The following is a 72,089-nucleotide window of genomic DNA, read 5'->3' on the forward strand; positions in this document are numbered from 1 at the left end:
AACCACTGTTGCGGTAAGACAAAACGGCGAGCAACAATGGTAATGTTGCTGCCGGAATCAAACAAAGCCACCACGGCGTGCCCATTTAGCAACACCACTCCCGTGTTCGGACTCGCCAAGGGATGCGGCGGGGTACAATACCTCTCCGACGACGTCCAGCTGCAGTCCATAGGCTCCGGGCATGTGATGGGGCAGTTTGGTAGCAGGTGACCGGTCTCGCCACACTTGAAACAGCGGCGGTCCCGCTCTCTCTGGTCTCTGGCTGGCGCTTCTGCAGCGTGCCGAGGGCTCGGGTGGCCGCCCGTCCCTGCCGGTTCCCCCGAGCAGGCCTTTCTGACCCCCCAAGTCGGAGGACCGCCATCTGACGCTCCAGGACGTCTAGGAGGCCCGACATGTTGTGGTAGGCGTGTCCCCGGACCTGCTGGGCGAGGGAACTGGGCATGGCATTGACCAGGCCTTCACAGGCCACCCGCTCAACCACTTTTCGTGCCGGGTCCCTCTGGCCGTAGCCAGCGGCCCATCTTGCCCCAGAACTCGAACGCCTGGGCGCGGGCAGGTTTCTCGGGGTCAAAGACCCAGTTCCTCCATTCGCCGCCTGCTGGCCCGGGCTAATGCCGTAGCGGGCCAGTATTTCGGGCTTGAGGAGGTCGTAATCAGCGGCCTCCTCCTCAGGAAGGTCATAATAGGCCCGCTGCGCGGGTCCCTTCAGGTATGGCGCCAGAATGGACGCCCACTCGGACCGCTGCCACTCGCTCCGGTGGCCGCCCTCTCAAACATGCCCAGGTAGCCTCGACGTCCTCCGGCGGGACCATCGGACCAAAGGAGGAGGCGCTGCTGGGCGGGTCTGGCTCGCCGCTGGGCCTCTACCAACCTGGCCTCGTGGCCTCCAGCTCCCGGGTGGTGGTGGCTTGCGCCTGCTGCAGCGCCTGGAGTTGGGCGTTCATGGACTGCAGCACTGTGTTGAGGTCCTGTCCCTCCGTCATCTCGGGATCTCTATCCTGCCGACTACGCCAATTGTAACGAACCGAGGAGACAGTAATAAGAGTTGGGGTTTTTCCGGCCCCGTATATTGTATACAGCAACAAAACAGGTCAAAATTATAAACAAACAGTTCATAATGCGCGACGCCAACTCCTGGCGTCGCGGCCATTTTATTGGGGTGGAGCCGGAAGTGGAGGAACGCTGGGAAGGACCGCAAGGGAGGATGGGAAGGATGACGCCAGGGCAAGATGGCGGAGGAAGGGCGGAAGTACGACTGCGTCAATCCAAGCCTATGGTGCAGGAAGGTCTTTCTTTCTACGAGGAAGCAGAGGGAGAAAGTTAACACCCCGCCATTCCCTGGCGGCGAATGATTTCCCAGGTGCTATCGAATCAATCCGCGGCCTCCTACTCGCGCGTGCGTGACAAAGTATAATTACTTCACTGTAAACTTGCAATACAGTTATAATATTGCACAACATGCGTAACTTTATAAAGTGCGTATTTACATATATTGACGATATCATTTTTAAGATGAAATGCAGCAAAATATGTTTATTACATTATACAGATGAAATGTTAACATCATTTAAATAATCTATATTTTTAATAATTAAACATGTGAGGACACAGTGTCACAGCGCTAGAAAGGAACTGGCGTCCCGTTCAGGGATTGTTCCTGCCTCACGCTGTATTCTTGCTGGGGCTGGCGCAACACTAGAAGGATAGAATAATAGAATAATTAAACACATACTACGAAGATATTTCAATGTTCTTTAAAAGTTTTGAAATATCGGAGTTCTAAGCTTACAGATGGCTTAACATCTATTACTGAGCTGAATGTGTGGAGATTGGGTACTTGGAGAAAGGAAAGGAAGGACAGGAATTGGGGGTTAGTAGGTCAGAAAGAGAAAGTACTGCTGGAATAAATTATTTCATTGAAGGTCACATGGCGCAGTAAGCATCTTGTGGGAGGCAGGAACAATCTCTGGATGGGGAGCCAGTTCGTCACCATCACTGCGCCACCGTCTTCCCATGTTTAATACATGCTTTAATTGATATGATATGAATACTGAAATGATATCAAGTATACATCAGTATTTAAATTATTTGGAGAACTGTAATATCACAAATGTAATGAATTCTGTGTCCTGTCGGAGGAAGAGAAAGCCCATTTAAGAAGCACGTAGTGATGTCACTTCCTTTTGTTGGTTATACCACAGTTTAAAATCAACAAATAATATGTTTTCCTTGCCTTCACTTGGTATTCGCTGAAATTCTTCTGTTTTCCCCTGTGCTTTTGTTATTGCCTTTTCACAGAATACTGAGCTTAAGAGCTATTTATAATTATTTGCATATTCAAAGAGGTGTAATTTTGGGAGGAGTTGGGCAGTGGCAGCAGGCGCATGCTCGTGCGTTACTTTTCACGCTCACCAGGATTTATGTAGTGGAAGAACGTGGAAGTTGGCGAACACACAGATTTATGCATCTGGATTTTTTTGTACATACAAACATTTACACTTTTGTCCGTACACCATGTTTTAGTGTGAATTCTATGCACAGCATTATGCATGAGGCCCCAGGTTACTTTGGTTGATCATGTTGTCAACCACCGTTTGAGTATGAGGGAGGATGGGTAAAGTGACTAAAAAATCTTAGCCACATATCTGATACAGTACATTCCAGACATTCCGAGATGAAAATGGGGAGTCCCGAAAGCACAGGTACCAAAAAAACTTTCCAGAGTTACCAACTAGAAGGGAGAAACACTGTCAAAAACCCTGACGAGAAACCCAAAGGGCCAAGAGAAATCTTTATAAAATATAAACTCCTTTCCAGACAGAGGCACCTGTGGGATTTGAAGGCTTGTCTACAGGACAAATCCCCCCCAACATCTGAAGTCATCTCAGCAAATCACGGCTCAGTAACATCGACTACACGCCATGCCGCTTACTGTCAAGGCCAAATGAGTTTTACCCCCGCACCTCGTCGCCTTTGCCGTCAACCCCGGGTGATTTATCTGGAATTGGAGATTCTAATTGCATGAGACCTAAACATTTCATGCCCTAATCATAAATCTTTTGTCTCTCCCGGTGCTCGTGTTCGAGATATTATGAGAAGAATGCCGACAGTCTTCAAGAGGCACAAGAACAGGGCAGTGGGATCCATTGTAATACACACCGGAGTAAATGTCATGAGATACCGACAATCAGAGATTCTCAAGGTGGACTAACAGCATTAATTAAAGCCACGAAGGAGAGGACCCCAGCTGCAAGGGTCCCTTACCTCTCGTTAGAACAGGGGTTCTCAACGTCGGTCCTAGGGAACCCTTTTAGCTGCAGGTTTTTGTTCCAACCAGATTCTTAATCAGTGACAACATCTTATAGCACTGATCTCATTTAATTAGCTGTTTTTTTTTTCTTTTATTCGACATTCAAAAAAGCATAGCAGCATGATTTTTACATTTATAAGACATTTATAAATATTTCTGCTTTTGCTATAGATTTAAATGCTTAACATTATTTGCCCAGGGAGATAAATTACATCATGCTTATTACTATTTATTTTCCTCCTGTAAATGGGTAACTCAGCAATGGATGATATTGAGGGACTCAGTCACTACATCACAGACTATATTAACTTTTTTGTCGATATTGTAGTACCCTCAAAGACAGTGCATTGCTTTCCAAACAACAAGCCCTGAGTTACTAAGGAGCTAAAAGGTCTCCTGAATGAGATAAAGAGAGAATTCAAATCCAGTGACAAAGAGGCTCTGAAGGATGCACAGCATGTGCTAAAGAAAAAAGCTGAGTGAATGAATGAAAGCTTATAAAGCTAAAATAGAAAATTCACTCACAATTACATGAAAGCTGTCTGGAATAGACTGGGCAAAATTACCGAACTTAAGCAATCCAGGGCTCAGGTGCTGTTTCTTTTTATTTAATATATTTTGTTAAAGGTGAAAGATATGGACAAAGCTAATGCTCTGGACTTATTGTAAATAGATTTTCACTCCCATTACCACCTTCTTCCATTGAGCAGCATCCCCACACCATCCCTACTAAATCAGCAACTTCTACCCCATCAATTGAAATGACCAGTAACAAGTTCACCTCAGACCATCAGTTTCGGCTGTCAATGACTGAAGACCAAATAATGAGGCAACTAAGGAAGCTACACACAGGAAAATCTGTGGGACCAGACAAAGTCAGTTCGAGAGTTCTTAAATTCTGTGCTGAACTCTTTTGTGGTATCCTCTATTACCTGATCAGTCTGTCATTAAGGTTTCAGAAGCTGCCAATGCTAAGGAAAACATCCTGCATTGTTTCAGCACTAAGTAAGCCATGCACCTAATGACTACAGACCAGTGGCCTTATGTCTCAAATCATGAAGACCTTTGAGAGACTGGTCCCCTGGACTATATGAGTCCTCTTGTGGTAGACCACCTGGACCCACTGCAGTCTGCCTAATAGACAAAGATTGCAATGGAAGATGCAATTATCTATCTGCACCACAAAGCTTATTCTCACCTGGACAAACCTGGTAGCACTGTGAAGATTATGTTTTAAAATTTCTCAGTGCCTTCAATTCCATCCAGCCATTCCTGTTAAGGGGTAAACACAAAGATATTAAGGTGGATGAGCCTATGGTGTCCTGATAATGGGCTATTTGCCGGGCAAAAAAAGTTTATGTGACTCAAGGACAGCAACACTGGAGCACTACAAGAAACAGGCCTGTCTGCTTTTCTATTAACTCTGTACACGTCTGACTATAAATAGAACAGTAGGTCATGTCATTTGTTGAAATTCTCTGATGATTCTGCACTTATAATAGTAATTATAATAATAGTAATAATAATAGTAATTATAATAATAATAGTAATATTAATAATAATGCATTTTATTTAAATATGTATGGGGTGTACTAATAAGGGGGATGAGACAGAGGAGAGAAGTCAGGTGGAGAACTCTGTTTCTTTGTGCAAAGACAATTGTCAGTATCTTAACACCAGCAAAACCAGGGAACTGATTATTGACTTTCACTGCACCAGTCCAGACACTATTCAAGGAGTGGTCCACTCCTACAAGTACTTGGGGTCCACATCAATGACAGGCTAGACTGGTATCAGAACACAGAGGAACTATAGAAGACAGATAAGAACAGGCACTTTTTTCTTAGACGATTATGTTCTTCAAATGTGAGTAGTGACATCCTTCACATATTCTACAACTCTTTGAAAACTCAGTGTTTCAGCCTAGTCCCATGTCCTTCAATGGTATCACATTAGAATGAAGTAGCTGTGCAGAGTGCCATTTGAGAGGAATTCTGATAGAGTAAAAAAACGGTGCTATGAATATGTGCAGGTAAGCCTTTTCTACCATTGTTATTGCTGTTATCAGTACTGTATTATGGTGCTTTGTTTTACACCATATTGACTGCTCCATTTTTATTTACAGTATTCTGTCACATTGTCTTTTCTGTTTCAGAGAATCACAGCGCTAGATGCTGCCACAGTGTAACCTTAATGCATATGAGGGAGGACCCAAAAATAATGAGAATTAATTATCTTATATTTCTCAGAACATTTCCAAAATGTAACCACCCTCAAACTACTCCCTGAGATACAATATGTTTGTCCCACCGCTTTTCCATTTTTTAAAACTGTTCTGAAACTCTTGAAAAGTGATAGCCTTCAGTGCCTCCATCATTTGCTTCTTAACCTCCACTACATCCTGAAAATACTTTCCTTTAAGGTCCCTCTTCATTCTTGGAAAAAATCGCAGAGTGCAAAGTCTGGGGAGTAGGGGGTGGGTGGAAAACCCTTGTCATCCCGTTTTTCATGAGAAACTGCTGCACACTCAATGCTGTGTGGGTGGTGTGATGCAAATGCGACTCACTTGATTACCACAATTCGTTTCATTTTCTCTGTACTGCACCATGCAATCGCTTGAGCACTTCAAGGACATTGCTTGGCCAAATGATGCAGAGGGCAGTCTAGTACACACACCTAGTGGAAAACATCGAAACTAATGTGCATCCAGCCTCCAGAAAAAATTCTCTTTATTTTTGGGTCCCTCCTTGTAGACCAATCAACCACAAAATTAAAATCATTGACAGATGAAGTCAATAATATTGATTATGTCATTACAGTGGTACCTGTGAAATGGTGGAATATATTAGGCAGTAAGTGAACAGTCAGTTCTTGAAGGTGATGTGTTGGAAGCAGTGCACAAGCATTAAATCTGAGCAACTTTGACAAGGAATAAATTGTGAAGGCTGTATGACTGGGTCAGAGAATCTCCAAAGCAGGTTTTATGGGATGTTACCAATATGCAGTGGTTTATACCTACCATAAGGGGTCTAAGGAAGAACAACCGATGAAGCAGCAAAAGTGGTCATGGCTGTCCAAGGCTCATTGATGCATATGGGCAGCGAAGGCTAGCTCTTCTGGTCTGATCTCACAGAAGAGCTACTGTAGCACAAATTGCTGAAAAAAACGTAATTCTGGCCATGAGACAGAGGTGACAGAACACATAGTGCATAACAGCTTGCTGTGTATGGGACTGCATAGCCACAGACTGGTCAGAATGCCCATGTTGACCACTTCTCACTGCTAAAGTACCTACAATAAGCATGTGAGTGTCAGATCTGGACCATGGAGCAATGGAAGAAGATGGCCTGGTCTGATGAATCACATTGTCTTTTAGATCATGTGCACAGCCAGGAGCATGCACAACGTTTACCTGGGGAAGAGATAGCAGCTACATACACTATTGGAAGAAGGCAAGACGGCAGAAGCAGTGTGATTCTCTAGGCAATGTTCTGCTGAGAAACTTTGGGTCCTGGCTTTCATGTGTAATGAGTAATACAGTGTAATTTGTTTAGATCAAAATGATGTAACAACAGTCAGTGGAAAACAAAATGACCAACACATTGAGGGCTGGATTCAACATCACACCGAAAATCATAGTCAAAACTTGAAGTCACAGGCTGATCCAACTTGTGTGAATTCCTTCATGGCAAATCATAATGTGACTCAGTAGTGTGTATGGACCCCACATGCCTATATGCACTAACGTCTGGACATGCTTCTGATGAAATGGCAGGTGGTGTCTTTGGGGATCTCCTCTTAGACCTGAATCATGGCATCAGTGAGATCCTGGACATTCTGTGGTTTCAGATGCACCGATACATAACATCCTAGAGGTACTCAGTTAGCTTCAGGTCTGGGGAACATAGGAGCCAGTCAATGGGATCAATGCCTTTGTCATCCAGAACTTCTTACATACTCTGGCCACATGAGGCTAGGCATTGTCCTGTACTAAGAGGAACCCAGGGCCCACTGCACCAGCATAAGGTCTGACAATGGCTCTGAATATTTCATCATGGTGTCTAACAGCAGTCAGGGTTAGATAACCCAGCCACATATATATGCAGACAACAAACCAATTTCCATACCGGATTGGTTGAGGCCTGGGTTAACAATGGCCGCCACCAGTACTGCTAGCCAACAGGGTGCTAGCGGAAATTGGGCTACTGTTGGCCAAAGAAAGAGAAGAAGAGGGGGATGACATATCCAGATGTAGGAGGAGAGGAGGAAGGTAAACACAGTGGAATTGAGGGTAGAAAATTTGCAGGTTGGCAGTATGACTGATAAGGGGAGAGAGTTAGCTGATGTGATGGAGAGAAGGAAGGTTGATACTGTATATTGTGTGTGCAAGGGACTAAAGGAAGGGCAGTAAAGCTAGGTAGATTGGAGGTGGATTTAAATTGTTCTATCATGGTGTGAATGGGAGGAGAATCAGGGTGGGGGATATTCTGACTGAACACTATGTCAAGAGTATTTTGGAGGTAAAAAGAGTGATGATTATGAGGCTGGAAATTGAAGGTGTTATGGTGAATGTTGGTAGTTCAAGAAGAGGAGAAGAGTGAGGGCAGACCCAAGGATCAAATGATGGAAGTTGCAAAAGGAAGACTGCAAGGTTGAGTTCAGGTCGGAGATAATACAGGCACAGGGAGGCAATGAAGAGTCACCAGATAGCTAGGTAATAGGAATCAGGAAGTGCAACAGATTAGCAAGGAGGAAATAAGGACAGGTATGAAGTGGATGAAGAATGGAAAGGCCATTGGTCCAGATAACATACCTTGGAAGCAAATACATATATAGGAGAGATGGCAGTGGAGTTCTTAACCAGAATGTTTAAATCTTGGAAAGTGAGAGGATGCCTGAGGAGTGGAGAAGAAGTGTACTGGTACCGATTTTTAAGAATAAGGGGGATGTGTAGAACTGTAGTAACTACAGGGGGATAAAAATGATGAGCCACAGTATGATGTTATGGGAAAGAGTAGCGGAAGCTAGGTTAAGAATGGAGGTGATGATTAGTGAGCAGCAGTATGGTTTTATGTCAAGAATATGGTTGCATGCCAAGAAAGAGCACCACAGATGTAATGTTTGCTCTGAGGATGTTGATGGAGAAGTATAGAGAAGGCCAGAAGGAGTTGAACTGTTTCTTTGTAGACTTGGAGAAAGCATATGACAGGGGAGCTCTAGAAGAGTTGTGGTATCGTATGAGAAAGTTGGGAGTGGCAGAGAAGTATGTAAGAGTTGTACAGTATAAGTACAAGGGAAGTGTGACAGTGGTGAGGTCTGCAGTAGGAGTGACAGGTGCTTTCAGTATGGAGGTGCGATTACATCAGGGATTAGCTCTGAGCCCTTTCTTATTTGCAATGGTGATGGACAGGCTAACAGACGAGATTAGACACGAGTCCCCGTGGGCTATGATGTTTGCTGATGACATTGTAATCTGCAGCGAGAGTAGGGAGCAGGTTGAGGAGACCCTTGTGAGCTGAAGATATATTCTAGAGAGGAGCGGAATGAAGATCAGTAGGAACAAGAGAGAATACATGTACGTAAATGAGAGGGAGGTCAGTGGAATGGTGAGGTTGCAGGAAGTAAAGTTGGCGAAGGTGAATGAGTTTAAATACTTGGGATCTTGAAGAGTGTCAGGAGTAATTTGTGACAGACGGGTATCAGCAAGAATGAAAGGGAAGGTCTACAGGACAGTAGTGAGGCCAGCTATGTTATATAGGTTGGAGATGGTGGGACTGACCAAAAAACAGGAGACAAAGCTGCAGGTGGCAGTTTAAACATGTTAAGATTTGCATTGGGTGTGACGAGGATGGACAGGATTAGAATTAAGTACAATACAGGGTCAGCTCAGGTTGGACGGTTTGGAGACAAAGTCAAAGAGGCGAGATTTTGTTGGTTTGAACATGTGCAGAGGAGAGATGCTGGGTATATTGGGAAAAGAATGCTAAGGATAGAGCTACCAGGTAAGAGGAAAAGAGGAAGGCCTAAGAGAAGGTTTATGGATGTGGTGAGTGAGAACATGAAGGTGGTGGGTGTAATAGAACAAGATGCAGAGGACAGGAAGATATGGAAGAAGATGATCCACTGTGGCAACCCCTAATGGGAGCTATACAATTCATAAGTAACTGATGGAAGAAAACTGTTAATTACAAGTGTAATTTCCTAAACTGAATAAAGTAGGCCATGATTTATACGTTTGTTATTTAGTATTCAGAGATAATACTGTATCAGTTTGTTTGGTATATTAAATATGTACTGTAACTTGATGAAATGGTATATGTATTTAAAGATCTACTATTGTAAAAATTGCATTTTATGAAAACAAGCCGTATGGAGCAGAGCAGTGGACACAAGTACTGAAGCCCATCTGATATGTTACTGGCAGTGAAATGACATTTTTTACTAAAGCAAGCAACCTGCCGAATTTGCTATTTTTATCTGTGAAAAAAGACCTTTAATCAGAATGTTAAATTATCTGCTATTCGACACACAAGGAAATATTATTCAGTGTGCGACATTTGATTTATCTTCAGAGAAATGACATCTCAGGAATGTCAGGTCTTCCCTGTTTAAGTGTGTTTACACAACCTTTTAAAGTATTCATCCTTATACCTTTGCCCTTTGTGGTCATGCTGGCTGTTGTCACTGTGACAGTGGTGTACTAGATGAGCTGGACAAATCTAGAGTGATCTTGGGTATCTATCAACATGTCTTTTAAATAAAATGATAAGGAAGTAAAATTTTTAGTGGGAGTAATTAGAAGTGAATATGGTGTTAACTGTGAGCCAAAAGATAACAGAAAATAAGAAAGAAAATTCAATTGAATTTGTAGAGGTGAAGTTGTCTTCAAGCAACATGAAGAAATATTAAATGTTAATATGAGGGAAAAACAAAATGGGGTCAAATTTTATTTTTTTCTTTATTTTTTAGGACCGATATCAACAACAGTATATGCTATGAGGTATTTTTAACTATTGCAATATGTTATTTTAATGTAATTTTTACAATAGTGACAGTAGCAATGTAACAACAATCTGTAATTGTCTAATATAATCTAAACTTACCTCTTCTGTTTTAATAGATCAATGGGAGCAGATATGAAGCATACAAGAGTGTTACTGACACAAAACCCTTTTAGATTTGGTTTCACTTTAACCAGTTACATGTGAAGCTGTTTGAAATATGTTGATTGTTTTATCATTATATACCATTGTACAGACCTCTTTATTACATCCTGATATAGACACTGCTGTATGTAACAGTGTGGTGACCTTTTGAATTGGCTGTGTGTTTGTAACATTTGCCTGAATGATGCAACAGCAATCATTTTGTGCTAGTATTATCACCAGACATTAGCTATAATAATAATAATAATAATAATAATAATAATAATAATCCTTTCATCCTACCAGTTTTCTAATTTGATGCTTATGAACACAAAAAGTTGGACTTCATTTTAACATTATCAGGGGAAAGCTAAGAATCAGCACTGGATTGTTCTACTGAAGCAAGTACTTTTGTACACATTCATTCACACTCACTGTGAAATGATTTAGAGCCAAGAGTTTCAAAGTGTGTGTTTAGCTTGTGGACAAACTCGAGCTCCCACATAGGTGAGAAACACAAGGAGAACAAGCACAATACATAAACATGGCAGTTCTGCCTTGTTACGTTATTATAAATAGATGCAACTCGGTAATTTGCAATATTCGCTCATTTACTGAAGTAAAACCTTCAATCACAATCAGGCTGTGACAACATGACAAGACGACCACAAGATGCCAAGTCCTTTTGCTCATTGTTAACCACATTGGTTTCCTGTTTCAGTAGGTAAGTTTATTTGGCAGTGGCATGTTATTGCTGTCATTTTTACAAATTGAACAAGCAAAAAAAAAAAAAATGAATTAATACTTGGGCTCCTTCCCTAGCTTTAGTATTGTTGCTTTATATTTCTTTTCTTTTCTTTGTAAATTGCGTACATTGTCCCTTTTGATAATGAACATTTTTCGTAATTGTTTAAATTAGTTTCTCTTTATTTTATTTTTATTTGTTAATTCCATCCCTCCTTTATTGCTTTTATCCCATGTGATAAAGGCGCTAAATATGAGCCTGACCCGGCACAGACTGACAATGGAGACACATTAAAATCAACCAAAAAATTATTGATTTTTCTTCTTCGCCTGGGGTCCATGTCTTCCCCGTGTCCCTCAGGTAAAACACAGTCTCAAGCACTAAGCACACCAAATAACCCCAAAGAAAGTCACCACAACACACTCTTCTCCACCACTCCTCTCGGCAAGCGTTGTCCTCCTCCTCCCGACTCTGGCTCTTCGAGTGGTGGCTGCTGACCCCTTTTATAGTTCAACCAGATGTGCTCCAGGTGCTTGATTGTCGAGTTCCGGCTGCACTTCCGGGTGTGGTGAAAACACTGCCCATAAGGCATCAGGAGTCCCAGCTGCAGCACCCCCTGGCAGCACCTGCGGGACCCAACAGGGCGGCACCAAACTCCAATTCCCATGGAGCCCTGTGGGAGACCCCAGGGGGGTTGCCATCTAGCGTCCAGGGGGAGATATTGAATAGTCTATGGCTTCTTTCCCTGAACAAGGAGTGTCCTGGTCGTCCACCACACTCGGGTGTTCAGATATGGAAGACATGAGTTTGTTACATTTACTATTCAGTTTGCCCGAGAGAGGTGGCATTGTGTTTAGTGATTTCCAAATGCAAGTAAAAAGGTCATGAACGCTGTAATGTGACAATATCTAATCAACAAACCAATCGGTAGGGCTATCCTATTTAAGAATTTTACTGTCCTTGGCTTAGTGCTGGGGCATTGTGTTTTCTTATTATCTGTGGCACATCAACAGCAAACAACAACATTTATTTATATAGCACATTTTCATACAAAAAAAAATGTAGCTCAAAGTGCTTTACCTAATGAAGAATAGAAAAATAAAAGACACAGTAAGAAAATAAAATAAGTCAACATTAATTAACATAGAATAAGAGTAAGGTCCGATGGCCGGGGTGGACAGAAAAAAACAAACAAACAAAAAAAAAACTCCAGACGGCTGGAGAAAAAAATAAAACCTGCAGGGATTCCAGACCATTAGACCACCCAGTCCCCTCTGGGCAAGCAAACCTAGGAGTTCACTGCCTAATGGGATTAATATTTTTTATTTTTGATTCTTTATTAGTGATCACAGACCTCAAAGAACCAGTACCAGAAGATTAAAAATGACAAATTTACAACATAAGCAAGTGAGGCATCATTTCAGACTATTTCAGTGTCAGTGATTATAAAGACAGTGCTGTTTTTTTATTTAATTTTATCCTTTAGAAGGCATCTAGCCCTCTGTGGACCTCTGTCAGAAAGTGAAAAATAACAGATTACAATAAGAATATTTGAACTTTATACATTTTAATTGATGCGCACATTTTAATATTTCAAATATATGATGCAGTTATTCTTATTAATTATATACTTATATCTCACAAAGTAAATCATTACTATTTTATAAATACTACAGATTAGGGGGGCTTACACTGATTAAGACCTTTTAATTTAAATGTGTTCTTTTTATTAAAGAAAATTGTATTTTTAAAACTTTTCAGTGTCCTTCCTTATGCGTATAACTTAATCATCTTAATCTAGCTTATATAAGATGAATTACGCAAGAGTTAAAAATGTAAAAACCCTTAATTTGAATGCCTGAGAAAAAGGTGAGTGCTTAAGCAAACTGAACACAGCAGGAAGTGCACCATGGCGTGTATTTGGACACTTTACAATTAACGTAGGATAGCCACCTCAAAGAGCTCATAACAAATTAGAGGCAAAAAATATTTAATATCCAACCAAATGAAAATACTGAAAGCATCATGTGTTGTAAAATATAATTCTGTGATATCAACATGCATTTCAATATTTACATCATGTCTCTTTAATGTTCATACAGAAATGGAGAAATTGGAATACAATTAACAACAACAACATTTCTTTATATAGCTCATTTTCATACAAATAATGTAGCTCAAAGTACTTTACATGATGAAGAAAGAGAAAAAAAGACAAAATAAGAATTAAAATGAGAGAACACTAATTAACATAGAATAAAAGTAAGGTCCGATGGCCAGGGAGGACAGAAAAAAAAAAAAAAACCTGCAGGGGTTCCAATTAATTAATTAATTAATTTTAATTAAGAATCAGTACATTATTGTTAGTGTGTGTAAGACAGTTTATTACAAATTATAAAGGCTTTATTTTTTAATCACTACATGCCTTCTTTGAAAGTGTATAGAGCAGCAAGATTTGAGATACACATGAATATTGTTTGTTGTATACAATAAACACCGCAGGTAGTGGGCAACACACCATCTATGAGTGTTCTTGTCTGCTGGCCTACACACTATCAATACATTTACCCTGTGCTGACTCCATGTTAACCAGTGTTCAAGTAATTAAGTCAGTTTTATTTTTAGTTATTATAATTACTCCGTTGGTTCAGATGACATACCTATGGAAGCATATAGGTGTTTAGGAGAGATGGCAGTGGAGTTTTTAACCAGATTGTTTAATGCAATCTTGGAAAGTGAGATGATGTGTGAGGAGTGGAGAAGAAGTGTACTGGTTCAGATATTTAAGAATAAGGGGGATGTGCAGGACTGCAGTAATTACAAGGGGAATAAAATTGATGACCCACAGCATGAAGTTATGGGAATGAGTAGTGGAAGCTTGGTTAGGAAGTGAGGTGATGATTAGTGAGCAGCAGGATGATTTCATGCCAAGAAAGAGCACCACACATGTGATGTTTGCTCTGAGGGTGTTGATGGAGAAGTTTAGAGAAGGCCAGAAGGAGTTGCACTGCGTCTTTATGGACCTTGAGAAAGCATATGACAGTGTTCCTAGAGTTTAGTTGTGGTATTGTATGAGGAAGTCAGGAGTGGCAGAGAAGTATGTAAGAGTTGTATAGGATATGTACGAGTTTGCGGTAGGAGTGATGGATTCATTCAAGTTGGAGGTGGAATTACATCAGGGATCGTCTCTGAGCTCTTTCTTATTTGCAATGGTGATGGACAGTTTGACAGACAAGATTAGGCAGGAGTCTCCGTGGACTACAACAACAACAACAACAACATTTATTTATATAGCACATTTTCATACAAACAGTAGCTCAAAGTGCTTTACATATTAAAGAATAGAAAAATGAAAGACATAATTATAAAACAAAATAAATCAACATTAACATCGAATAAGAGTAAAGTTCAATGGCCAGGGGGGACAGAAAAACAAAAACTCCAGACGGCTGGAGAAAAATAAAATCTGTAGAGATTCCAGACCATGAGACCGCCCAGTCCCCTCTGGGTATTCTACCTAACATAAATGAAACAGTCCTCTTTGGATTTAGGATTCTCACGGAAGGGCTTGATGATGATGATGGTCACGTAGACTTCTTCCTTTTAATCCGTCCATCATTGTTGGAGCATCATGAAGCTTTGAGTAGGTGGAGGTGGCGCAGGCCACCACCACAAAGAAACCGGAAAAAGAAACAGAAAAGAGAGTAGGGGTCAGTACCGATTTTAGAGCCACCATGAATAGTTGTTATGATGAATTGAACATACAGAGTATCAGGATTAAGTTAAATTACGATTAAAATGAAGTTATAAAAAGGCCATGTTACAGTAATGTGTTTTCAGCAGTGTTTTAAAGTGCTCTACTGTATCAGCCTGGCGAATTCCTATTGGCAGGCTATTCCAGATTTTAGGTGCATAACAGCAGAAGGCCGCCTCACCACTTCTTTTAAGTTTTGTTCTTGGAATTCTAAGGAGACACTCATTTGAGGATCTGAGGTTACGATTTGGAATATAAGGTGTCAGACATTCCGATATATAAGATGGGGCGAGATTATTTAAGGCTTTATAAACCATAAGCAGAATTTTAAAGTCAATTCTGAATGACACAGGTAACCAGTGTAGTGACATAAACTGGTGTGATGTGTTCTGATTTTCTTTTCCTAGTTAGGATTCTAGCAGCTGCATTCTGCACTAGTTGCAAACGATTTATATCTTTTTGGGTAGTCCTGAGAGGAGTGCGTTACAGTAATCTAGTCGACTGAAAACAAACGCGTGAACTAATTTCTCAGCATCTTTCAGTGATATAAGAGGTCTAACTTTACTTATGTTTCTTAAGTGAAAAATGCTGTCCTAATGATCTGATTAATATGTGATTTAAAATTCAGATTACAGTCAACAATCACCCCTAAGCTTTTTACCTCCGTCTTGACTTTTAATCCTAATGTATCCAGTTTATTTCTAATAGCCTCATTGTATCCATTATTGCTGATCACTAAAATTTCAGTTTTCTCTTTATTTAACTTGAGAAAATTACTATTCATCCATTCTGAGATACTAGTCAGACATTGTGTTAGTGAATCAATAGAATCAGGGTCATCAGGTGCTATTGATAAGTACAGCTGTGTGTCATCAGCATAGCTGTGGTAGCTCACGTTGTGCCCTGAGATAATCTGACCTAACGGAAGCATGTAGATTGAGAATAACAGCGGACCCAGGATAGAGCCTTGTGGAACACCATATTGGATATCATGTGTCTTCGAGTTGTAATTCCCACAACTAACAAAATATTTTCTCCCTGTCAGGTAGGATTCAAACCAATTTAAGACACTGCCAGAGAGGCCCACCCATTGACTAAAGTTATTTCTAAGAATGTTGTGATCAATGGTGTCAAATGCAGCACTCAGATCTAAGAGGATGAGAACAGATAAATGGCCTCTGTCTGCATTTACCCGCAAGTCATTTACTACTTTAACGAGTGCAGTTTCTGTGCTGTGATTTGTTCTAAAACCTGACTGAAATTTATCAAGAATAGCATGTTTATTTAGGTGGTCATTTAACTGCATAATGACTGCCTTCTCTAGAACTTTACTTAAGAAGGGCAGGTTAGAGATGGGTCTAAAATTTTCAAGAGCTGAGGGTCAAGATTATGTTTCTTAAGTAGGGGTTTAACTACAGCAGTCTTAAGACAGTCTGGGAAGACCCCAGTATCTAGTGACGAATTTACTATGTCAGAACATTATCAATTAGCACGCCTGATACTTCTTTGAAAAACCTTGTTGGTATCGGGTCAAGGACGAGGTGGAGGGTTTTAATTGAGATATTATTTTTGTAAATCAGGTAAATCTATCCTAGTGAAAGAGTTTAATTTGTTTATAACAGGATGTTGGGGTTTAGGGGATCCTTAGTGTTGGGGAGATATACTATGTTATTTCTAATATCATTAATTTTTGATTGAAAATACAGCGACAGCCTCACAGGTTTCACTGGAAGCACTTAGGAGGCATTCCTTTGAGCTACCTGGGTTTAGTAGGCGATCAATTGTTGAAAATAAGACTCTAGGATTACTAGCATTGTTATTTATAATCTTGAAGTAGAAATAGCAGCGTCTCTAAAGACGGACAGTGTTATTGTATTCTGTTATTTTGACTTTTAATATTTCGTGGTGGATAGTAAGTTTAGTCTTCCTCCATTGACGCTCAGCTCTACGGCATGTTCTCTTTAAATCAGACACTCTTTGGGTCTTCCATGGTATACCAATGCTAGAAGATTTTTTCACTGTCTTTTCAGGTGCAACTATGTCAACAGCAGCTCTCACTTTAGAATTAAATCTTTCCACCTTACTATTTACATTGTCCTCGCTATTATAGCTGGCACTATAAACGGACTGATTGCTTAAAATGTTTGTAAGTTTTAAAGCTGCTGCCGAATCAAAGAAGCGTTTTTTAACAATATGCTTCTCATGAGTGTTTTTATCATTATTTCTATATTAAAAAGTAGAAGAAAATGGTCTGATAGACCAATATCAATGATCTGTTTTATATCAACTTTCAGTCCTTTAGTAATCACTAAGTCTAATGTATGACCTGCTTTATGTGTAGGCTGATTTATGAGTTGTCTCAAATCAAAAGAATCCAGGAGGTTCATAAATTCTTTTACTTTTAGATCACACTGATTATCTATATGAAAATTAAAGTCGCCAACTATTAGGAGTGTGTCATAGTTAGTAATTAAAATTGACATTAAGTCAGAGAATTCCTCAAAAAACGACGCGTTATATTTAGGAGGTCTATACACGGATAGTACTAGAACTTGAGAATCTCCATGAATAACAACGGCGAGATACTCAAAGGACTTGAACTTACCAAAACTGACATCTTTACATTTTAATCGGCTCGAGTAAATGTTAGCCAATCCGCCCCCCCTTTTTCCCTGGCGGTTTGCATGAGTAAAACTGTAATCCGGAGGCGCAGATTCGATTAAAACTGCGCGGCATCTGAATTCAACCACGTTTCATTTAGTGCAATAAGATCTATTTTTTTATCACTAATAAGATCGTTGATAAAAAACGTTTTGTTAGTTAAAGCTCTAACATTTAATAGTGCCATATTTAATGTTTCGGAGGTGCAGAGATGAGTACTATGTGCGTTATTGTTATTTGGAATAGGAACTAAATTATTATTATTAGCGCTCTGTGTATATTTTTGTTTAATCTGCGATCTGTTTTTATAGTTTTAATACATTGTTCCTCTAAAATAGTGATTTTAATTAGATTATTGGAGTTTATGCCGTATTTCCTAGGTTTTCTACGTGCATTGAGATTGCTTATTACAGTATTAATGGTGTGCACTTTAACGGAAGACTCTATTAAACATTTATCATGTCCTGGCACAGCAGTATTATTTCGGAAGGGGTTAAGAGCAGAGATAGATAGTCAAGAAAAACGAATTACCTTCGACTATGATGTTTGGTGATGACATTGTGAACTGTAGCGATAGTAGGGAACAGGTTGAGGAGACCCTGGAGAGGTGGAGATCTGCTCTAGAGAGGAGAGGAATGAAGGTCAGTAGAAACAAGACAGAATACATGTGTGTAAATGAGAGGGAGATGAGTGGAATGGTAAGGATGCAGGGAGTAGAGTTGGCGAAGGTGGAGGAGTTTAAATACTTGGGATCAATAGTACAGAGTAGTGGGGACTGTAGAAGAGAGGTGAAGAAGAGAGTGCAGGCAGGGTGGAGTGGGTGGAGAAGAGTGTCAGGAGTGATTTGTGACAGACGTGTATCAGCAAGAGTGAAAGGGAAGGTCTACAGGACGGTAGTGAGACCAGCTATGTTATATGGTTTGGAGACGGTGGCACTGACCAGAAAGCAGAAGACAGAGCTGGAGGTGGCAGAGTTAAACATGCTAAGATTTGCATTGGGTGCGACGAGGATAGATAGGATTAGAAATGAGTACATTAGAGGGTCAGCTCAAGTTGGATGAATGGGAGGCAAAGTCAGAGAGGCGAGATTGCGTTGGTTTGCACATGTGCAAGGAGAGATGCTGAGTATATTGGGAGAAGGATGTTCAGGATAGATCTGCCAGGGAAGAGGAAAACAGGAAGGCCTAAGAGAAGGTTTATGGATGTGGTGAGAGAGGACATGCAGGTGATGGGTGTGACAGAGCAAGATGTAGAGGACAAAGATATGGAAGAAGATGATCCGCTGTGGCAACCCCTAATGGGAGCAGCCGAAAGAAGAAGAAAACGAAGATAATTTGTATTACTAAGAATTCTTTATGAGAATTTAAGGCCTTAACTGGCTGGTTTATATATATAAAGAATTATAATTATTACCAGTAATGGCGCACTGCATGATAACATGCAGTGAATACAGTTGACTTGAGTATTCATAGTTTTCATCCTTTTTCTCTGTACATTTAGCATTCATTTTCTCAGAGGTTGATACGCTTGCTGCTTCCTGAGCAGCTCTTCTTTTCTCCACCCTAGTGGCCCGCTTCTTCTCTTCTTTCGTCTGCATCTTTTCGCGTTAAAACTGATTAAGTTAGTGTTTGTGTTGCAATTACTTAGTATGTTTTCCTTAATTTTTAACTTAAGCTGGCACTTAAGTTTTCAATCTGCCTCAAAAATGATTTAAGATATGAAGAAGTAGAGGAAGTGATGGCGAAGGTGGTAGGGAGAAGAACGGCACCCATATGCATGCGCCACACGGCCACCCTGCTGGCCGCTGCCAAGAGTTGATTCTACAATAAAATAAGATAAAAAATAAAAAGAGGAATACCCTTGGAGGTCAATCATCACCCCGAAAGCGGACAGTAGACGTCACATAGTACATGTGTACCATATTTCAGGTCAATAGTTCAAATGGTTTGTGAGCTACAGGTGATTTAAAATCCTGGACGGTCAAATGAACAGCAACAGTGGTGTATTTTATATATAAAGATTATTAAAATGGCACATGACTAATGTAAGTCATGTAGTTTACTTGTTTGACTGCAGAAATCACATGTTATTATATATATCTTCTTTTTAAAATACTGAATGGAAATGTGAAATTATTTCCAGAGTAAAACTAAAGTAATTAGTAACGAGTAAGGTACAGCACTTACAATTTGAGAGAATAGCTCTTCTTGTGCCTTTGTAATGGCCATGACATTTAAAAAAGCTGTTTCCTTTAAACAAGCCTCTGAAATTACAGATCCCTAATTGCGAAGACCAGTGAAAGCCTACTTATGAATTCTTGTTACATTCTGACCAATGACTTTGGATAGCATGTTACTTTTGGTAACAATTAAAAAGGTAATTTGTTTAACCAATCTCAGTTTCAATTTTGACTATTCCCCAAATGAAAAGTTAACATTTCTCTGCAAGTCCTGAAAAACATTCACATGCTGTCTAATTGATCTGTACAATGTCCAATCCAAAAGCAACAAAGAGTATTTTAACTATTTAAAATCAGAATGTATGCCATATTTACTACTGAAGATAGGTGATAAGAGCCTCTCACTGTAAAACTTCATATTAATAATGCTTCCAACTAGAGGAAAAATTCAGAGAAGAATCCAAATAGCAATTTAGTTTTAGTACGTGATGTTACCCAGTTGTGACATCACCCCACCCTGTTATTTCCCATAACAGGTATAATAAATACAGCATTCTTCCTACTAGTAACAAATTACTGCCTTTCAGTCTCTATAGACAACACAACAATGCAGTAGTCTAAATACAGCACAGTAATTACAGAAACTCACCCACCAGAGTACATTTGTCCATTTTCATCTCCTCTTTCAGGAAAGCATATCTTGTCAGGGTTATTTCCTGCAAGGAGGATAGATGTTCCCCTGCATATGCACCTTTACATTCTATACAGATAATGAAAGAATCCCAACAGTGTACGGTAGGTGAAATCTCAATAGCAATGCTGCTGCTTTAGAAGAAGGATAAATTCATATGTTCACATCATCCTAAAACTGTAATTGATTAAATACTTCTGGTGATTTCCTATGTATTTTTTATTATGTCTGCTGAGTTGCACCTTTTCACAGCCATTCTCTTGCCTTTCTTATGTTAAGGTCAAAGACACAATTGTTCTGTGTTTAGATGCCAACGTTTGGATACACCTGCCTGACTAGTAAATTCTTCTCTGTCTCCTGTACATATTACTGTAGCTACTTAACAACAATTAGCAGGGACCACCTCTCAGAATTAAACAGTATTTCCTTGTTGTCACAAATCTGCTTTTTTCAGTATTGAAGGAGCCGAGTTCAAGGATTGTGCTTTGCTTTTTGCACCTCCCCTACAGAAGTTGTCTGTTAATCCACAAAAAGGGAGTGGTGATCAGGTCTCTTCTTGGATTCTACAGGAGACACTTACTAGTGGAGGGCAGACATGTGGCTCATCTTCACAGAGTTGAAATGGACAATGTATTTTTGGAAATCACTGGGGAAACCACTGCTCCTTTATTTTATCTTCTTCATTTCAGTCTCTGGTAAGGGAATTTACTTTTTTAAACTTCTATAGTCCACTGTATGCTGAGATAAAATCTAGATCTTTACACCTAGCTTTAAGCTTTTTTTTTTCTCTTTGCTCTCTTAAATAGGTGTAAATATAAAACTAAAAGTAATAAATAAATAAACAGAAATAGAACTCTCTCATAACTGTCACCTGCTCATTCTCCTGTTATGTTCTAAATTAGATTTTCAGTAGAGAAAGACATATCATCAATTGAAATGTGCTGGTTTAACAAAAATAGACAAATGAATATATACATGTATATTATTATTATTGATAACTTATATGATATTGGTAGCCCATTTACATGTTAATAATTCACTCTGCGTAAGACTTAATGTGGAATCTTTGAGCAGATGTTTGCTAATCTTTCTTTGTGCTATCATAAACTGATGTCACTTCATATAAAATAAATAAATACATTTATAAATAACATGGTTACTAAATAAATTATTGCATAGCTCCAGTAACTGTCACTTTATTATCCCATTTTGTAACTTTACATAAGTTTAGCTTTGCTTAATCACTGTCCCAAAAACTGGACTACTATGGGATCTTAGCCTGGTCACTGTCTGAGTGGCCATTGTTCTATCACTCAATGTCAGAGTGCCATTTTTCTCCAAATATTCCAGCTTTACTACTACATCCCAAAAATATGCAGGTTAGGCTTAATGGCAATGGTAAATTGTTTGACGTGAGCAATTATGGGAGTGAGAGTACAAGTGCATTCCCCAGTAGACTGGAACCCCATCTTCCATTAAGTGCTACAGTTACAACTTTGCAGAAGGTGGTTTGGAAAATGAATGGATAAACTTATTAAATAGTTTTCCCATCACAGAGACACTGCAGCCTCGTCTAGTACCATCAGGTGCAAGGCAAGAATGAACCCTTGATGGAACTTGAACCCACTGAAGGGTATAATTGTGAACACACTTTCAATTTGTCATAGTAGTAAAAATTAAAATGATTAGTTAGTGTAACATCTATCCACTTTCTGAATCCACTCTTCCTTTCACAGGGTCTATGTTGGCAGTATCTGCCATAAAGGATTTGCCAGCTCTAGATTGGAAGCCAGCTCTGGATTGCTGCCAAACTCTCATACACACCCTAGACAAATTCAGACAGAATGCATGTTTGTGATGTCGGGAGGGTCTTCAGTAAGCGAAACAAAACATCCATAACAAAAAAAATCATTCATGCAGAAAAAACCTTTTAAATTTCATAACATCAACAACTGGGCTAGGATCTACGAGTTTTTTCATAGGCTTTTGTAATTCTAGAGTTAAAACAACAATGCGTTAATTGTGGCTTAGCCAGTTTGAGTCCTCATTTAACATAAATATTTGTGTATGTAACATATATACAGTAGTAAAAGACAAACAGGAAACACATGATGCACTTGCTTATTGCTACAGGAAATCTACTAAAATTAAGGAATTGTTTGTTTTGTATAGAACATGCAAAAATGATTGATCCACTTTGGTGGGCAGGCACACCTTACCATATTAAGTTTCACAGCAGAAATGCATGGTTTATGCAGACAGATCTCTTATATCTCAGTAGCAGGGAGCCGTATTGTTTTTAGTGCTTCCGTGTAGGTTGTTTGAATAGATGAGTAACAAAGTGGTTCAAAAACAATTAATATAAGTGGAGCTTAGCAATATCTGTCCAGTAACTAATTGCATTATCAGTTGATAATGGAAGAAAATAAAAAAAAAAACCGTCAGCAGAATCCCTAGAGAAAATATACTGAATAAAAAAAAAGCTTGCATATTGTATTTCCAGTTTTTAAGCATTCATTCCCTTATGACCCTCAGCCTCTGTTCTTCAAAATCAATCGCACGTAGGCCTTGATTTTCCACGTGAAATATTTCACACCAAACACTTTACTTTTCTAAGTTGTTTTTCACTCATACCATAGCATTCCACAGTTGCCCTTTGTTGGTCAAATTTTCAAGTACAAGTTCAAGATTATTGTCATGTTCTACTAGTGGTAGTAATATAATACTAAGTACATTTCCAGGCTGCAAATTAAAAGAAGGTAGGAGACACATATGTTCGGCTATAAAGCCTTGGTTAGGTGTAGTATAATTAATACAACAGACAAAGGAACAAAGCAAACACCAGTGATACGATTATCACTTAAATCTGGATGGTAGTGCCACTCTCACAGTTCTTTCTGGCGGATGAGCTCATGTCCAGAGACTGTTGGCCATAGTAAAGTAATCCCTGCTACATGGGTACATACAGTAGCACAATTGATTACCCACAGCGGAATGCTATCAGCATTCACTTACAAAAAAAAGAGATATCTTTCCCAGCTTTTTCCTGAAATATCATACATAAAAATGTAAAAATATCATCTACTATTTGCCTTTAAACCAGTCTCACTATGGAAATGCTAACTGTATTTCTCTGCTTAGTAGAAATCCTTATTTTCCTGGTTTCTTCACTGCAATCACACCATTAAGGTGTACATATTTTACAAGGATATCTTCTGCCATTCAACATGTATTAGTCACATATTTGCTGTCACAACGCTCTTTACTTCTATATAATTAATTTGACTTTAATTCCACTTTAAAGTTCTTTTGACACTAATGTTCAGTTTCAAGCAGAAATTCAACTTTTCTCCATGCTATCATATTCAGCATTGACAAGGCTTTTACTGTACCTTCATTATATCACTCACTTAACAGAACTTAGGCTTTAATACTTCACATTTGGTGACATAACAGCCACATCAAGGTACAACATTTAGTACTTCAGAGACCTGGGTTCAAGTTCCAGACTGGTCACTTTATAAAGTAACATACTCACACATCTTAAACATGTGCAGGATTGACCTAGTGCGAGTAGTGTTCCCTAAAATGGCTTTCACTTGTTGTAACTCTATACTAAAATAAGGAAATCAATTCAATAGATGACAAGACTCAAGACTATCAGTAGGTTCATCCAATATGATCAACATGCATCATTCACTATAACAGTACTGTAAATGAATTATTTCAGGATTATTAACTACAAATCATAACACCAGCTACTATTTCCTTGAGAACTACAGCACAATGTGGTGTTGCTGGTTTCATAAAGTTGCATTTGCAAGTTGTCATGATTACTTTCAGACTACAGACTCACATTTAACAGACTTGCAAGAAGCACATCTATCCCACAATGGTTACACTGGTCTTGCGCACAGAACTGAACAATGTGCAAAGCTCTGTATCTTATTTAAACACCTATCACCACATAACTGTCACCATTTCTATTAACCATTGTCACAAAACTCACAATGAGACATAGCAAGGTTTGGGGCAGCCACCCATATAATTTGGTATCCTGGCTGCAAATTGTCTTTTAAATAATAACACTGCTGTGCACAAAACTGAGTCCAATACAGAACTGAGGGAATAGGGAAAAGGTAGAGGCTTTTAAAGGGGAAGACAGGAAGTGAAGTCAAAGGGATCGGGCTCATGTAGGTCTTCTGTTATTGGTGCGAACCCGGATGTGACATCACAGGGGCCGGAGCCGGCAAGGTCTCCTTCCATTGGCTCGGTCCCGGAAGTGACGTCAAGAGAACCAGGTGGAATCTCCCGTGAATGGTCGGCAGGCAAGAGGGAAAAAGAGTCAGTGCACTCTGCCACATCCTGGTATGTCTCGGAACTGTCCTTAACTCAAGCCCTTTAGCTGCCTCCCATGCGCACGTGTGTGACACCATATAAAACCGGTGAGACACCTTAGATGTTCCGATTCCAGTGTTGCTGCTGTCCCAGAGTCTTGCTATGCAGCTGCTCTTTAGCACGTCCTTAATACCTTTGTCAGGGAGGTTTCACTGATCAAGACCTTCAAACTGAACTAAAACAATATTCCACTTTACTCAAATTCTGTGCTTATTTTTGACTCTTATGCATGCATTGTCTTGATAAAAGTCTGCACTTCTCTTTGTTCAGTTCCTCACTACTTTCAATTGTACATGCATTTGGTCACACATTTATTTTTTAACTAGTGGATGTCTTCAAGCTATTGTCTCAGTCATTTTCAGTTATTCATACTTTCATTGTTCTGTAAGTTTCTAACAACACCTTATGATAGAGAACACCGTGAAATGTACCACATAAACTTTAAAATTATACAATGCTCACAATAATCTGCCTTTATGTTATTCTTTACTTTCAGTTTGAACTGCAGGGGTACTGAATCATTGCTAAATCATCCCTAAAGATGTATATGTTGTGACAGATAGGGGGCGCTGTCGTCCCCTTGAACCCTCAGGCCAGACGCTAGACACCAGATAAAAGTCCCAATAATTTTATTTTTACAATAATAAAGTGCACAAAGCACCCCCACCTCCACTATACTCAAAAAACAATCAATAATAATAACAATAATCAAATCCTCCACTCCCAGACACATTGTCACCCTTCCTCCCAACTCAGCTCAACTCGCTGGGGTTTCCCACAGTCCTTTATAGTCCTTGATCCAGAAGTGCTTCTGATCCCTCAGTCCATGTGATTTCCCAGCACTTCCAGGTCAGGTGAAAACCCCTCTTTTTCTTCAGCCCGGAAGTACTTTATTTCTTCCGTCCTCGTGACTGTGACGTACTTCTGGGCTGTATGGGAAATATAAGTCTCTGAGCCTCCATGCAGCGTCCCCTGGTGGCCCCAACATTATCCAGCAGGGTTGTGCATTAAAACTCCAAATACCATAATACCTTGCTGGAATTCGGGGCATCACCATGTTGCAGGGAGGGCTCCATCTGGCGGCTTGGGGGCATTGGCCGGGATAAGTTGCCAGCCATAGCACACAATGTTCAATTTCAAGTTCATTCATTGCCACATGTACAGAGCACAGTGACATTCTGACCAACATACATGTTGCAAAAACCATATGATTAAGCCTGCTATGGACAGTTCAATTACCCTTTACAGCTGAATATCTATATATTTACACAGATTAATGGAGGTACTGGTAGATCATTTGGCTGCAAGGTTTGATTTTTCACTATACAGGTTCTATAGTGTTGAGGCGAGATTGGGGTTCAGATATGACCTCCACAGCACTTGGATACGTTTTCAAGTATATGCTCCTGCAGACATCATGTATGACTGGTCCAGTGCTGCTAACATTTAATGTCCATACATTCTTAAAGACCCACAGCATTTTCTTATGAGAAGCTCATCAGTGTGAGCATACAGCGCAGGAAAAATACAGTATTTTGCTAATTTCTTAAGCTTGTTGTATGCTAAGATGTTAAACTGGTTTGGCAATTTGTCACTTGACCTATATACCCTTTACTCATTTCCCATAAACGACCTTTACTTTTAGCTGTCAACTTCCGTGACTGCCATTATAAATAATCAATTCCCACTGTGCTTTTGGTGATACAGCATTGTCCATAATGGCTATTAGTATTGTCTTCATTTTTTCCTCCACCACTACCACAGCTCAGTTAATGCACTGAGTGAATGTTTTATGCAAACAAAGGAGGCGAATGACGGGCTGAACAAAAGCACTAACCAATAGGGTGGATGAATGACTAAAGGAGACGCAATGTCATGGATACTTTGGCCTTCTTGATATCACACTTAGCATTTCCTCTCGTCACGTATGACTGGTCCAGTGTTGCTAACATTTAAGGTCCATACATTCTTAAAGACCCACAGCATTTTCTTATGAGAAGCTCATCAGTGTGAGCATACAGCGCAGGAAATATACAGTATTTTGATAATTTCTTAAGCTTTTTGTATGCTAAGATGTTAAACTGGTTTGGCAATTTGTCACTTGACCTATTTACCCTTTACTCATTTCCCATAAATGACTTTTACTGTTAGCTGTCAACTTCCGTGACTGCCATTATAAATAATCAATTCCCACTTTGCTTTTGCTGATACTTTTCAAAGTGACTCCTTGCCTAGCAAACCTAACAGAAGGGCATTGTTCATAAGAAAGGGTGATAACATTAACATTTTAAAGCAGAGCAGCTAAATTTGGTCTACAAAAGAATTCACATAAGAACAGGCTTTACATGGAACAGGACATAAAACACAACTCTACATACAGCTGTACTCCACTTCTTTTCAACTAATAAAAAAGAAAAAGAGAAGGTCTTCAAGATAAAAACCACAACCATTCTTTACTATTCAACATTGTTACATTTTTCCAAAGCTTTATGATAGCAAACTTCAATTTGCTCATCCCACCACCCCCAGTACCCCTCTGTTCTTGTTTATTGCTTATTGTGAAGCAAAGGGGCCATTTACCACAACCACAGTCTTCTGGCTTTCTCAAACCGTAATTAAAGTGAAAAATAAATCTGAAGATACAGATGAAGCCTCAAGAATAAACTGTCTTGACTATTTACTCCATTTCTAAAACAAAAAATTATTTTTTTTTATTTGAGCATTAATAAGGTACATATTAAACAATATCTGCATGAAGGATAGTTTTCTCAGCTGCCAGCCTTGTCCTTCTATCTTTTATATCACTATAATTCACATCACATAATCTTAAATCCTAAATGAAAGACAAAAAAAAAAGTTTCTGGTGTTATCTCAGTGTTATGACTAAGTAGCTAGATGTATAATAAAGAAACTTCAGATCCTTTTATTCATCTATCAAGTGATTTATTTTCTCAATTCAGTTTTTGTATTAGAGAGTCTCAAGTTTGGGAAGCTTGTCCTGGTGCAATCAGGTGCAAGTAACATGATGAATGCTATGTCATGTCAACACAGTGCACACATTGAAATGCACTCATACAAGGACACCAATCCACCTTGCAGTGTGTCTTAGGAATTTGGAAGGTAGCAAATGTGATGGAAGGAAACTCTTTTTAAAATAGAACAATATTGCTGTCCCATTCCCCTCCTTGATGCAGCTCAGCTCTTGGTACGGTCCAGCCTTTGTCCAGTCTGATAGTGGCCTCGCATTTGCTTTCATCCTACACTTACCCAGATCCTTGTAGACACAAAATACACATGAAATGCATGTATCCCAAATGATATACTGTATTATTTACCCTATGCAACTCCAGGCACCTCACACGCAGACAAGGAGCCTTGGCTTGAGCTGGGAGAACTTTTTGCCCAGGTTGAGCTCAGTAAAGGTGTGGGGGGGTGAGATGGTATTTGGAATAGCAGGCACATTGCTGCATGTGCTGATGGACTCATGTATAAAATGCTCATGTATCGGTGCAAAGAAATTTAAGGTGGGCCGGGATTACAAGTTTTTTCGTAGGCTTCAGGGATTCTGGTGTTAAAAAAGACATTTCCACTATAATCCCATAGTTTATCTTGTGAAGGAAGAAGAAATTTTAACTATAATCTCGAAATCTCCACTTTAATTTGTTTATTTTGTGACTATAGTAGAGTATCGTAAATTTTGTCTTAATATCGATGTTTGATTTAGAGTTTCTCACACCCCATCGTAACTAAAGAAGCCAGGTGAATGCTTTGTATTCTAAGTGCTCCCGGACCCAGTAGTTAATTGCTATATGTTTCTAAGACGGACTCTCGCACAGAGAGAAGCCACAGGCAGTGAGCACCACACAGAATACATTAACTTCAGCTATCTGAACATTTAGAATGCAAAGATTTATACCTGACATAACTTTCATGACAAAATGCATTTATATCTTACAAATCAACTGTTACCTTTGTCTCACAGTAAGGTGTTCCCTACATAGAGTTTACATGTTTTCTTGGTGAGTATCTTCCGCGTGCTTATTTTTCATTCAGAGACATGAAGGTTAGGGGGTTTGGTAATGCTAAATTGATTCAAGTTTATATGTATGTTTGTATTTGCGCTGTGATGAGCTGGGATTGTTCCTGCCTTGTGTCCGATGTTTGCTGGGATGGGTGCGACCCTGGATGGATGGATAAAGTAACTAAACATTTATAATGATGATTTAGAAGAATCCTTGTACAACCGGTGTCAGAGCTTGGACCGCATTGCCGGCAGTAAGTCAAACCCACTTCCAGAGAGAGTTGGACTCCGCCAGGGCTGCCCTTTGTCGCCGATTCTGTTCCTAACTTTTATAGATAGAATTTCTAGGTGCAGCCAGGGCGTTGAGGGGGCCCGGTTTGGTGGACTCAGGATTGGGTCAGTGCTTTTTGCAGTAGTTGTTGTCCTGTTTGCTTCATCAGGCTGTGATCTTCAGATCTCTCTGGATTGGTTTGCAGCTGAGTGTGAAGCAGCTGGGATGGGAATCCGCACCTCCAAATCCGAGACCATGGTCCTCAGCCAGAAAAGGGTGGAGTGCCCTGTCAGGGTTGGAGGAGAGATCCTGCCCAAGTGGAGGAGTTCAAGTATCTTAGAGTGAGGGAAGAATGGAGTGTGCGGATCGGTGTGGCGTCCGCAGTGATGTGGGCACTGCATCGGTCTGTCGTGGTGAAAAAGGAGCTGAGCCGTAAGGCAAAGCTCTCAATTTACCAGTCGATCTACCTTCCTACCCTCACCTATAGTCATGAGCTATGGGTAGTGACCAAAAGAACGAGGTTGCGAATACAAGCGGCCGAAATGAGTTTCCGCCGCAGGGTGTCTAGGCTTTCCCTTAAAGATAGGGTGAGAATCTCATTCATCCAGGAGGGGCTCAGAGTAGAGCCGCTGCTCCTCTGCATCGAGAGGAGTCAGATGAGGTGGCTTGGGCATCTGGTCAGGATGCCTCCTGGACGCCTCCCTGGTGAGGTGTTCTGGGCACGTCTAACCGGGAGGAGGCCCCGGGGAAGACCCAGGGCACACTGGAGGGACTATGTCTCCTGGCTGGCCTGGGAACGCCTCGGGATTCCCCCGGAAGAGCTAGAAGAAGTGGCCGGGGAGAGGGAAGTCTGGGCATCTCTGCTCAAGCTGCTGCCCCCGCGACCCAATCTCGGATAAGCGGAAGAGGATGGATGGATGGATTTAGAAGAATCGGTGTTCTAAGCTTACAACTGGTTTTACTTTCACAAAGATATTTTTTGTGCGAGGTGATTGGTTATGTGGAGAAAAGAAAACAGAAGGATAGAAATTGGGGGTTGATACATTTGATAGGGACAGAACAGCTGCAGTAAATAAAGCCCATTCAGAGGTTCTACATTATACTTTAATGACAAAATAAACTATGAGTTTAAAGTGAAAATTTCAAAGTTGAAGTAGAAGTTTTGACTTTAATCATGAAATAAGCCTTTTTGTTTTTCACTGCATCGCTTGCAGACTCAGAGGTTATGAGTTCAAATCCTGCCACTGATACTATTTGAAGATGATCAAGTCACTTCAACTGTCTGTGCTTCAAATGGACAAAAAAAAAAGAAATGTAACCAATTGTATCTCAAATGTTGAAAGTCCCATTGGTGAAATTTGTCTTTTACAGAAGCTCAAGAAAAACAGAAATATAAATACAACAGTCGGCCTTAAGTACAAATAACATATTTACGCGTGTACCACGCGCACATTTTTTCCTGAAAATTAGCATTAGAAAATCAGGTGCGCGTCATACATGAGGAAATGTAATTCTGTAATGTTTACTTCTTCTGCTTGGGCTCGCTTGCTCTCTCTCTCGCTCGCTTGCTTGCCCACTCACGCTCTCTCTCGTTTGCGCACTCGCACTGTCACTCTCGCTTGCTTACTCATACTCTCGCTCGACATCGCTCTCTCACTCTCTAAACGCATCCTATACAATCGCAATGTGCGTCATACATGGGGCAAAACTTTTTTCGCGACTTTCTTTGTAAAAATTAGGGTGCGCGTCTTACACAAGGGCGTGTGGTACACAAGTAAATACGGTAAAAATTACAAAAAGAAAAAAAAAGAAAAAATGTCTCACTTGGCAAATGATAAGATAGAGAGAATGTACAGCATTGTCCATAATGGCTATCAGTATTGTCTTCATTTTCTCCTCCACCACTACCACAGCTCAATTAATGCACTGAGTCAGTGTTTTATGCAAACAAAGGAGGCAAATGACGGGCTGAATGGCAGCACTAACCAATAGGGTGGATGAATAACTAAAGAAGAGGCAATGTTATGAATACTTTGGCCTTCTTGATATCACACTTAGCATTTCCTCTTGTTACAAATCATTTTGTCTCTTTTTATGGATTATGACTGCTGTTTGCCACATTGGTGGGCTCTCCTCAGTCTTTCAATATTTTATTTTGATGTATCCTGTATTATACTATAATCTTATGGTCTACTTTCTGTTTTGTTGTTTATTTGTGCATTGTGATCATATTCTCTGTGAAAGGTGCTGCATAAATTAAATGGTGACTGAATTACCAGATACTTCTGGCCATGTATCTATTTTCTGAAGAGTTTATAATAATCTGCCTTGATATAAGAATAGTTTCCTTAAGAAAAGACTTCTCTTCTTCTTCTTCTTCTTCCTCTTCTGGCTGCTCCGTTATGCTTCTTCCATATCTTTCTGTCCTCTCCATCTTCCTCTGTCACCCCCATCACCTGCATGTCCTCTCTTACCACATCCATAAACCTTCTCTTAGGCCTTCCTTTTTTCCTCTTCCCTGGCAGCTCTATCCTTAGCATCCTTCTCCCAATATACCCAGCATCTCTCCTCTGCACATGTCAGAACAAATGCAATCTCGGCTCTCTGACTTTGTCTCCCAAACGTCCAACTTGAGCTGATCCTCTAATGTCCTCATTTCTAATCCTGTCCATCCTCGTCACACCCAATGCAAATCTTAGCATCTTTAACTCTGCCACCTCCAGCTCTGTCTCCTGCTTTCTGGACAGTGCCACCATCTCCAACCCATATCACATAGCTGGTCTCACTACCGTCCTGTAGATTATAAACAGTAAATACCGCATTTACGCATGTACCACACGCACATTTTTTCCCGAAAATTACCATTAGAAAATCAGGTACGCATCATACACGAGGAAATGTAATTCTGTAATGTTTATTTCTTCTGCTTGGGCTCGCTCGCTCGCTCGCTTCGTGCTGTCTCTCTCGTGCTCCCTCTCTTGTTCGCTCTCTCACGCTTGCTTGCTAGCACTTTCTCTCTCTCTCTCTCTCGCTTGCTTGCTTGCTCGCGCTCTCTCTCGCTCTCTCTCTCTAAACGCTTTCTATACAATCACAACGCGCGTCGTACACGGGGAAAAATGATTTTCGTGATTTTCTTTGTAAAAATTAGGGTGTGCGTCTTACACGAGGGCGCGTGGTACACAAGTAAAAATGGTAGTACTTCATTGACAAATGAGTCGGCCTTCACCATTTCAGTATCAGGAACATACTTTAATTCACCAAAGTAATACTCAGTTTATAATATCAGAATGTCATCAGAAACACAGGAAGTAATGAGTGACATATTTATGACATGAATTAAAACTGGAACGCTCAGAAAGCAATCCTCAATTGAATTTCTAGATGGACAGTCAAGTAAGTTATCTACAAGAGTCATTGATTGAATGTCTAAAGTGGCTCTGAGTTTTTTATCAGTGGTCATAGCAACAATCTATATGCAAATATCTAGAAATAACAACAACTTTGTTAGATTTTTCCAGTGAAATGATAAACTGGCTCAGTGACTCATCATTGATGTTATCACCTCTTAGTGTCGTTTTGCAACACTGACTTTTACTTTTAACTCTGAGATTCTATGCCTCACAAAACACTATAATCTTTTTACAGTAGACTTATATTGAGAAATGCAAATCAGTGTCATTAAATCTCAGCCAAGGCTGCTTCTTATACAATATGTGAGCATACCTACAGGAATCCATTTAAATCCATAGGAATCCATTTCAAGGGCACAGAAAACGAATATGGACTACACAAATTGTATAAATATGTACACTAATTAGCTATTGATAGTCGAGTTCCTTTCTGTGAGTGCTCTGTACTACACTCACTTACTCAGACTCTATTTGTTTTAGCTGTAACACCTAGAAAATGAACGGCATAACAAAGAAACATACAGTAGGTTGAAATATTTTGTTGGTCTTGCTAGGTTACCAGTCATTAACTAGGCTTTAACAAGAAACAAGGGCAACAACATTTCAAACGTTTTTTCACAAAACACTCAGGAAATGTATACCAATGGTAGATGGCAGGTACACCATTCTTTTGTTCTGTGACGAATAGTGTCCAAGAGTGCCACCATGTAACATTGCTCAAATGTGTAACAAAGGATTGCTGAGTCTATCTTGAACTTTGTTATTTAGACCCCTAAATCATTCAGAGATAACAATTAATCAATTTGTGATAGAAAGAGAACAAAGCTCTAATTTTTGGTAAAAAAAAAACTTCCTTTGTTATATTACTTAGCCCACTATGCCCACTCTGTCCCTATTTCAAGATCTTCATCTACTGTATCCTTCCATTTATCAAACCCATTTCATTGCGTAGAGGGTTTTCCATTTTTGCTAATGAAAACCAAATGCATCAATTTTAGGTTTTGCTTATTTTGTCTGCAATTATCTTAACACTTGGAATTAGTTAGACTGCTGTATCCATGCAACAAGCTCAAAATGATTTTTTAAAAGAATCATAAACATCCATCCATCCATTATCCAACCCGCTATATCCTAACTACAGGGTCACGGGGGTCTGCTAGGCAGGGAACAAATCCCGGGCAGGGCGCCAGCCCACCGTAGGTCACACACACCCACCAAGCACACACTAGGGACACTTTAGGATCGCCAATGTTCCTAACCTGCATGTCTTTGGACTGTGAGAAGAAACCGGAGCACCTGGAGAAAACCCATGCAGACACGGTGAGAACATGCAAACTCCACACAGGGAGGACCCAGGAAGTGAATCTGGATCTCCTAACTGCGAGGCAGCAGCATTAACACTGTGACACCGTGCCACCGAATCATAAACAGTAATACCAAATTTAAAATTTAAGAACAAAAGATTAGAGATCGCTTCTTACTTGAATAATCCAATCATCTGTGCCTCCACAGACAGACGGTTGATAAACAGAATTAGGCCTATCCATTTTCTGAACCTGTCTATTCTGTCAAAAAAGAGTACAAGCAAGTGAGGAGATTACTGGGTCTTACACAATCACATACTGGATCAATTTACAGTTATCATTCAGCCTGACTGCTAGTGACTAAACGTTCAGAGGCATTTGTAGTCCCTGGGAGATTCCCAGCTGAGCACTGGGAAGCCGTAACATCCTGACTGAAGGGCAACAAAGCTGACAGCTTTAAAAGTCCTGATTAGTCTCTCATTTTTCCTTTTAACAGAACAGATCAGATGTATTTGCCAATCTAAAATTGGTATCTGCCTTGTTCAGCCTCCACAGCCTTAAATTAGATTAAATATGTAAAATAATGGAGGGATTGGCACATTCACATTGTAAGAATGTTGTAACAAAAGGCGCTATATAGGCACCTGACCCGACACAGAAGGACATAGAGGCATGTATAAAACCAACACAAACTTTTATTTTTCTTCACCTGTGGGCGCACATCTTCCCATGACCCACAGGCAATACACAGTCCCAAGCACTATTCACCTCACAGCAACAACCTTTACTTTAACCACCACTCCTCCACAAGCGTAGTCCTCCTCCTCCCGACCCTGGCTCCTTGAGTGGTGGTGGCTGGCCCTTTTTATAACCCACCCGGAAGTGTTCCAGGTGCTTGACCACCTGGTCCTAATTGCACCTCCGGGTGGGGCTGAAGATTCGTCCAGCCAGGCTGCTGAGTCCATGCAGCTTCCCCTAGCGGCCATCCGAGCCCCCCAACCAGGCAGTGGAGGACTCCATCTCCCATGGAGCCCTGCGGGTGGTTGAGGAATCACCATCAGCCAGGGAGGCTGCCACCAAGCGTCCTGGGGGAGGTATTGGACTGCCCATGGTGGCTCCCGCGGAACATAAGCAGCAGGGGCATCCATGCCGGGCAAGGGACCAGGCTGTTCTTCACAATATAAAGTGGCAAAAGTATGGTTATTAAACTCTTCCCACAGTTACATATAACTGTCTAACATGTTCTCCTTGACAATCTGGTTTCCACTGCTTTACTGATTTCTTTTCATTGGTATCAATTAGTAGAATGAACAATTAATGTAATACAGTAAATGATAAATTACAATAGTGTACAACCTACCAAAGACACTTCACATATTTCTACTTTCAGATTTCTTTCTAGGCTAATCTAAAGTTTAAAAACTATCTCAGAGGCAGTGTGGTATTGCCACACTACTGTATATGATCAGTGGTCAGAGTGTCAAGTTACACAGGAATGCTTAATGAGAAGTCAGCTAAGTTACTTATCGCCCTCTGCTGGCTAATTATAATAGCAACAGCCGTAGTCTCATATCCCTAAAATGGAAACAGTGAGCAACATGAGAGAGCACTGTGCGATATCACATTTATCAGGAATTTAATATTCTGGTGATTCATTTTTCCTTCTTTGAAATGTGAATTTTATTAAGTGCTTTTTGATGAGGTTCTTTGTGAAAGTTGCTACAGATTAAATTCCCTGTCATAAATCTATCTATCTATCTATCTATCTATCTATCTATCTATCTATCTATCTATCTATCTATCTATCTATCTATCTATAAATTAATGCCTTCTGTTGCAGTTGTTTTTCAAGTATATGCACTCAGTTGATGTAAATAATCCCCATATTTTTGTATAAAGTAGTCTTTAATGTTTTCACAAAAGACCTGATAAATCAATAAAATACGTATTGCGGACATTGTTCTGACGAAAATGTTGGTTACAATATAAGTTTGTAGTTGTCATGGTTTTAAGAGTGCCTGTTTGAGAAATATCTGAATTAAAATATTACATTCAGAGATGCAGGCAAATTCTTTCTTTATTCTACCGTGTCCTCCATCTTTCTAGCTGGAAGGTCTAGAAGTTTTTATGTGTGGGGTTTTAAATACGTTTGTATTATTTTAGCTATTTGGCAAACCTAGGAATTCTGTGCGTGTTTTCATCATTGCTTTCACTACAGAGAAATGAATACTTACTTGGGAAATAAACTAAAGTTTAGTACATACTTCATTATATAAAGTCAGAAATGTTATAGATAAAATAAAATGTTTCATTTGCTATTTTCTGTCAGGAAGAGATAACAGTGCTATGGTTCCCCTATACAGCCCTCCCAAACTTTGTAGACACACTGTCACTATCTATCTTGCATTTTTTCATTGAACAATATTTAAAAATCAGTACTTAGTACATCAAACCAAACAAATATCCTAAATATTAGACAATTAAGTAATTGCAAACATTAATAATTCAGTCATTTTAGCAATAAAGGGGCAATTCAAATAGATAATTACATCAACAGTTTTAAAATAAATGTCTCTAAAGTACTTCCACACAAAACATAATCCAATAAATGCAGTTCTTGTAGGTTATGATGTATTAATGTAAAACGATGTCAATGAATGGTAAGGAAAAATGAGGCATGAATTAAATAAGCAAGGTAACTCTTCCAATAAACTGAAATATGGCATCCCTTTTAACAGCCTGGAGAAATAAATGCATCCTTTTAATTGAAATAATTTGTATTTCTTTGTTATGTCACTTTAAAAGTATTTATTTGTGATTGACCACCCTACTAATTTTGGAATAGAAAGTGGAGGGTCTTCAAGTTGGGCAGCATGGTGGCACAGTGGGTAGCGCTGCTGCCTTGCAGTAAGGAGACCTGGGTTCGCTTCCCGGGTCCTCCCTTCGTGGAGTTTGCCTGTTCTCCCCGTGTCTGCATGAGTTTCCTCCCAAAGACATGCAGGTTAGGTGAATTGGCGATCCTAAATTGTCCCTAGTGTATGCTTAGTGTGTGGGTGTGTGTGCCCTGCGGTGGGCTGTGATCCTGCCCGGGCTTTGTTTCCTGCCTTTCTCCCTGTGCTGGCTGGGATTGACTCCAGCAGACCCCGCGAGCCTGTGTTAGGATATAGCGGGTTGGACAATGGTTGGTTGGGTCTTCAAGTTTAATAGGACAAGTGGAGCTACTCAACCTCTTTCCAACTTGCTGTCAGACTCTTTCTCTCTCTTTTTCTCCATTTTCCTGCTTTGAAGACGTTTTTTAAAAATGAATTTGGCTAGCCACCCAAAAACAGTTTATCCCTAGTGCCATAATGCCACACACTTCCATCCAAAAGTGGTAGGCAGATGTACACCAGTACAACTTCTGTGTTCATCAAAAAAAGGAAAAAATGGCTAAACTATGAAAAAAATACACCAAATCCATCCATTACCACCATCAAAGAGCTATATCAGAAATATGATTATGCGAAAGTGTAAATTAAAAGAACAGCAAAAGTCAAGCAAAGACCTGCCAAGCTATGCTGATGGCCTTTGCAAGATTCCATAAAGGTCATTAGACCCAACCATAAAAGATGGCGGTACGTTAAAGTCAGCATCTTAGTTGTGAGATCATTTTCAAACATGTCTCACATTCTAAAACAATTTTTTGGTTAATGCAATCTCTTTTGCATTGGCTTGATTTTTTGGTCATTTCATCTCCCAATAACTTAAAACAATACATAAGCCTCATTTATGTTGTTGTCAGAAAACAAATTATCCACAAATGCACTCCTAATCAAAGAAAAGCTGAGAACATTCATCAAAGTTTTGCCTTGAAAATCTCAAAACCAGGGTATTCAAACTTTCGTGGCACCATTTTTTATTTACTTCCAGTGATCATATCAGAAGTCACAAGATTGTAATCACGTGACTAAAAACAGCCAATCAAGCCTCAAAAAAGATGAGCAATGAATGAAATGACCTCAACAAAGTGGTACATGAAATCACAACAATAAAACTAGTAAACACAACAAAACACCAACACCAAATCAAAGTGACGAATGAAATGAAGATATATAGAACTTAAAAAATAACAGGATTCACAACAATAACTAAATAAGCCACAGAGTTCAACTTGCACTCAACTTGTGTTTGAATATTTAGATTATTATTTAAAAAAACCTTTGTAGCAGTAGGGGACGCTAGTGCTCTCTTGAACCCTCAGGTACCATGCCAAACACCAGGTAAAAGTGCAATAATAATTATTTTTATTATAATAATGTGCACTAAGCACCCTCCACTCCACACTATTCATAAATAACAAACAACAAATACAATAACCAATCCTCCAGCTCCCAGACGCGTTGCCCTCCTACCACCCAGCTCAGCTCGCCGTCTGGGAGCTCCCACAGTCCTTTTATATTCCCTGACCCGGAAGTGTTCCCAATCCCCAGTCCATGTGATCCTGTATCACTTCCGGGTCAGGTAAAAAGTACTTTTCTTCACCCCGGAAGCCCGTCGCTCTTCCTTTGACGAACTTCCGGGTTATAGGGCAAATAACACTCCCCAAGCCTCCCTACAGCGGCTCCCGGTGGACCCCATGGTATCTAGCAATGTCCATGAGGTTCCGCTGGAATTTGGAGACCTTCCATGCCACTGTGAGGGCTCCCTCTGGCGGCCCGGGGGTATTGGCCGGGATACAAAGCCGGGCATGAACCACACCTTATTTAAGAATTTTACCTTTTTGTGACAGTGACAATGTTGAAGTAACCCGTATACTAAATACAGATTCTAGATATTGGGAAATTGTTCTCTTATTTAAGAGTAATTTTTGTTTCTCTTTCCAAACTACAGGAATGAGCACCACAACACCTAATCTTAACAACAATGACTTTTCAAAAAATATGTTGCTTCATATTGGATCGAACAACAGTGCATTAAAAAAAGAAGTACCACCCCAAGATTTTACTTCAAAGGACTCCACGTCTAATATTGCAACTAGAAAATCAGCTCTTAGTAATGTTAACATTGAAGAATCAACTACCAATGAATTTACAGCTGAAGAGTTTCTTCTAATTGCTTCAAGTACCAAAGATTTAAAAGGCGATATCCCCAGCACAGATTTTACAGTGGAGGAATCTCAGACCAGTAATATTACAACAGATAAAGCAAGTATTACTAATATTACTACAGACCAATCAAATGCCAATAGTTCCGCCAGAAATGACTACGTTCATACTGGACTAAGCTCAAGAAAGTTAGAAAGAGAAATGGGAGCTGGAGATTTTACTACAAAACAATCCATTAGTAGTAGTATAAGAAAATGGAATTCAAGTGAAAGTAATCCTGCTGCAGACAAGTCAGCCAAAAATGATTTTGTAGTAGATGCCCTACTTCCTGTGGAATCAAAGGGCAATGGATTGAGCCGAGAAGTGCCCACTGGAGATTTAATCATGGAGAGATCAGGTTATAGTGATTATGGAAATGAGAAATCAAATGATGCTTTTATTGAGAAAATAACTGATTTTGCAGGAGAAGAGTTACTTCCTATTGGCTCAAACACCAGTGCTGCGAATGAAAATGTAAGTAGGAGTTTTCATCTCACACAAGAATCTAGTCCAACAGATTTTAAAGAAAAGACATCAAGCAGCAGGAATCAAAATAGAAAGAAACGTGACACCACCAGTTCAATAACTACAAAACCTTGCATTAAAGTTTATACTACTATGGAGTCAAGGGAAAATAATCTTAATTCAGAAGAATCTGGTAGTGGAGGTTTAACTACAGACGACTCAAGCACTAGTGATTCATCTACAGAGACACCTCAAACCTGTGCTTTTACAACAAATACAATGAGCACCAGTGGTTATACTACAAAAGAGCCGAGTACAACAGAGAAATCTAGCAATAATTTTACTCAAAGTGAGTTAAGCACTACTGGCTCTGCAACACATTTTGCAACAGATGTACTGAACACCAGTAATAATACTATAAAACAATCAATCACTACTGATTTTATGACAGAAGATTCAGGAGGCAGCGGTTTTACAACAGAACAATCTGTAACAAATTCTATGATTCTAAAGACCAGTACCACTGATTTTATAGCAAACACCCCTGGATCCAAGGAATCCACTACAAATGTTTTGCGCACTAGTGATGTAGCAACAGAGCATTTAAGTACAAGTGACTTGACGACAGAGAAATCAAGTGCTGTTGGCTCAAGCACAGAAGAACCTACTGACCTCATTACAAAAATACAACACAGCAGTGCCTATACCATACAAGAGCCAACAATCAGCAATACTGCAACAGAGAAACTGATTGAAAGTGGTTTTACAACAGAAAAAGTCAGCAAAAACAATGTCACAACAGATGGACTACACATTACTAGGCAAACAGATGGAACCAGCAACTTTATTTCAAGTGTACCAAACAATAGTGGCTACACTACAGAACGGTCTACTGTCAGCAGCTTTACAAAAGTGAGTGCCAGTGATTTAACAAAAGATTATGCAACAGAGGAATTAAGTGGAAGTGGTTTTACAACAGAAGATGTAACCACAAGTGATTTTACAACAGAAGTGATAGACACTATTTATCCATATACACAAAAGCCTATAACTACCAACCTTATTATAGATGTACTCAATACTACTGGCTATAGAACAAAGGAGTCTACAATCAATGATCTTACAACAGAGGAAATGACTGCAAGTGGTGCTCCAACAGAAGAAGTTAGCACAACCTATTTCACAACAGACGGATTGCACACTAATTACTCTACTATACAAAATCCTACAACCACCAATCTTACTACACATGTGCAGAACACCACTGGCTATAGCACAAAGGAGTCTACAATCAATGATCTTACAACAGAGGAAATGACTGCAAGTGGTGCTCCAACAGAAGAAGTTAGCACAACGTATTTCACAACAGACAGATTACACACTAATTACTCTACTATACAAAATCCTACAACCACCAATCTTACTACACATGTGCAGAACACCACTGGCTATAGCACAAAGGAGTCTACAATCAATGATCTTACAACAGAGGAAATGACTGCAAGTGGTGCTCCAACAGAAGAAGTTAGCACAACGTATTTCACAACAGACAGATTACACACTAATTACTCTACTATACAAAATTCTAGAACCACCAACCTCATTACAGATGTACACAATACCACTTACAGCACAAAGGAGTCTAAATTCAGTGACTTTACAACAAAAGAGCTGATTACAACTGGTTTTGCAACAGAAAAGCAAAGCACAACACATTTCACAACAAATGCATCGCGCAACACTTATTTAACTACCAACTTCACAACAAGTAATTCAAACACCAGTAGCTATGGTACACAGTCCACAATCAGCGCTTCCACAAATATAAGTACCAGTGATCTGGCAAAAATATTTACAATCAGTGAGTTTACAACAGATAAATTAAGAACAAGCACATTTACCACAGAACAGCCAAATACTATTCATTTCACTACTGAAGAACATGGAACCTCCATCTTTATTACAGATGGTTTAAAAACAGATGAATTTGGTACAACTGGTTTTACAATACAAAGTCCAAACACAAGAGGTTTTACAACCAAAGAATTGAATACCATTCATACTACTACAAAAAAACCTAAAACAACCAATTTTATTACTGATATAGTAGGCACCAGTGGCTATAATACAAAAGAGCCTACACAGAGGGGTTTTACGACAGATGAATCAAGTCCTGGTCATACAGAAAATCCTAAAACCATCAAACCTACTACAAAAGCACAAAACATCAGTGGCTATACTACAAAAGAATCTACAATCAGTGAGCTTACAGCACAAACAAGTGATTTTCAAACAGAAATGGCAAGTACTATTCATAGTGTTGTCACAGCATCCTCTAAACACACTCTTGATGCTTCATCTGCATCACCTACACCTACTCAGAATGCTTCATTAACAACCTTGAATAATACTTTATCACCATCAGATTATACAGAAACTTTTTCATCGACCCAACATGGCCCTACTGTAACACCACTGACTCTCAGTCAAACAACTTCACTTCTGCTATCTGAGCCAGTGTACAGTCCAAAGGTATCTGTTGATGGTCCAGACACTACAGCCACATCTTCATCAGCTCACTCGGTTTCAACTTTATCATTAACAACTTCTCGTATGGCTACTCTGGAAAGAACTATAAATGTACTAAGTGATTCCACTTCATCCTCTACACCACCTACAAATGCTACTATTTCACAACCTACACTTGGTCAAACAGATTTATCCTCATCTCCCAGGATCCAAAACACTGCCACAACATCTTTTTTTCATGATCCAACAACTTTAGCTACATTGCCAGCTATTACTTCAACAGATGCCACAGCATCTTTCACTGATTCTCTGGCTGTTTCATCGTCTGCATTTACTTTGTCATCAGGTAATGCCACTTATATGTCACCAACATTTGCATCATCTACTGTAAATCAAAGGACTACCACAGTATTATCTAATTCTGTGACACCTCTTTCCTCTTTGGTATCCACAACAACCCAAAGTGTTGGAACACTACATGTTTACACATCAGCAACCACACCTACTGGACTGCCAACATCTATAACAACTTCAGCTCATTCTCCTTTTGCTGTAACTCAGACTACTACCCCAACATCATCCTCTCAGCTTTCACCTGCTCTGCCTTCATCATCTACTTTAACACACAGTTCTACCACTTCATTTTCTACTCTTCTCACAACTTCTTCCTCCTCTACAGAAACTACTACCACCTTATTATCTACAAGTTTGCCACATAACACCACTTTACAAAGCACCTTTCCCCAACAGAATCTAACTTCCCCATCCAATACATTCTCCCCTGCTCTTTCTAATTCAGTTTTATCATCGACACATATCCAAACAGATACTGCATCATCTACAAAGGTTCCACAAACGCTAGCTTCAACCTCAACCTCTATTGCTTTCCAGTCTTCTCCTACCCAGTTTGTAACATACACTCCTCTTGTCTCAATATCATCATCTACCACAAATCATCCTGCCACTTCATCAGTCTCTCAAACTGACAAAATATTGCCATCTACCACTACCTCGAAGGAAATGTCTTCAGCTGGGTTTCCAACAAACAGCATCTCATCATCTTTGTCTTCATCTAAATCTCCATCTACTAGCAATAGTAAGTCGCTTGTGTATTCATATATATGAGCATAATACAAAATTGTTGTTTTCTTGTAGTCATTTTATGAAATATTTATGTTAAAAAATAAACTGAAGTCTCAGGTTTAAATAAAGAATTTTCAGCTTTCTTGAAATGACATAGAAAACATTGTGACGATTTTTTGTCAATTAAAGATCCTATAGTCTTACAAAAGACATTTGTCAATTTTGAGGTTCTCTCCTCTACTTAAAGGAAACTTACGCATGTTAAATTCAATTCACAATGAAATCTCTAGTCCAGGGAGCTGGATGGCATCAGTGTACTGCAGGCAAAATGAACTGGCCTTTACAGCACTAGATTTCCTCAGTCTAGAACATAGTATTATTAACTTTTGTTGCTAACTCAGATAGAAAGCTAATGTTTATACAGTTCATAAAGACTGATTTTGTTTTTTAACACTACTACCTCACAACTTTAGAGTCCTTGGTTCAAATCATGGGCATGATCACTGTATGCGTGGAGTTTTCATGTTCTTTTGTATATTTGACATTCTGGCTCCCAGATACTCCAGTATTCTGCCCACATTAAAAAAAAAAGGTGTGTTAGGTTAAATGGCAACTCTAAATTAGTCCTGTATAAGTGGGTTTAGGTGTGTACATTTACATTCTCTATTCAGAGCTGGTCCCTGCCAGGACAGTAACAGGATTGTCTGTGAAATTAACAGACATATTGAACAGAAGTTAGGAATGAAAAAGAAGGCAGAGCAGAGAAAGATGCAAACTGCTCACAAATGATCAAAAGTTATCTTTTTTATTTTACAGAATACAGTGTTTTGCATTAAAAGCTCCACCAAAAAGTAGAAGAACCAAGCACAGTAACATAAAAAATTCAATACAACCACAATAAGATCAGAGAACTGTTTCCAAACAAAGGGAGAAAACCTAACCAATCTAGAATCTGGCTAATGTATCTTGAGTATCTGCTTTATTTACTTCTTGTTTCCACAGTACATACTTTAAAGATGAGCATCATGGTTTGGTTTCTTCATTGAATGCACTTTTCCAATAATGATTTACAATAGGGGCGGTATGGTGGTGCAGTGGGTAGTGCTGCTGCCTCGCAGTTAGGAGACCTGGGTTCGATTCCTGGGTCCTATTCCCGGGTCCTCCCTGTGTGGAGTTTGTATGTTCTCCCTGTGACTGCATGGGTTTCCTCCCACAATCCAAAGACATGCAGGTTAGGTGCACTGGCGATCTTAAATTGTCCCTAGTGTGTGCTTGGTGTGCCCTGCCCAGAGTTTGTTTCCTGCCTTGAGATTAGCTCCAGCAGACCCCCGTGATCCTGTAGTTAGGACATAGCGGGTTGGATAATGGATGGATTTACAATAGAGTGTAAGAAGGGTTAGCAAAGTTGCTTCAAAATGCCAGGGACCTGGGATGAGTCTTGTTGTGTACCAGGCAACTTTAAACTGGCTTGATATGAATGAAAGTGTTTTGTGATGGAATCCTGTGCCATTTTAGGTTGTCTCCTGTTTGATGTTCCCAGGATAGTGACTTGTGATGATGAGCTGGTGAATAACTGAGTTTTCAAAATGAATGCACAAAACACTAATAGTGTTCTCAAGTTCAAGACAAACTACTTAGCTAAAATAAATAATGATCATTAATTTAGTAACCAAAACTGGAAGGCCTATTTCCTAACCTGAGGAGCAGGTCTAAGAGTGATGAATGAAGTTATAGGAGACAGCAAATGCAGATGGTGTAAGGGAGTGCCACAGCCTGTGATCATTGTGGTCATCTTAGAAACAAGTGGTGACTCGGATGAGAAATGATGAAAAGTCTTGCTAAAGAGTTAATAAGTGAGGGTCACATGTTCAAGATTACAGTGTTTCTGTGTAAGAGCATCTGTAGAAAATCATAATTTAATAGACTTCAGTGTGATCTTTTTATGCACAGTATAATCAAATCTTTGCCTTTTATCATCCTGCAGGCCAAACAACAACAATTATGTCCAATGCAACTACAAGCGCAACTCCTACAACGTCTATAAGTCCTCCTGTCATTGAGCCCAATGACAGAATCTTTGCCATTGGCTTTACCATTGTCAACATAAATTTCGCCTCTGACTTGAGTAACCCTAATTCAACTTTATATAAAGAGCTGGAGTACAACATCACATTACAGGTAACTTCTCAAAAAACTCTTCAGATTTCATATGTATAGGATACAGAACTACAGTTGACACTAAGGCTGTGCATTTATAAGACATTATTTAATATTTTAAACTCTTTGATAACAATAATCATGTTACAGCAGTGCTTCTCAACCTGTGGAGCGGGCCCCCCTAGGGGGGCGTGAAGTAACAAAAAGGGGGGCGTGAAGGTGTGAAAAAAAGAAAACAAGAATCGAAAATATGAAAAAAAAACATCTGTTGAAATCAAAACAAATGAACTTAAACTACATTCTGATACTAGAACAATATTTATAGAGTTAGATAAATGTCGATAAAAGTTAAGTAGGTATAATAAAATATGCATCTACATTTCAAAAAAATGTTAGGGGGGCGCGATTAAAACTGTTATGAAAACTCGGGTCGCAAATACTTAAAGGTTGAGAAACACTGTGTTATAGGTCATTTTCAATAAGTCTTTTAACACTAGGGAGCTGCACAGAATTTTTTTGATCCCACTTCCTTCCACTTCTAAATTACATTCCATGCTTTAAAGAATTAATTTTTTTTTTTTGCTTGAACATTTGCAACTTCTCTGATTTTGCTGTTATATCAGAGTTCACTTGTGGTACACGAATCTGAGAAACACTCAGCGAGCCGAGGGGGGTGGGGCCTTCCTCACTCACTCGCCAGCTTCGAGGCGTGGTCTTTAACTCCACTTAGCTAGCGAACAAGAGAAAAACTGAATTCAACTTTGTTTGATATTTAAAATAAAGTGTTACTTAGGTCTTGATGAGTTTGAGTCCGGATATTCTCTTAAGTGTATGCTACATTGAAAAGATAGATTGCAATGCAGATTATGGATCGTAATTTTGTGTTAAAAGGATCGTGATATGATTTTTTGGAAAGATCACCCACCCCTAATTTGACTAATCAAGTTTTCAAAGTTATGTAGCATTCATTAACCCCTTGATGAGCTACTTGGAAAGGGGTTGTGAGTTACCGGTAGCTCGTGAGCAACGTGTTGGAGACCGCTAGTGTAGATGAAATAACATCATGCTGCAAAAAAACATGAATATTTCTATGCATTTTGCCACTTTATGGTAACTCATCAGTATGTACGACTTAAGCAGAGCCTTCAACCAGAACACACAATTGCATTTAAATGAAAAGTTGTAAAGCTATATTTAGAAAAAACTCAAAGTGAACTATTAATTGAATCAAACAACAGTAATGACAATGTGAATTGCTCATCAGACGCTGACATGGATAGTGAAATTTTATGGTGCAATATGACTGAACCACCGTGATATGACTTTTAATTTCGGTCATTTGAATCTTCAGTGTGGTGCAAGAAGATGCGGGGCAAAAAAGCAAAATGATTGAATTTGAGTTGGATGGACAAGAAAGATGTTAGCCTCCTAATCAATGTTCTTATCAGAGGAAATGTGGAAGTCACTAAGACTTGCGCTGTCATGTTCTACATTTTACATTCTCATGTGCAAGCAACAGTAAAAATATAATAAGAAACTACTTTCCCAATTGCAATCTCATGCTATACATGAGTGACGGTTTTTAAAACATGTCACATGAGTACATGTACTAAAGGTGCGTCAGTACAACAGTGAACATGAGACATACCCTTCCTACTGTATTTATATGCTTCTGTTACAAATAGTGAAAAATTTTCTCCTTGAAAAAAAATTCAACTTTTTTGCTTGTTTTTCCGGGGGTAAACGTAATGCTAAGGAGGTTACAGATTAATGTGTTTTTCTTTCTCTCACTGCAGCTAACAGCGCTCTACAAAAAAAGTTACTTGGGCCGCCTCTTGAAGTATGTCAAAGTGACACGCTTTAGGTAAATATTGTTTCCTGGGTCACTAAATGTTATGAATTTGGGAACTTACCTGTAACTAGACTCCAAGCCAAAGGAGAAGTTGTCTTGTGCTTTGGATGATATTGTACTTGCTAAAAATGACACTTTTCTAACCCTTGATTCTTTCTCTTGGCAGAAAAGGCTCTGTGATAGTGGACTGCACCTGCGTCTTCAGCACAAATGACTCACTCCTCAATGTCTCAACCTCACTCAACGGTACCTCTGTCAGGGATATATTTATATCTGCAATCAATGGATCTAATGATTTGGGTGCGATGTATCTTCTAAACCCAAACAGCTTAACAGTGCAAGGTATTGTATTAAATGACCACCTGATCTCCTTGACAAATTGTGAAGTACTATTTAGAATACCTAATACCCCTCTGAGTACCCCATTCATGTATGCTTAGGTAATTACGTGACTACATAAAAACCCTGTTATTGTGGAAAGTGACTATCTGAGCCTCCATTGTATACTAACTTACCATTTGAATACATTAGAACAAGTTCATTTATGTTCTCACATGACTACTATGAACATATCAGCAAAGTGTGCTGAGTAAAGTGACCAATCCATTATTGAGGCTAACTTATGTATCACATAAGTATTGAAATATCAGTTCTTAAAAATGGAGACCTGAATTTATATCATAGTACTGTGGGTCCCGATTTAATTAGTTCCAACACTGGTTGCAATTTTAGTGCTCACAGTTAGAGCAAATATTTGAAGAACAAGACATGGGACTAAAATAATATTAAGATATGTTTTTATGAACATTTGATTTTTTTTTTTTTGCTTGGGGTATAAAGCTGAATGACTGTATCAACTCAATATCTTACCATTTAAGGATGAAGACGCAGACAATGGTACATGCTCATGATTTATTGTATTGTTACGACTTGGAAAAACTGTGGTGCCATGTATTGTGCCTTTTTATTATCAATTGGGTAAATTAAGGAATTGAAATGAGAGCCAAAAATATCAATGTTGAGTCAAATGACGAAATGAATACAAAGTGTGCTGCCTTACACAGAGCAAGAAATGACCATAAAAGCATCTTATTATTGTTCTCTGGGTTTCGTACTTTATCCAAAGACCATGAACCCTTGAAAATGATCTTAAGTAACCATGTAATATTTCCAGGATTTACATGGACACTTCATTATTTTCTTCAAAAATAATGTCAGATCTTTCTGTTTTGACTCTCCTACAGAACAAACAACAACTTCATCAACTGTAACCACCACAACAGTTTTAACAACATCAGTGACCAATATACCTGTAATTAATGCCAGTGACAAACGCTTCATCATCAACTTCACCATCATAAACCTAAATTTCACATCTGACTTGAATAATTCCAGCTCAGCTTTGTATAAAAACTTGGAGAGCAACATCACAGCACAGGTAACCCTTCATCTTTACTTGGAGTTTCATGAGGATGTCATTTGTATCAAATATTGTACATCCTCTGTTGTTCTTTCTGCATTGCTGTGAAGGGATTTGAGAATGGGAAAGGTGATATATAAATAAAATGTATTATTATTATTATTATTCAGAAAGCCTCTCAAGTGCCACAAGTTTAGGAGATGAGATTAGCAGTAATGTTGATACAAAATCTATAGGGACAGGGTGGATGTCTAACTGACTAAGCTGTTAGTCATCGGCCTGTTTTTCATTCATCTGCTTTAAAATAACATTCAAATTCAAACCTGTCCCTCTCTGTTTTAGCACAGTGGTAGTAGGATCACCTAAAGTAATAAAAAACATGTATTATTTTCCCGCTGCAGCTCACACGTCTCTATAAGAACAGCGAATTATCCAGCATCTTCAAGTATGCCAGTGTGAAAGGCTTTAGGTAAGCATTTCCTCTTTTGTCAGGGTAAATGTCACAAAGTGGAACCGTGCTGCTCCAGGATCTCTATTTCGAGAAAAACATGTCTTCTTTTTCTTCTTCTCAAAAGAGATGATAATGTGCTTCTCCAAAGACCTTTCAGAAAGCATTTGATAAGGTGCCACATGAGAGGTTGGGCATCAAATTAAAGAAGTGGGAGGTCAGGGTTATGTTTTTAGATGGGTGCAGAACTGGCTGACACAGGAAGCAGAGGGTGATGGTGTGAGGAACCTCATCAGAGGGTCACAGGGGTCAGTGCTAGGGCCGCTGCTATTTTTAATAAATCTAAATTATTTAGATAGGAATGTAAGTAACAACCTGGTTAAGTTTGCAGATGATTCCAAGATAGGTGGATTAGCAGATAATTTGAAATCCGTTATATCATTACAGAAGGACTTGGATAGCATACAGGCTTGGGCAGATTTGTGGCAGATGAAATTTAATGTCAGGAAATGTAAAGAATTACACATAGGAAGTAAAAATGTTAGGTTTGAATACACAATGGGTGGTCAGAAAATCGAGAGTACACCTTATGAGAAGGATTTAGGAGTCGTAGTGGACTCTAAGCTATCGACTTCCCAACAGTGTTCAGAAGCCATTAAGAAGGCTAACAGAGTTAGGTTATATAGCGCCTTGATGTGTGGAGTACAAGTCACAGGAGGTTCTGCTCAACCTTTATAACACACTGGTGAGGCCTCATCTGGAGTCCTGTGTGCAGTTTTGATCTCCAGGCTACAAAAATGACTTAGCAGCGCTAGAAAAGGTCCAGAGAAGAGCAGCAGGACTGATTCAGGGCTACAGGGGATGAGTTATGAGGAAAGATTAAAAGAGCTGAGCCTTTACAGTTTAAGCAAAAGAAGATTAAGAGGAGACCTGACTGAAGTGTTTAAAATTATGAAGGGAATTATTCCAGTGGATCGAGACGGTGACTTTAAAATGAGTTCATCAAGAACACGGGGACACAGTTGGAAACTTGTTAAAAGGTAAATTTCGCACAAACATTAGGAAGTTTTTCTTTACCCAAAGAACGATAGACACTTGGAATAAGCGACCAAGTAGTGTGGTAGACAGTAAGACTTTGGGGACTTTCAAAACTCGACTTGATGTTTTCTTGGAAGAAATAAGTGGATAGGACTGGCGAGCTTTGTTGGGCTGAATGGCCTGTTCTCGTCTAGAGTGTTCTAATGTTCTAAAACGATGCCGCCTTTAGCACATTGCCAATTGTTATCTCTATGACATTTTTATCTTGGCAGTAAAGGCTCTGTGAAGGTGAGCTCTGTCTGTGTCTTCAGATCAAGCCCCACACTCACCTTAACCTTGGTGAAGAATATACTTGTAAGTGGAACTAATAACTCCAGTCTACTTGGCGGAATCTATCAGCTGGATCCAAGCAGTGTGTCAGTAGAAGGTATGGTACTAAATCACAGACTGAATGCCTAAACAGATCATTCTGGACATTTTAAAGAGTCAAGTAATCACCTAAATATTTATTTTTTTGCCTCATCAAATTGCTATTTAAATCCTTGGTTATGGTGTGCCTGTCCAAGCTGGAATTTCATTGTTAAACAGTCACAGTATTTCATGAGTTTATTATTTTGTGATTTAGTCCATGTAGGATATCATATAAATCAATTCAGATCATTATATTATTTTGAATTGACCATCTGAGAACTTTAGCAAAAACTGTTAATTTCTGAAAGTCAAGCATACAGTATGTGTTAAAACTTTATTATTACTAGAACAGATAATGGATGTACCTTATTTGAGCTGAACCAGTCAAGGTATCAAATGGCTATTTCCTGCTTTATTACTGTATATTATTCTATGCATGGTAAGTGTTATGAGAAACCAATTGTTCATCCAAACTCTTCCTTATTGCATTGTGTGAGCATCTGAACACCTCATCTGAATGTGCTAGCCTAGTCAGCAAATCAAAATAGCTACATACATTTGACTTGAGCAATATGGCGATAATATAATGGCAATATTTCTAATTTTGACCCACAATATTATTTTTGTTTTGAGATGATGATTGGCAAATGCATACTTGAGTATGTTTGAGAAAAAGAAAATAAATAAAATAATTCCAGATCTAGGAAATGATTCGTGAAGAGAATGAAGGACCAAGCTGGTGCATTGTTGTTCAGGTTTGGTGGTGTAACATTGACAAGCTTTGGTAAGGATAGAAAACTAAGGTGACGTGGAACAGGCAGCAGCCATCAGGTGTGTTAAAGCTGTTTGCTGCGATCAGTCTGGATGCATGAATGGAACAGACAGGGTTGATTTAAGCTCCTGTTTGGATTGTTCATATTTTTCATTTTCAATATTTGTAAAATACCATAGCTCCTCAGGCTTCTGAGAAGAAAAGACTTGAGGTTTTGAACATGTATTTAAAAAGTGTTTCTACTGCCAATGTCATGGTACAGGCTGTAACATCTTACCCGTCTTTTTAATAAGCAAACCATCAGTGAGCCAGTCCACTTGGAAAAGGTCTTGTGCAATCCAATCAGCTCTGCAGACAACTTTTTCAACAAGGGAAGCAACTCTGTGTGGCGGTGCCATCGATGGCTAATGTTTTCCGGTCACTGCTGCAGAATTATTATTACATGCATGTTATATTATAAAATGGATGATGCCTAATTTAACACCAGGTTTAATTTCTGCATTGGTGCACCTTTTTGTATAAGTTGAACGCAGATATATTTGGCTTAGGAAAAATAAAAATATATATTATGCAAAGCAAATATAATTTATTCACATAAATCATGTGAAATGGCTACTGTACCATTGTATCCATCTTGCACTGCCCTGCTTGTGTTTTTTCTAAAGTCAGAAGCACCAGTAAATAATGACTGGTGAGATTTGCTACAGAATAGTCCGCTAATGATAGAATTACTTTGTAATAACTGTGATTCATTTATTTGACTCACCAGGCGCATTTACTTTGAAGGCAAAGTGTTGCTAGATTGGCAAGTCTGATCACTTCTTAGCCAGCCATTTGCACATCTGTGCTTTTCTAAAAGAAATGAGAATATTTTCACGCCATGTAACAATGCATGGCAATTAACAATGAAGACACCCACTGGCCAAATTGAATGCTACTGGAATTACAGAAAAGAAATTTTGGCTTTTCCTGTTCAAACTATGATTCAGCCTTAAACCACATCCAAATTAGCATCACGACTATCAACCATATTTAAGGGGACTTGAGTATTGAGTGACCGGAGTATTTTATGTTTCGCCCAAACATAATAGAAATGCTGAGCAGCAGGGCTGTGACACAAACTACATCAGATAACCATTTTAAGTTTCTCCTGATGGTGTGTTAATCTATGTGGGCATTAAATAATAATAATAATAATAATAATAATACATTTAATTTATATAGCGCCTTTCCCAGGCTCAAGACACTTCACAGAGTTTAAGAAAGAACAGCAGGGTATACAGTATATATCCATCCATCCATCATCCAACCCGCTGAATCCGAACACAGGGTTACAGGGGTCTGCTGGAGCCAATCCCAGGGCACAAGGCAGTGTGCCAACCCACCACAGGACACACACAAACACACACTAGGGCCAATTTAGAATCACCAATCCACCTAACCTGCATGTCTTTGGGAGGAAACCGGAGTGCCCGGATGAAACCCACACAGACACGGGGAGAACATGCAAACTCCACGCAGGGAGGACCTGGGAGGCGAACCCGGGTGTCTTAACTGTGAGGCAGCAGCGCTACCACTGCGCCACCGTGCCACCCATACAGTATATAGCATTGTACAAACCAAACAAATAAATAAAGAAGATTAAGACAGTAAATTCTAGCACACACAAACACACACACACAGGTTACATGAGCATCTTGACAAAGAGGTAAACTCAGAGAAGGGTAATAAAGTCAAGTAGAGGTAAACGCCTTCCTGAACAAATGAGTTGTTTTTGAAAAGAATTCATGGAGTCAGTTGACCTGATTAATTTTAGTAGGTCATTCCAGAGTCTGGGCGCCATACAGCTGAAGGCCCTGCTGTCACCCATGGAGTGTAGATTAGTGTGGGGCACAACAAGACTGCCAGAATCAGAGGACCTTAGTGGACGAACAGGCACATAGTGATGGAGAAGGTCACTGATGGAGTTTGGCGTGAGGTCATTTAAGGCTTTGTAGGTTATTAGTAGGATTTGATATTCGATTCAGTAGGACACAGGGAGCCAGTGAAGGCAGAGCAGGATGGATGTGATGTGCTTGCTGCTGCTGGTTCATGTAAGGACTCTTGCAGCTGAGTTTTGAATAAGCTGGAGCTGTGATATGAGATTAGGAGGGGTACCTGCTAGTAGGGAGTTACCATAATCTATGCGGGATGTGATAAAAGCAGGGACAAGTTTCTCAGCATTAGAAAAGGAGAGGAAGGAGTGAACACGGGATATGTTACGGAGGTGAAAGTAAGAAAGTTTCTTAATGTGGCTTATGTGGGCGGAATAAGAAATGGAGGAATCGAAAACGACACCGAGATTCTTTGCAGTAGAGGCAGGTCTGATGAGATCCCCTGAGCTTTCTGCAGTAGCTAACAAACTCTGCATAGTGTACTTATAATTAATAATGATTGTTGCAGCCTTTTTTACTTCTTCCTTCACAGATAGTCAAATGTCTTTTCTAAATATCTCCTCTTGTCTTTTACAGAAGACAGCCTTGATTCCCCGAGTCAGCCGTATGTGCCCTATTGGGCCATTATCCTAATAAGCTTGGGCATCACACTGATTTTGTCAATGATCGCTTTCTTTGGCTTTGTGGTAAGGTGGCATTTTGGACTTTTTGAGTACTGTACAAGTAAAGCTCATTATCATTTTTTTTTCTGAAAGTGATTTTTAAAAGACAGAAGTATAGGAGTTAAAAAAAAAAAACTCTCATCCCAACTCCTCTGCACAGAAAACACCAAAGAGAACTAACATTTGATTAAATTTAAGTCCAAACAAGAAATACTCATAAAGATGGACCTGTATATATATTGTATATGGTCTAGAGGTAACCCGTTCAATTAAACTGCCAGGGTGAAATTCCTCCTAAAATGTATATGTTTAAAACTGCTCTACAAATATACTGCAAATATTAATCTAGCTGATGATTTTAATAGTTCATTTAGTTTACCTCAACATTACATTTTGAAACTCATCTGAATTCAGAATGGTAATGGTAGAGCCTCATAAAAAGGCTTTAAGACTTCATTCATGGCATGTCCTCATCATGACTGCCTATCTTAGACCTATGCTGCAGCTGTAGCCATGCCAGAGGTCTCGGTCACACAAACATTTAACTTTAACTGGCATTCTTTGTTCTCTTTATTATCATTAGAACTATGCAGGTGTGGTGATACCCTACGGTAAACTTTTAGATTTCCCACTGAACTAAATTTCTTCTTTAATTGTTTTTCAGACTGTTCGGAGCAGCTGGTTTGGTCGAAGGGGTTCCTATGAAATAACGCAGATGCCAAAGAACTTGCCTTACACACGTCTTAAGTGAGAATCAGTGACACCAGAAGAAGAGAAGACACCAAAATTAAAATGAACAAAAATATAGATATATATATATCTTACTCAGTTCTGACAGTGCAATTAATTTACTTTGCAAAAATATATTATTATTTTTGTAGTTTTACACGAACGTTTACATTATTATTAAATTAATGCCAGCGAAAACAAAATTGTAAACAAAAACCTACTGTTTCTTATTTTTATATACTTCATGTGACATATAAAATGGCACTGCCAGCACTTTGTTGTTGATTTTCAATTCAAAATATTAATGAATATTTTAATAATAAAATTTGAATATGTATTTATATACAAACTTATCTGGTCCTGACTCATTTTAGAAGAAAACAAACTTTCAATTTTGGAAAACCAAAAGAAAGAAGTGCTTTGTTTTAATGAACTTTTAGTGATGTTATTAGAGACCTTTTACCTCATTTTGAATAATAATTGATACCTTTCAGCCTTTGGAATATACATATTATTGAACAGTGGGATGCAAAAGTTTGGGCAACCTTGTTAATAGTCATTATTTTCCTGTATAAATCGTTGGTTGTTACGATAAAAAATGTCAGTTAAATATATCATATAGGAGACACACACAGTGATATTTGAGAAGTGAAATGAAGTTTATTGGATTTACAGAAAGTGTGTAATAATTGTTCAAACAAAATCAGGCAGGTGCATAAATTTGAGCACCGTTGTCATTTTATTGATTCCCAAACTTTTAGAACTAATTATTGGAACTCAAATTGGCTTGGTAAGCTCAGTGACCCCTGACCTACATACACAGGTGAATCCGAGTATTTAAGGGGGTCAATTGTAAGTTTCCCTCCTCCTCTAATTTTCTCTGAAGAGTAACAAAATGGGGGTCACAAAACAACTCTCAAATGACCTGAAGACAAAGATTGTTCACCATCATGGTTTAGGGAAAGGATACAGAAAGCTGTCCCAGAGATTTAAGCTGCCTGTTTCCACAGTTAGGAACATATTGAGGAAATGGAAGACCACAGGCTCAGTTCAAGTTAAGGCTCGAAGTGGCAGACCAAGAAAGAGTTCGGATAGACAGAAGTGACGAATGGTGAGAACAGTCAGAGTCAACCCACAGACCAGCACCAAAGACCTACAACATCATCTTGCAGCAGATGGAGTCACTGTGCATCGTTCAACCATTCGGCGCACTTTACACAAGGAGATGCTGTATGCGAGAGTGATGCAGAGGAAGCACAAACAGAGCCGCTTGAGGTCTGCTCAAGCACATTTGGACAAGCCAGCTTCATTTTGGAATAAGGTGCTGTGGACTGATAAAACTAAAATTGAGTTATTTGGGCATAACAAGGGGCGTTATGCATGGAGGAAAAAGAACACAGCATTCCAAGAAAAACACCTGCTACCTACAGTAAAATATGGTGGTGGTTCCATCATGCTGTGGGGCTGTGTGGCCAGTGCAGGGACTGGGAATCTTGTCAAAGTTGAGGGACGCATGGATTCCACTCAGTATCAGCAGATTCTGGCGACCAATGTCCAGGAATCAGTGGCAAAGCTGAAGCTGCGCCGGGGCTGGATCTTTCAACAAGACAACGACCTGAAACACTGCTCAAAATCCACTAAGGCATTCATGCAGAGGAACAAGTACAACGTTCTGGAATGGCCATCTCAGTCCCCAGACCTGAATAGAATTGAAAATCTGTGGTGTGAGTTAAAGAGAGCTGTCCATGCTCGGAAGCCATCAAACCTGAATGAACTCGAGATGTTTTGTAAAGAGGAATGGTCCAAAATACCTTCAACCACAATCCAGACTCTCATTGGAACCTACAGGAAGCGTTTAGAGGCTGTCATTTCTGCAAAAGGCGGATCTACTAAATATTGATTTCATTTCTTTTTTGTGGTGCCCAAATTTATGCACCTGCCTGATTTTGTTTGAACAATTATTGCACACTTTCTGTAAATCCAATAAACTTCATTTCACTTCTCAAATATCACTGTGTGTGTCTCCTATATGATATATTTAACTGACATTTTTTATCGTAACAACCAACGATTTATACAGGAAAATAATGACTATTAACAAGGTTTCCCAAACTTTTGCATCCCACTGTAGCTTTGGGGCCATACTGATAAAACTAAAAAAAAAAAATCTGAATTCAATTAAAAATATTTCTTGCTTCAACATACACTGTATCTTCTTATATAATACGCTACCATGGCTGTCCGTTTGTCTGTCCAGGATTTTAAATCACCTGTAGCTCACAAACCGTTTCAACTATTGACCTGAAATTTGGTACACATGTACTATGTGACATCCGCTTTCGGGGTGATGAGTGACCTCCAAGGGTATTCCTCTTTTTATTTTTATTTTATTTTATTGTAAAATCAACTCTCGGCAGTGGCCAGCAGGGCGCCGTTCTCATCCCTACCACCTTCACCATCACTTCTCCTACCTTTTCATATCTTAAATCATTCTTGAGGCAGAATAAAGATTTAAGTGCCAGCTTAAGTGAAAAATTAAGGAAAACGTACTAAGTAATTGCAACACAAACACTGACTTAATCAGTTTTAACACAAAAAGATGCAGACAAAAGTAGAGAAGAGTCTAGGGTGGAGAAAAGAAGAGCTGCTCAGGAAGCAGCAAGCACATCAACCTCTGAGCAAACAAATGCTAAACGTACAGAGAAAGAGGAGGAAAACTAGGAATGCTCAGGTCAAGTGTATTCACTGCACGCTATCATGCAGTGCGCCGTTACTGGTAATACATATTAGAAATCATTCTTACATGAATATGACACAAAAGTATGTAACATCATATTTGAACTTCAGGGATTTCTGTGCATATGGTTTAATATCTTTGAATAATCCCAATAATAATTCCACCCCATCAATCCACTGTATCAAAACACTTACATAGGGCTGCTTTCTGTAGTACACCAGGAATCATAGAGATTCATGTATACTAGTATCTTCTCAAATCCAAAAACATGACACCAGGTTAACTGGCAACTTTAAATTAATCTAATATTGGTGAATGTAGACAGAGCTAAAAGAAAAATGGGGATATATGAGGCAGATAGGATGTGGCATTATGGCCACCTAACACAATTTTTTGGGTATTAAAAGCTGAATTATAGGCCTGTTTTTTGACCATACGGAGTATTCTGGCTGTGTTTGCATATATGCAATTAAATCAACTGGTTTCAGCAAACATTAACAAGAAGTATCAAGTTTAAAAATTAGATGCCCATACCTCAGATTTTGCATAATTTACAAATATAGATAGATAGATAGATAGATAGATAGATAGATAGATAGATAGATAGATAGATAGATAGATAGATAGATAGATAGATAGATAGATAGATAGATAAATATTGAGCTTTTTACAGATGCACAACAATTGAACAAACAAATATTATAACAAAAAACAACATCATCCCTGAAATACATTCCAGAATTACAGCAGAGAAAGGAAACTAAAAATAAGAAGACCGGTCAGAGTCTTCTTAGATGTATAAAGATGTATTGCTGTTTGTATAAAGTCCCAGTAGTGTTTCTTGACACACTTCTGCTGAAAAATTTGTTGGCTGAAAGTACACGGTGTGTCAGAGAGAGGATGTGCAGCGTTGTTCATAATGGCCATTGGTTTTGTCTTCATTCTGTCATACTACTTCCAGCAGGTCGAAAGCATGTCCCATAACTGAGACAGCCTTCTTAATCAGCTTATTGTTTCAGCGGCCTCTCTTGAAATGAAGTTACTGGACTAACACACTACAGTGTAGAAAGTCACACTGGCCATCACAGAGTTGTAGAATATGTAAAGGATGTCACTTCCCACCTTTCAAGGAATGCAGTCTCCTAAGTAAAAAGTCTGCTCTGCCATTTCTTACGTAGTTCATTTGTTACAAGGCTAGTTAAGCCTATCAATCAAGTGCACCCCAAGAACTTATAAGTGTGCACCACCACCACCACATCCACTCTTTGAGTAGTGACTATACATCGACAATCTTTGGTGCAGTCAATAAAGTCAAAGTCAATAAAAGCTTCCTTGATTTTTCTGATGTTGAATTGCTGACAGTTTTCTTTGCACCAATAAACAACATTCTCCGTCTGACTCCTATGTTCTGTCACATCTCCCTTATCAATAAACCACATTCGTGTACAATTATCTGAGAACTTTAGCAAATCACATGGCCAATGTTTCTGCATATTTAAAGTTTGTGATCTACAGGGTGATGTTGTTCCTTGTGGTGCTCCAGTGTTGCTCACAGCCACATTACAGTGAGCTTCACAAACTTCAATCTGCCCAACAGATAGGCTCATCCACCTGCATATCTCTGAGCTTACAACCTTAACAGGTATTGCTAAATGGTATTAAAAGAAATGGAGAAATAAAAAAAAAAATCTTCACAGTGCTATGAGAACACCAAATTTAAAGTAGAAAAAATCAGAAAGGAGAACATCTCTAGGGTGTAATTTGTATTTATGTGTATAATAAGCCATTAAAGAATTCTTAGCACTTGACATATGTTAACCCACTAAAAGCAGCATCCACTTTGTTAACAACAGAATATAGTAATTGTAATAACTGGTGATTTATGTGACTTTGTAGGCTTGTTAGATTAAAACATGGCATGGCATCATCACATTGTTATTAGCACACTGGCTTCACACAAGACAGACAAAAATATAAAACAATGTGCAAATTCTGCTATTTCCAAATAGCAAAATTAAAAATGAATAAAATTAAATAACATATTTACAAAATAAAGATGCACAAATAACACAAAGTTCCAAATGTCAGTTTTTCACAACAAAGCTTTTGAAGCGAATACCTACAGTAGGTAACATGTCTGTCTGAACAGTACAAACTACTTACAGTGACGAGATCTCCTGCACACTGACAGTATAATACTTCATATTCACTCGCCCTGCAAATAGCACAGCTGATAGACAATAACATCAGAACAAGGCAGCTTGCGCACGTACAAGAAGTGTCACTTTACCTGGACTGTCTGTGTCTGTGCATGTTTGGTTAAAGCGTGCTTGTTCTTCACTCAGTGAAGTGATGGTTAAGCTTCAGCAGGAGTTGGCTCTCAAGGTTCTTGCAGTGAAGCTGTGACCGTTTAGCAGTGACTGAAAAGTCTCTCACAGGCTGCAGACACAGGAAGTTTGTGTGTGCTCATGTGACTGCATGGTTACGTCTGATTGGTGAAACGTAGTCATGTGATTATTGTTGCTACGTCTGATTGGTGAAACAGTCATGCAGTAGATCCACTGGCGACTTCTCTCTGGCAAAAATATAGCGTATCTAATGTGTAAATGAAAAGTGTGGCCCAATAATTATAAAAATTAAAAAAAATAATGAATGAATAATTATAAAAATAAAAAAAATTGTGAATTTCCCATTAGGATTAATAAAGTATCTATCTATCTATCTATCTATCTATCTATCTATCTATCTATCTATCTATCTATCTATCTATCTATCTATCTATCTAGCAGAATAGGAGTAGCGTTTCTTCTTCACAAATGCACTCAAGTAAAAGTAAAAAGTATGGTGCAGTAAAACTACTCGTAGAAGTTAAATTTTTTAGAAAAGTTACTCAAGTAAATGGAATGGAGTAAATGTAACTCGTTACTACCCACCTCTGGTTATGAGGGAGCTTCTTCTTCACAGTAGGTTTGTTCCATTTGAGCCCTGCTACATTATAACTGATGTGAGGGGAGCACAATAAGGGAGAGACCTAATAAGATTTGACCCCACACATGGCTACTGGACAGAGGTCACTAGGGGCAATATGGTCCCTTACAACTCCAGACAGTGAAAATTTTGCTTCACGAACAGTTTTGATGCATCATGTGGCTTTTGACCTATTGATCACAAAAATCACCTTTGTTTTATTGTTTTACATTTTTTGTGATTTCATCTCGTGTTATAAGTTGTGGTGGACGGCCGGGACGCCCCTGAGATGTCAGGATGGAGGAAGGCAGCTTTTCCAGGACACTGCCTCCCCCAAAACGCTAGATGGCAGCTCCCCTGGAGTGTAGCGGTGCCCCAGATTCCCACAGGGCATCCTGGGACATGGGCCCTGTTGGGTGCTGTGGATGCCACCAGGGGGAGCTGTGAAAGGACCTGGGGAGTCATGCTTCTCTTGCAGCCCGGAAGTACTAGGAAGTCATGAGGACGAAAGCCCCAAAGTACTTCCGGGCTGAGTAAGGAATTTGGGATTCTCCATCTGACCCGGAAGTGTCTTCTGTTCTTCATCCCACGTGACTTTTCAGCACTTCTGGGTCAAGGACTATTCAAAGGACTATTGGAGACCCAGCAAGCGAGCTGGAGTCGGGAGGGGTAGGACAGAGCATGCTGGGAGTTGTGGTGGAGAAAGAGTGTGAGTAGAATTTTGTATTTGTGGCTGTGGTGCTCAGGGCACTGTACAAGAAGAAAGAAGAATAAAAAGTAACTTCTTGGTGCTTTTAACCTGTGTTCCTGTGTCTGTCTGTTGGGGTTAAAGGAGGGCAGCAGTGACTCCTAGAATCCACTTTTTACAAAGTATACATTTATAGTACAACAACAACTGAAAGATCTGTGTTGATCTAAAAGTAAAAATGCAGCTTGTTTGTACCAAGTCTTATTGGTTCATAGGCGAATGGGCCAGCCATGCCAAAGCTAAAGAGTCTCATTGCATGAAAAAGAACTTGCCATTCCATAAGCATTTGGTTCCAGGAGAGACATGTAAGGCACATAAACTGCTTATCAATCCAAAAAAAGATATTTTTGCCTCCTCTTCATATAAAACCTGCACTGATGAAAAATGTTGTTTGGGTGAACAAAGAAGGTGAAGGATTTTGATATCTGAGACATATTTTTACAAAGGCTTACAATACAATACAATACAATACAGTTTATTTTTTGTATAGCTCAAAATCACACAGGAAGCGCCGCTATGGGCTTTAACAGGCCCTGCCTCTTGACAGCCCCCCAGCCTTGACTCTCTAAGAAGACAAGGAAAAACTCCCAAAAAACCTTGTAGGGAAAAATGGAAGAAACCTTGGGAAAGGCAGTTCAAAGAGAGACCCCTTTCCAGGTAGGTTGGGCATGCAGTGGGTGTCAAAAGAAAGAGGGTCAATACAATACAATACACAGAACAGAACAAATCCTCAACACAGCATAAAAATAAAAATTTTAGAAGTACAGAGCAGAATTTAACAGTAGATGATATTACATAATAAGATTTGGATATTTTAGAGTCCTGGAGAGACATCAAGCTGCCTCCCCCATTTGGCCATTCCACAGCTGAGACAGTGCTTGGCCAGCCAATCCGATGAAAGGACCCCTTTTTCCCATGATTCCTGCGATCCTCCATCAGGAATGACTTTACCATAGGCAGGCAAACAACTTGGCAGGTGAGCTGTGGCACCAAGTGCCATATTTGAGTACCGAGAACAGAAACAGAATAGGTGAGGGTTAGTATTCAATTATAACTATCATGTTACTTGTGTTTAGTGCTAATGACTAACAATAGGGATGCAGTCTGTATAGTTAATCAGCAGCTCTAGTCAGGATATGCGAAACTGAAGTAGTGAGTCTTCAGCCGGGATTTAAAAGCTGAGACCAAAGTGGTATCTCTTATAGCAGCAGGCAGACCATTCTACAGTTTAGAGGCCCTGTAACTAAAAGCTCGACCTCCCACTGTTATTTTATTAATACTTGGAATCATAAGCAGACCAGCATCTTGAGATCTTAATGTGCGCTCAGGTTTGTAAGTCATGATAAGTTCAGACAAGTAAGTCGGACCTTGGCCATTTAATGCTTTATATGTTAAAGGAGGATTTTGAAATCTGCCCTAAACTTAACCGGGAGCCAGTGTAAGGATTTAAGAACTGGAGTTATGTGTTCGTATTTTCTTGTTCTTGTAATAATTCTTGCAGCAGCATTTTGGATTAACTGGAGGCTGTATAAAGAACAGTTTGAACAGCCAGTGAACACCTCATTGCAGTAGTCAATCCTACTAGAGATAAATGCATGAATTAATTTCTCAGAATCCTGTTTAATTTAGAAAGTGCCTTAATTTCCTAACATTTTTAAGATGGAAGAAACATGTTTTGGACAACTTTGTAATATGTGCTTTAAATGACATGCTAGAGTCAAAGATAACTCTGAGATTGCGAGCTGATTCAGTAAAATTAATTGGGATTCCAACTGAGTTAAATGATGACAAAATATTGCTGTGATCAGCGTCATTCCCTCCAACAATTAACATCTCTGTTTTATCTGTATTTAAAGACAAGTAGTTCTCATTCATCCACTCCTTTAATTCACTAACACAACTAATTAAAGACAACATCGGAGAAACTTCATTTGATTTAAATGAAAGGTATAACTGGGTGTCATCTGCATACGAGTGAAAATTAACATTATGTTTCCTAATGAGAGATCCCAGTGGAAGCATGTAAAGTGAAAACAGTAAAGGTCCCAGTACTGAGCCCCGCGGGACACCATATTGAACTTCTGTGTATAATGATGGAGTACTGTCAGCACATTTCTGTACATATTGGAATCAATTTGATAAATAAGAACTACACCAAGCGAGCACAGGGCCTGTAAGCCCAACATCGTTTTCTAGCCTTTGCAGTAAAATAGAATGGTCAATGGTGTCAAATGCGCTTAAGTCTAACAACATAATTACAGTGGAGTTTCCTTCATCAGAGGATATCAGAATGTCATTTACAACCCGTGTTAGTGCGTTTCTGTACTATGACCAGTGCGAAAACCAGACTGGAATTTGTCAAATAAATTGTAATGCGTAAGGTGTGACTGAAGCTAACTGGTGACTACTTTTTCTAATATTTTAGAGAGAAACGGTAAATTTGAAATAGGCCTATAATTATTTAGTATGTGTGGTTCTAGGTCTGACTTTTAAGTAATGGTTTAATGACTGACATTTTTAGTGCATCAGGTACTGTGCCATGCAATAATGAACTATTGATAATGTTTAGAATAGGCGCTGCAAGAACATCCATTGCACTTATTACTTGGACTTGATGCCAAGATGAAAGAACACATTTTTTGTTGGTCAAATTCAGACCTCAATGACCAGCGGTTGAAAGATCTGCTAGAGAGGGTTGAGGAAATCACATGGAAAGCATTCAAGTACACTGCTGCAAATCTTCTTGGCAACTACAGAGCACCAAATTACTTCTAACTGGCTGACAGCACTCTTTTAAGCATACAAAACCATCACATTTAACATGTTGCTAAGGATTAAATTTCTGTTTTGCACTTGGAGTTAATCTTGGTGCAGCCATTGCAATGATGGAAAAGTGGTACCTGAGCAAGTGGAACCCATGGATGCTGACTCTCTATTGCTGGACACTGAACTGAAATGCTGAGAACAAAAAATGAAAATAAGCAGGAAAACATTTTTTAGCTCAATCAAACTCATTCATGGCCTTCTCATAACTTCACTTTAACTTAATCCTGATACTCTGTATGTTCAATTTATTATAATAACTATTTATGGTGGCTCTAAAATCCATACTAACCCCTACTCTCTCTTCTGTTTCTTTTTCCGTTTTTTTTTTGTGGTGGTGGCCTGCACCACCACCACCTACTCAAAGCATCATGATGCTCCAACATTGATGGACTAAAAGCCAGAAGTCTGCATGACCATCATCATCAAGTCCTTCTGTGAGAACCCTAAATACAAAGAGAACTGTTCCATTTATGTTAGGTAGAATGAGCTAAATTTCTTGTATGAAAATGTGCTATATAAATAAATGTTGTTGTTGTTAGCATCAATTAAAAAGCTAAATTCAATTAAAGTTTATTTTATGTTTCTCCAAATTACTATGAGAACTGGAGGGACACTACTATGTTTGAAAGCTGGCTACCTGGGTATCTGGCCTTTATTTTATATAAAGGTGTGTTCAGAAATGCAGGAATACCTGGAAATCTACTGAATTTGTTCTAAGGATGTTTACATGTGTTCTTAAGCCTACCTGTAATTCAGGAACTTCTGATGTAGTGAAAAGTGAGTTGCTTCAAAAGCTTGCATATTGTAATCTTTCTAGTTAGCAATAAAATGCAATCGGTGTGGTCATCTCCATGCACATTGCTATTGCAACAACGCTGGACAAGCTGCATCAGCCAGGGATAAATCGGTAAAAGAATGAGCTGGCATTACATCATCTACAGCAGGAAAGCTTATAAAAACGGCAACTCCGCACAGTTGCAGGTGCTTCTTCCAACTAGTGCAGCAAAGGGCAAGCATTAAGGATTAGTGAGTCACCTCCAAGTAAAGAGGAGAGATCTATCCATTGTGGCGCTTGGTTCTGTCGCTACGCTATAAAGGCACCTTCAGAGAATGAATTTGCTTATGTAAATAGAAAGCATTTCAACAACAACAACAACATTTATTTATATAGCACATTTTTATACAAGAAATGTAGCACGCTAAGAGACACAGTAAGAAAAGAAAATAAGCTTGGCACACCTATCCTTGGCCAGTTTCGCCCCCCATTCCTCTTTGCAGCACCTCTCAAGCTCCATCAGGTTGGATGGGAAGCGTCGGTGCACAGCCATTTTAAGATCTCTCCAGAGATGTTCAATCGGAGTCAAGTCTGGGCTCTGGCTAGGCCACTCAAAGACATTCACAGAGTTGTCCTGAAGTCACTCCTTTGATATCTTAGCTGTGTGCTTGGGGTCGTTGTCCTGCTGAAAGATGAACTGTCACCCCAGTCTGAGGTCAAGAGCGCTCTGGAGCAGGTTTTCATCCAGGATGTCTCTGTACATTGCTGCAGTCATATTTCCCTTTATCCTGACTAGTCTCCCAGTTCCTGCTGCTGAAAAACATCCCCACAGCATGATGCTGCCACCACCATGCTTCACTGTAGGGATGGCATTGGCCTGATGATGAGTGGTGTCTGGTTTCCTCCAAACTTGACGCCTGGCATTCACACCAAAGAGTTCAATCTTTGTCTCATCAGACCAGAGAATTTTGTTTCTCATGGTCTGAGAGTCCTTCAGATGCCTTTTGGCAAACTCCAGGTGGGCTGCCATGTGCATTTTACTAAGGAGTGGCTTCCGTCTGGCCACTCTACCATACAGGCCTGATTGGTGGATTGCTGGAGACATGGTTGTCCTTCTAGAAGGTTCTCCTCTCTCCACAGAGGACCTCTGGAGCTCTGACAGAATGACCATCGGGTTCTTGGTCACCTCCCTGACTAAGGCCCTTCTCCCCCGATTGCTCAGTTTAGATGGCCGGCCAGCTCTAGGAAGAGTCCTGGTGGTTTCAAACTTCTTCCACTTATGGATGATGGAGGCCACTGTGCTCAATGGGACCTTCAAAGCAGCAGAATTTTTTCTGTAACCTTCCCCAGATTTGTGCCTCAAGACAATCCTGTCTCGGAGGTCTACAGACGTTTCCTTTGACTTCATGCTTGGTTTGTGCTCTGACATGAACTGTCAACTGTGGGACCTTCTATAGACAGGTGTGTGCCTCTCCAAATCAGGTCCAATCAACTGAATTTACCACAGGTGGACTTCAATTAAGCTGCAGAAACATCTCAAGGATGATCAGGGGAAACAGGATGCACCTAAGCTCAATTTTGAGCTTCATGGCGAAGGCTGTGAATACCTATGTACATGTGCTTTCTCAGTTTTTTTAATGTTGATAAATTTGCAGAAAATCTCAAGTAAACTTTTTTCACGTTGTCATTATGGGGTGTTGCGTGTAGAATTCTGAGGGAAAAAATGAATTTAAGGCTGTAACATAACAAAATCTGGAAAAAGTGATGTGCTGTGAATACTTTCTGGATGCACGGTATATGCAAGCATACATAAACATGAGCAGTAAGAAAGGGGCTCGGAAAGAAACTGAAAAATAAAACCAAAAATTATACCCAAGCCTAGACAGGCATCAAGTCCAAGTTCAACCTCACGGTAAGGCCTTATAGACACTGACCCGGAGCAGACAGGCGAAATCACAGATCTCCTGGGACCCCCGGGCCACTTCATCGTCTCCAAGTGGGAGCGAATGCACAAGTGATGCAGGTCACGATAGCGCGTCGATTCCAGAAGATCAATTGAAACTGGAAATTGGCTTACCTTCCGCATTTTTATCTATTCCTTGTGAGTCGGGAGCATCGGCTTTAACAGGGCTTGTTACTTCACCTGCGAAGCACGAAGGCCGAAACGATCTGTCCGAGCTGAAGGTAATGATCAGTGTTATGGTCACGTCCACCGCTCAAGACATAAAGAGGCTCCAGAAAGATAGAAAGAAAGAAATAAATATGGTAAGCTCGAGACAAATGAAAAGCTGCGGCAGGATAATAAAGACCCGGAGAAACGTGGATATAATCGCTTTGAGGCGGTCTGTAAAGGTACTGTATGCTGGAAAATGCATCTAAGTTTGAGGAAAAACTGAGAGCACTTGGTGATCAGTTGGAAGACGTTAAGTAATCTGCTAATTCATCTAACTTGCGGAATGCTGCAGAAGTACAATTAACAGGTTTTAGCAAACTCTGGTCTCATGCTGCCATCTGCTGAATTATTTTGCGATTGCAACAGCAGGTATATTTCTTGAAATTAATTTTGTCGGCAGCTTGTATACCGGATTTTTTCAGGCTAAACAATTTTAATTTCTGCATAATTTAATGTGAAGTCACTGTATCCCTGCAGCACTGGGTGAAAGGCAGGGCCTTTTTATATCTATGCATATTACAAATAGCATCTTGCAAGGATAAGCTTTGTCCCTGTGTGATCATGAATTGGATTAAGCAGATTTGAGATTTATTATCGTAAAATATTTATATTAAACCGATTTTATTGGTTAAATATTCTTAAAATGCTATAAAAAATCCCAAACTGAAAACATTTACATTAACTAGCTTTCTGTGTCTGTATCTTTGACATGTGTTACAGGCTTAAGCTATTACATCTCAAGCTACTGTATGCAGTGGCAATGTAATATTTATACATTGTTGGCGTCACTAGACACGAATTATAAAGCTGCTTTTACCTTGTTATTTTTTTTCCATTTATTTCCATCCAATCCCACTCATTTATACATATGGTATTTAAGTATATGGAGCAAAATTTGCCCTTATATTACTGCACTTATGTTTTCCTTGTCAAACTTCCCACTCTCTTTTGGTATTAGTGCTGCGATCATCAGGCTGAACAGTAATAGTGGGAGATTTGCAATACTGCATTTGCAGATTTTGTCCAAAAATTTCTGCATTTGTTCTAATCTGACCAAAAAACCATTGTCATGGAGGGGATGGCTTCTCGGCAGGGATGAACTATACTCCATTACCTGGCTGGGACGCCAGTATAATGGACAGTCCAAGGCGATGGAGGAGCATCCCAACACAGATCAGAGCTGTTGTGGGAAGCTAATATAACTGACATGATGGAAAGATAAGTACCCCTTTTGGAGTGCATGGCATGTTCATAATCTGCTAGGAGGTCTTAAGAAGAGGGAAGGACAACAACACTGAAGGATGTGCATCCCAGCCAGAATAGGCGCCATTTCCTCCCTCATTTGGAAAGTGAGAGTAACAAATGAACAAAGGGAGCCTCCCAAGAGCAGCTGCCAACCCCATGTATGCCAAGTGGCAGTGCTCCTCAAGTATGGGTCCGGTAAAAAAAAAAGCTGCAGGACCACATGGGAATTGTAGTTCTGGAGGGCAGCCCTGTTGGAAGATCACACTGCTGGGAGAGAGGACACCTTTGTTTTGTGGCGGTTCTGCCTGATCCTTACACGCTTTCTGAGTGCAATGATCTGGCACTGGAAATGCTCCCAGTCTGGCATAAAAACAGCTACTTCACCTTATCCAGGGGTGTCAGAGTTGGGAGAGGTGGACAAAGCTTGCCTTGGACGAGTGGAGGAGTTAACAAACATTGACTACTGCAACTCCTGCAAAGCCGGCATTGTCCTCATTGTAGGGAACTCTTGATTTCTGCAGTGATTAGGTGTTAACAATAAACTATACACTTGTTAATTAGTCTTAAAATGTCTTAATCAGCCTTTCAGGGAATAGTTTTGTGTTCTTCCCAAGATCTTTATTTTTTGTAATCCTTGTTTAGTTATTTTCTCACTGCCCCCAGATGCACTACCTGAGCCACCCTTTGACAAGGGTGTCTTGTAATTCAGTAAATCAGTTATACTGCATACAGGTCTTTCTCTTTTAATTTAGTTTTGGCAAAAGATAACATGTTTATGCAATTTAAGCTGAAATATATACATACTAGCTACGTGTGGTCTTCAGGACAAAAAAACTACCCAAAGGCTCCCTAGCAGTTTTACTATATCCATAAACTTCAGTTAACTCTTAAGAATTGCCACCCAGGGCAGAGGACGTGGACCCAGCTGTGCTTACTGCCCCACTGGCTTTCATAATGAAGACACTGGTGATACCACACCTTAGCTGTATCGCTGGCATATGAGTCCTATTAATCTTTGTCTCGAGAAACTATTTCCAGATAGACAAGGGGTATTTAGGGAATACGTCAAGCCTTGCCCTCCACTGCTGAGGTGCTTCATTTGTACGTTGTTGAGCTGCAGTGTTTGTTTTGTTTTGTCATTGTCTCCTTATCTTTGTCATTAGCATACATGACGTCAATGTTGCGAGACGGTGTTTGCTGCACACAGGCCTTCCATAGAAAGAAAAGAAAGGCATGCAAACAAAAAATTTATAAGTGCATGCATGCGTCAACTGGTGGCTGTGGTTGAGTGTGAGCAAGCCAGACTGCTCCATTCACACACACACACGCACGCACACAGGTCTGTCATTTCTACTGTATATGTCTAATATACAGTAATAAAATGGAGTTAGGCAGGTGCTTTAATTGGCAAAATGTCATAATACTCCAGGGTAGGAAACTTATACAGTATTTCTTACAGATACCAGTGAGGAATTTTCAACAAGAATCTGACTATAGGTCCACCCTACCAATCCTGACATAAGCTGGGTAGTTTAGTTTTTCTGCAGCTTAGGACAATTAGCAACTATGTGCCCTGAGCCTTCAGAACTAATAACTCCATTGCTCTATGTTTACATCCTTTCAAACTAACACTTATTGTCTCTGATTCTGTTAGAACTCGCATGTCTTTTGCCTCAGTTAAAGCTGTACTGGGCTCACCCTGTTTTCATTTCTGTTCTATGATATGTTCAGCAATTCTGATTCCAGATTTTACAGTAAGGCTAATAACTTCATCCAAACTTTCACTCACATAATGACTGGCCGACTCATCGTTTTAAAATGAAGAAAGTCTCTGCCCGCACTGACCAACCTAATACAAATAAAAGCTCTAACTCCTCACCCATTAACCCTTACTAGTAAGCACAGCAGCAACATTACGCAGCAAACTGTCAGGGAATTTTCCTTTAAATAACAGCATAGAGAAATACTGCAGTTGTTCTAATGGAGATCTTTTATTACAGCAGATCTTATGGAACCTACATATGAACATCTCAGTTCAGTATGACAAGACTGTAGCAACACTACTGTTTTATTATTGCTGAGGCTACCAGACTACTGACTTAAAATCCTTAAAAAATTTCAGTTATGGTCTCTGTCTTGCTAGCAATAACAAATAGGACACTCTTAGCAGTACTGATGGACTGAGAATTAATGATACAGATACCATTTTAGGGTTGTTCACATATAGTATGTTTTGCCATTCCCACTGTTTGTATGATATTTAGGTTGTACATATATATGACTATTATATTTATGGTTTCTTGCTCAAGAGAGAACTTGGTGGCGAGTAGTCTGTTTCAGTCTTCATATTCTTGGTGCATAAAAGTAAAGTTAAACTTTACACGCACCCTTTATTGTACAACACACAACAATAACACAGTGCCCAAATCACCACACTACGCTCAGTCCTTTTGCTTCCTTCAGCCGCCTCCACTCCTTTCGCAAACTCCGTCCTCTTCCACCCGAGTCCGGCTCCTTGAATGGAGTGAAGCGACCCTTTTTATCTCGTCCTGGATGTGCTCCAGGTGCTCTGTAATGGTCTTCTGGCAGCACTTTTCTAGTGTGGCGGTAGTGCTGCCCTTGCACCCAGAAGCACTCCAGGCGTACTCAGTTCCTGGTTCGGCTGTACTTCCTGGTGTGGCGGAAGTGCTGTCCTCTAGGGCTCCAAGACCATCCAGGTTTACCACACTCAGTTGGCAAATATTGAACTAAAGAACACGTTTAAAAACTAAAGACCTTTCTCTCTTGCATCATGTCTGAAGACTGGGTTCAGATTTTGGACTGGGCCTTATCTGTGCAGAATGTGGACATTCTTACCTACATGCGTTTTTTAGTTTTCCTTCCATATTCCAATGATGTTCTGGTTAGGTTTATTCGTCCAGTGGGAGTTAGTGTTGGCATTTGTATTTGAGGATTATCTGTGCTGAATTGGCACCTCATTCTGGCCTGCAACCTTTTGATGTCAGGTCAACCTTCAGTTCCACATAAACCTATAAGATTAATAAATGGATGGATTATTGGTACAACTGTTGTTGAAGGTCTAAAATTTTACTTTTTAAAACATTTCTATAAGATTGTATTATCTTTCACATGAGTTCTTTAATTTATTGTTTCTGAAAACAACTCATGTCAAACTTTTTTATGACAATCTGAGCTCTAATAGTAGTTGATTTGACACTTTAGGCTGATTTATTGTAATAGATAAATACATTTCATTTGACCTCCATTTGACTTTGCTATGCTTTTCTTACAGCTGGACTGGGTCTCAGTTGCAGACAAACCATGTTGAGTCAGCATTTCAAAATTTATAACATAGTAATAGTATAGCATAGCATTTTTGAATGTCATTAAAATAGGAAGTAAGTAGAAGTAAGGAAAACTAATATATGCAAAAGCCTTTGTGAGAAGTCATATGTTTAGTCCAAAACGGTGCTTTGTATGCGGTGTCTGTATATATTGCATTTATCAAAGAATTATCCCAGCAAGGTGCAAAGATGAAACAAATCCAGGAATAAACTCCCGGCCCTGTGATCCTGAATTGGATAAGTGGATCGATAGACAGATTAATTGAAAGAATTAGAGGTTTCATGTAAATAACAGATTAAATGAATAGTGCTTTCCAATATTAGTATATGTATTATGTATTGCTAGTAATTAGGGCTGAGAGTTTCAGCAAATTCCATCTAGAACAAAGCTGACATTCCATTCACAACTTGTAAAACACTTTTTATGAAAGCTTATATTATAATAGTGATACACAGTTTGAGAAATCTCTAATTACTGATTATTTGAGTGGGGCGGAGGAGGAGTATAGGAAGCTAATCAAGGACTTTGTTAAATGGTGTGACTCAAACCACCTACACCTGAACACCAGCAAGACCAAGGAACTGGTGGTGGATTTTAGGAGACCCAGGCTCCTCATGGACCCCGTGATCATCAGAGGTGACTGTGCAGAGGGTACAGACATATAAATACCCGGGAGTGCAGCTGAATGATAAATTGGACTGGACTGCCAATATGGATGCTCTGTGTAAGAAAAGTCAGAGCCGACTATACTTCCTTAGAAG

The 72,089-nt window shown here is 39.5% G+C and overlaps 1 protein-coding gene across 1 annotated transcript; it reads left to right on the forward strand.

Annotated features, from left to right (window-relative positions):
* The first annotated feature begins 20,991 nt into the window (after window positions 1-20,991).
* On the forward strand, window positions 20,992-54,861 carry LOC120537748 (mucin-3A-like). Its single transcript, XM_039766918.1, has 10 exons — window positions 20,992-21,180; window positions 38,759-43,102; window positions 45,074-45,267; window positions 47,043-47,110; window positions 47,265-47,440; window positions 48,343-48,536; window positions 48,920-48,987; window positions 50,277-50,431; window positions 53,698-53,807; window positions 54,448-54,861. The coding sequence occupies exons 1-10, from the start codon at window positions 21,081-21,083 to the stop codon at window positions 54,532-54,534; spliced, it is 5,496 nt and encodes a 1,831-aa protein (XP_039622852.1). The 5' UTR covers window positions 20,992-21,080; the 3' UTR covers window positions 54,535-54,861.
* Window positions 54,862-72,089: the final 17,228 nt, after the last annotated feature.

Source organism: Polypterus senegalus, chromosome 10, assembly GCF_016835505.1.
Source record: "Polypterus senegalus isolate Bchr_013 chromosome 10, ASM1683550v1, whole genome shotgun sequence".
Classification (NCBI taxonomy): Eukaryota; Metazoa; Chordata; class Cladistia; order Polypteriformes; family Polypteridae; genus Polypterus; species Polypterus senegalus.

Excerpts from the sequence above, each read along its gene's own strand:
- LOC120537748 (XM_039766918.1), top strand. The coding sequence starts at position 21,081 with ATGTGGCTCATCTTCACAGAGTTGAAATGGACAATGTATTTTTGGAAA. Across the intron at positions 45,268-47,042 it reads AGTACAACATCACATTACAG|CTAACAGCGCTCTACAAAAA; the intron begins GTAACTTCTCAA and ends CTCTCACTGCAG. Across the intron at positions 50,432-53,697 it reads AAGCAGTGTGTCAGTAGAAG|AAGACAGCCTTGATTCCCCG; the intron begins GTATGGTACTAA and ends TGTCTTTTACAG.